The sequence below is a fragment of the Pangasianodon hypophthalmus genome, chromosome 15 (genome assembly GCF_027358585.1).
Source record: "Pangasianodon hypophthalmus isolate fPanHyp1 chromosome 15, fPanHyp1.pri, whole genome shotgun sequence".
In the NCBI taxonomy this organism is placed as follows: Eukaryota; Metazoa; Chordata; class Actinopteri; order Siluriformes; family Pangasiidae; genus Pangasianodon; species Pangasianodon hypophthalmus.
The window spans coordinates 18,856,878-18,928,966 of NC_069724.1; the positions used below are offsets into that span (position 1 = coordinate 18,856,878).

The window sequence follows — 72,089 nt, forward strand, 5'->3', positions numbered from 1 at the left end:
TTTTAATGAGTTAAATGTATCCTTACAAGTCTGTATTGTTACAATTCTTACTTCTGTCATTTTGGCCAGAGCTCTCTCGCAAAAAAAAAGATATTGCTAAAGTCAGGAGACTTCCTGGTTAAATAAAGGTTAAATAAATAATAAATAATACCTCATTATTTGCTATGGTTAGATTTTTTAGTTTTTGTTTCTAGCACTTTTGTCATTTCTTTCTGTTTTATATGGTATAGTCTGTACAATGCCATTCTACTTGTAATCAAACATTTTAAAATAAACTGTTTACACTACTAAGCAATGAAAAACTAAAGAAAACTACTTTGTCATTAAAGTATAACGTATCACACCTATAGTAATGACACCAGTTTTTTGGGTTATTGTGTTCTGATTGATATTTTAGTGATATATTAAATAAAAAAAAAAAAGGTAGACCATGGTACAGATTTTGAGGGGGCTATAAAGCACCTCTAAGCACCGCTTTATAGTAAGTGGCTCTTGATACTGGCATTTACAAAATGCTGAAAAAGTAATTATAATGAATAAAAACGCATTGCAATATCCTGTAATAACTAATGACTGTTAAAAAAAATTACAAATAAATAAATACATAAAAAAGGCATACTATCGTGAGAACTCAAGCACCATGTTTTTGCGGACAGGATGACATTTAAAAATATTGAACATGTAAATATTACTATAGGCAAAATACTTCAAAAGACATCAATTTATGGATGAAGCAGTTATACACTGTAACCTAAGAACACAAATACTGGTTTGGGTATTAAAATAGCTTAATTATGTTTCAGGTTTATTTTAGAGAGAGTCATGGAGCTATAAGCCTCTGCATGACCCCACATGTAGATGAGGCAAGATTCAGCCTGGCAAAAACATACAGATATTGAAGAAACCTAATTGGAAAGAAAGCAACAGTGGGGGTTCCAATAATAACCCTTGAGCTGCCATCTGCTGAAGGGTTATTGCTGCATAAATCCCTTGGTGCATACAGAGTGCCTGATCATGTTCCTTCAAGATTTGTAGAAAAGACTTGTGCAGGTGAGCAGAAAAGGACAAGAGGCAAAATCTCATAACCTTTCTAATTGTATGGGACAATTTATCATTTCACCAACCCTGTTCTGAGGCAGAGTAGTATGACACCCACCCGCATATTGTCTCCATTCCTATCACCTTCTTTCCTCAAGCCCATAGAGGAATTCTTTTCTTTATGGAGGTGGAAGGTTTATGATCACAGTCCACATGATCAGATGTCATTCTTAGATGCAGTGAATGCTTGGTGCCTGGATATATCTCTGGAAGATGGAAGACATGCAAGGCATTTCTTTTCCAGGTATTTAGCAAGAGATAAATTAAGATGCCATGTGCAATGTTGATGAAAGCTTATGGGCCAATGTATATATGGAAAGTATATATAAAGCATTGTCTTGTCTTTTTGCAATGCGTCCAGGTTCGGTGAGTCTTCTTATTCTTGGCTGACAGGCATGAAACCCAGTGTGGTTTTCGGCTGCTGTAGCCCATCCACCTCAATATGTCCTGAGATGCTTTTCTGTTTACTATGGTTGTAAAGAGTGGTTATTTGTGCTACCATAGCCTTCCTGTCAGGGTGAACCAGTCTGGCCATTCTCCTCTGACCTCTCTCATCAAGCAAGCATCAAGGCCACTGAGATCACATTTTTGATGTAAACATTAACTGAAGCATTGCGCTGATTGACTGATTGGATAATTGCATGAGTGAGCAGGGGTACAAGTGTTCCTAATAAAATGTGTAAGTGTAATGTAGTGTAATCATATACAAATGAAGCATGGCATGATTTCTGATTCATTCTTGTTATCCATGTATTTTATGCAATAAAGAGGGGTCATTTGTATTTTATGTTTAAAGTCTTTAAATACTTTAAAGACTGAAAAAGACATCTTATTTGTAATGATACCAGATGTTACTGTTTTAGGCATATTGTATGATGAGGAGCAAATAGATGTTGTTGAGGGACATTTGCTAGTGTATGTTAAAATTATTTGATGTGAGATATATTTTGAGGGGTATAATCAGAGTTGGCTGCTTAAGTCAGAAACAAGTTTTAAGAAATATTTCAGTCTAGGACAAAGTTGGAAATGATGGCTTCTTAGCATGCATGTGTGTATATATAATTAATGGTCCCCTTGGGTGAGGAATTTATTGGCTATTATTTGTTGTAGAAACATTTAAGGTAGCCCAACTGCACTAAAAATAATTTCTTTCCATGTGTACCATACCTGCACTGCATATTATTGCAGTACCAATATAGACAGCCCAACCTTGAGGCCTGCATGTGTAACATGCTCTCTGCCTTTCTCAAAAAAAGAAAGACTTTTAACTTTTCTTCCCAGCACAAAGGATAATAAGCTTAATACAGAAACATCAGAGTGAAAAATTAATACAACACATACAACACATGCTACATAATTAAAAACAAATTACAAAATTAAAACATCAAATAAAATTAACATAGGAGAACTTACACAGAACCTGGTCTTACACACACGCACACACACAAACATATATCTAAACGATGGGAAGAAAACAAATAGTATGTAAGAGATATGGGTGGAGGCAGAGAAGGTAGAAAGGGAGTGCTCAAAGGTATGTGCGTGCATGTGTGTGTGTGTGTGTGCGTGTGTGTGTATGTGTTCTCTGGTTAAAAGGGGGGATGCATGTGCCTCCCTTACGAATTGACAAAGGTACTGTGGGCTGTTCATCATCTTCATATTCATCTAAGGTTCTAAATCTCACTGTGTCTGTGGCATCATGGGAAGGCAGAAGGTTTTCATGGACAAAATGATGCAAATGTTCCACATCCGAAACCTGCTAATACGTCAGGCTCTTGCGGAATGCCTGGGCACGCTCATCCTGGTGGTGAGAATTAAACGTTTTTTTATCTTACAAGTCTGTATCCTGCTTTTGTTTTTATCACTGATGATAATTTATCAGCTTCTATTTAGCATTAAATCGTTTTTAAAACTGGCACAGACTGGGTTTTGTCCTAGAAAGAAAGAAAATTATCTAATTTGCTTATTTTTGTTTGTTTGTTTGTTTGTTTTTCATCTGCTGAAGAAGTCCAGTTAAAGAAAAGTCTGGATCTAACGATAAATTTGGAAGGATTCAGCCTAGATAAAAACGTGGGTGTGACACCTATTAAAGAAAATAAACTTCCTGAAGAGTCCTTTAGAGATCAAGTATAAAAGATTGCAACATGCCCTGAGGAAACAGAAAACTGTTGCAATTAAATTCAATTAGATAATGTTAGAAATATAACAAGACAGCTCCCATGGTGATATAGACCTATTAAATCATTATATTTCAGAGTCGACACATTTCTTTCTATTCAAATACACACGGTTATCTGTTGTAGTTATACAACAACAAAAATCTGAACCTGACTTATTTAATGCAATCTCCTGTTGTGTGTCATTACCTGTACTGCTTTCAGTCAAAATAAACACACTTATTATTTAGGTTTATCTCAGTGAAGAAGAATTGGATTCTGGTAGAGAAATATTATTGATTTATATTAGTTTCTATTAACACGTGATGTAAAGATAGTTCTTGCTCATGTACTCAATGACAGGCTCTTGGCTGAAATTCAGACATTAATAATGCAGTAATTCATAATAAAAGAAAATGTTATAGGTTCAATGATGTGTTATCTCAGTTGGTTAGGGGGGAAAAAAATCTATCCAGATACACACAAGAAAATTATGAACCTTCAACTACGCGAAGAACCACTGACAACCCATTTTTGTAAGAGTCTGATCTAAAATACATACAGGAATGTTATAGCTTGATGGAAAGTATGTAGAAAGATTGTAATCATTCTAGTAGTCCATTATATGCCTAAATATGTGTTTGTCTGTTTCCTGGCTATATACTCATACATACTCTACTATAACCTCAGAGATAGGTCATTTGTCAAAAAAAAAATAAAAATAAAAAATCTGAGTAAACATGGCGGATGAAAGCTCTATCTTAATCTGGTTCAGGTGGTGACTGAGACAGTGATATGTGCATAAATCTTTTTTCAGCCCATGTTGTTTTCAGACAGTTAAGGGTGGATCCTTTTGATTTTTTATTACTCAACTTAGCTGGGGTTTGGAGCCTTTTAGGGGATACAACAGGTATGCAGACACACACACACTACCGCTTACCTACACATGTTTTTATAGCTTCACTTCACATTCTTTGACTGTCTGTCCAGACAAAAACAGGTCCACTAAGCCAAATGTAGCCTTGCAAATCACAACCATTTCCTGTACTGTATTGCTGGAATTTTTGCCATATTATAATTCTTTGGATCCAATGTTTTCATGGTGTGTTTCTATCTGAGGAATGTGTGTAATTCAAAATAGCGAATGTGAATAAACAATTTGATTTATTACAATAGATTTCGGCTGCATTTTAACGATATGTCAGGTCAACTTTATACCATGACGAGCAAATCCGACATAACTATATTACCAACATGATACTATTTCTGTAGAAATATTTTTTTCAATTGCCATGGATCGCATTAAAGTTGTTTTTTTAACAGTTGGTTATACACATTTCTCAAGCTCGTGTTTTCAAAATTCTTCACAGATAAAACTACAGTGCAGACTATCAAAGGTTCTCTCGCAACAAGTACACTTTATCATTCATAACACAACGATATGAAAAACACTAACATAATGTAACATTACAAGATGTAGCATTTTGTCTTTGATTTTCTAAATAAACCAGTATTACTATACAAATCAAGGACACGGTACCTCTTTATTGTGTAAAATGTACCAAAGTATATGTTGCATATGGAATGGAGTAGAAACGCTGCAAATGATTCAGTGTGCTGTATTTTCTGCCTTTCTTCAGGAAGTGAATCGAAAATACACAATATGAAACCTTCAACATGAAATAATTCCACGAATGTAATAAAAATTTGTTTATAGACACTCATGTACATAATATATCTACCAAGCTCTAAAGATACCCTTTAGATGCAACCCTGAAAAAAGTAATGCTCTGAATTTGTTTCAAATGAGTCATTCATACATGAACACAATATATATTACAATAACTCAATTTTGTTTGCAATTTTGCACAATTTTGCAACTTGTGTTAATGCATGACTTTTCAGTGCAAATGCTTCTCATTCATCTTTAGTAAAAGCACTTTATCCTGGTCAGGGTAATGGTGGGTCTGGAGCCTATCCTGGGAAAACATTCATTCATTCATTCATTCATTCATTCATCTTCTGTACCGCTTATCCTACAGGGGTTGCGAGGCACAAGGCTCTGGGAAAACATGTAGCTATTTATTTATTTACAAGGCATGAAGGGGGAATACACATTGGCCAAGCTTCCAGTTGATTACAGGGCACCATATACAAACACATTTACACACTCTTTGGGAGGTTGGAGGATACCAAGTGGAAGCCCATGCAGACACGGATAGAACAAACAAAACTCTGTACAAATAGTAACCAGAGCTCAAGCTCGAACCCTGGGGCTGTGAAGCGGCCATGTCTTTATTCAATGCCTTTTTTGTCTAAGCATTGAAAACTGATCCACAATTCATTCCACATTGACATCTCTTATGCTAATGTGTGAAGAGTTTTGAAAATTGAGCACAGTATTGATAAATGCATGTGACTAAGAAGAGCAAGAGGTTCTCAAAAATGAACTGGTCATGAAGAGACTAAAACAAACAGTTTCTACCCAAAAACATCTATGAACCCTTCATAGATTCAAAAAGTAGGACAATGCTAGTAAGTCAGTGGCACATCCACTGTGAATTAAGGAACCGATCAGTAAGAGTTAAAGAACATTTTCTCACTGAGATATTTTGAGATAACATAGTGGGTTTTTCCCCTCCTCCATCCAGATGTTTGGCTGTGGTGCTGTTGCTCAGTTAGTCCTGAGCGAAGGATCGCATGGAATGTTCCTGACGGTGAACTTCGCATTTGGTTTCGCTGCCACACTTGGGATTTTGGTGTGTGGCCAGATTTCAGGTGAGATATTATGAATGCTGGTTGGATTGGATTGGCTACTGTAAATTGTCCCCAAGGTGTGAATGAATGTGTGATTGTGTGTGTGTATGGTGCCTATGATAAACTGCCTTCCTTCTAGGGTGTATTGTTTTTTATTCTTAATAAATTTACTTCAATTTATCTCATAGGTTAGAGGTTAGGGTTCTCTCATAGTTTCTCATTTTTCAAGTTTAAACTAAGTAACCACAAAGACATTTTTTTCATTACCTTTTTTTACCCATCTTTACCAACGGTGCCAATATTTCTGGAGCCAAATAAAATAACACCAAATAAAAATTACTACAGATAAAGATAAATAGAAAATATATATTTACTACATAACCTATACGTATCGAATAGAGCACCTGTATTGCCATTTGCTAGTATTTTTTGGTTGGTTGGTTGGTTGGTTGGTTTTTTGTTGTTTGTTTGTTTGTTTAAATGTAATTAGTTAGTGTATTAATAGATTAATTTGCATCCTATTTGTAGTGTTTTGGTAGTTGTAGTGCATTTTACAAAAATTGTTTGACCAATCTGTGTGTTAGTTGTTGCTCATTTTTGTGAAGGGTGCCAATAATTTTGCTAGATTGCAAAAAAGATTAATTGTAATTGCCATTTTGGAGTTCTGTAATTCTCCCTGCATTCTGCATCATTCCAAAATTATCTCTTGATGTTCTACAGGTGGCCACCTGAACCCAGCTGTGACCTTTGCCCTGTGCATCCTGGGAAGGGAACCATGGAGGAAGTTCCCTGTGTATTTCATATTTCAGACTGTGGGTGCATTCCTTGGCTCTGGGATAATATTTGGCATGTATTTTGGTGAGTAAGAGTTTTGGTGAATGGCAAAATTAAGAAATAAAAGTTTGTTTAATATCTGAAGGAAAAGAATTGGCAGATGAAAGTTAATTAGCTGGTTCAAAGTACTAGGACATGAATTTGATCTCTTGAAATGTATACAGATGTTTAATAGGTAACCTCTTCACTCTATAGACTATCAAGTTGTCCTTCTTTCCTCTCACTATTTGGATGGTCCAGTTTATAGCTTTTAGTAGCTCTTCTATAGGCTAGCGACTCTACTCCTACCACAATTTCTAGCTCAGTTCATTTTGTGGAATGGCAGATGCACTTTGGGAGTATCGGAAGGGCAGTCTGATTGTGTTGGGGGAAAATGCTACAGCTGGAATATTTGCCACGTATCCATCCAGACATCTCAGCCTGGTCAACGGCTTCTTTGACCAAGTAAGACACAGGAACCCCACATAAGATTTTCCAGAAATCTCAGTCTAAATTTCACTATTTCACAGAAATAATGACTGACACCAACTTAAGAAATTTGATACAGTATATTGATGTGAGAATATAAGCCATGAGCTGAGAAAACAGAGAATATAAATAATAGTGGTTTCAAGAAGTCCAGCTTAAAAAGATTTAAATTCCCATAAATTGCCTTTTGCTAAAGAGTTCTGTCCTTTTTGTGCAGGTGATTGGCACAGCAGCTCTGATCGTGTGTATACTCGCCATCGTGGACCCGTATAACAACCCAATCCCACGTGGCCTAGAAGCCTTCACTGTAGGCTTTGTGGTTTTGGTTATTGGTCTTTCTATGGGATTTAACTCAGGCTATGCCGTGAACCCTGCCAGAGACCTCGGACCCCGAATCTTTACCTCACTTGCAGGCTGGGGCAGTGAAGTCTTCACGTCAGTACTTAACTATATTAAGTACATTCTACTATATTAAGTAGAGTAGATATTTTATTGCTTCATATGCAGTGCCTCAGTAGTATTTAATATTATATACACAGTATGTAATATTGAAGTACTTCTGCACTCAAAAATGTGATTTTTAAGTGACTCATGATAACCATTCATAAATTGTTCATTCTATAAATTGATATTTTGGTTACATGTGTTTAAACGTGCTCTATCTCAGGACTTCCATAAAATCTCATTTCAGGAGCGCTACATAACCAGAGACCTTTAGCTATAGAACTAACCAGCCATGTTATCTAATACTGGTAATGAGCAAAAATGTAACATATATTTTGACAGGTCTGCCTACTGTTAAAGACTATGACGATTCAAATTGAGAGTATGATATGAACTCTCACTCATGTTTGCCTGTTACAAATGTGAGCTAGTTTACTATATGTCATCCAGCTGCCTAATTATATATTTATGTTACCTACAGAAAAATACAGAGTTAGCAAATAAAGACATATAACTGAATTTACCATTCTGATTTGTTCTGTTAAAAAGTTCCTGATTTCGGTCAACAGTTTTTCCTCATTGGACTCACTGAGTCAGTCAAAATTTCAGACATACTGTATAGGATTTTCTCATTGTGGTGTCTCAGCTTTTGTACTAGCGTAGCATAACCAGGTAGTGGGTGAATGCAAGAGTTAGGAAGGCAAGAAGACATGGGGACATTTTGAAATTTACGTATTAATACATGTTCATGGTTCTTTGCATTCTTAATTATTGTAAAGGTGCAGTTTCTTGGGTATTAAAAGAAACATTTATACAGTACATGGTATATAAGGTTTTATGTGGTGTATAAAAATATATAGATGCTTTATGCTTCTAGCTTTTAATCATTGCTTGCCTTTTAAGCATTCAAGGCACTCTATAATTTCTGTTCAGAATTTTCTTCTGACTCATTCCCTTCACACAGAGGACATATTGATTAAACACAATGATGCTTAAACAAAGCATAAATTTCTCTCCCTATAGCTTGATACACTAGATTTTAACTAGCTAGAAACATACTAATTGCATCTACTTTCCCATTTCTCTCCTGTTGCAGGGCAAATGACTACTGGTTCTTTGTTCCAATCTTTGCACCATTTATTGGTGCCATGGTGGGCGTTTTGGTGTACCAACTGATGGTGGGATACCATTTGGAGGGAGAAGCCCAAGACAGGGCAGAAGCGGAAGCCCGAGAAGAGAAAGAAAGGCTGAAGTCATGCAAAGTGTCTGGGTAAAATGCCATTGTGTAAAATCTCACTTACAAGTCATTTCTTACAGTCTAAATGCTGGACATTATGGCCTTCATGTTCCCTTTGACATTAAGAGCTCATATTCTCTCTACTCTCTGTGCTAAATCCCAGACAGTATAACTCCCACGTTTTCTTTGGCACGTAACATTTGATTGCCTTTGTACAGTCATCTGATTGTCATGTCCTACCTAAATCCCAGCATGTTTGTCCTCTCTTATTGACTGCTTTTAATGTATAACTAGACAAGTCTAGACATGGCTAAATCCCGCACTAAACCCGCAAACCACAAAATCCCAAACCTCTGACATATTAGTCTTGTTCAAAGACCAGCTGTGTCTTAAACACCACTAAGATGACCATATGCCTAAAGACAACCACTGTCCCTACCTACAACTTTATTTTGAATGTTGCATTAAATATTACATTCATTATAATAAGGAATAACAGAAGTCTAAAATTCTCCTAAATTCTCAATCGGCAATTACTGTTGTTACTTTAATGCTATGTTGAATAATCTTTTGTGGTCTGAATATGTGTGTCTTTTATTCATCTTTTTTTTTTATTTGTGTTAATTTGCATCCTATCATCAGGAATTAAAAATAGATAGAAATAAATAGCAAATAGAAAATAAACAGAAAATTATTTCCATTTGTTGTATTAGTATTTTCCATTTGTGTATTTCAGTATCATCACTTTTTTACTGTGTTCTTAACTGAGATGCAGTTTTTTCTTTCATATATGTATCTACAAAGGAAATATTGAAATATTATAAATACAGTTTGTTGCTAATATTTGCATTTTGAAATTTCATTTCTTTCACAATTATGTAAAATGCAAAGTTGCAAAATAAAGAAAATGACCAATTTCACTATCTAAAAGGATCTTTGAAGCATTTCTTACAACCTGAGTGCATGTTCTTGCATTTAGAGGATTTCACTGTAAATAAAACATCAAAAATGCCCAAGTGTGGCCCAATATACCAAGGCCGACATTAACTTTCTTCTCATCTCTGCCAAAAAAAAAAATTCCCTTTGAGCCTTGAGACACTCATAAAATGCACAGTTTGAGTCTTTTTCAGCTTCATCAAGCATAAAGTGGACAAGTTGGAGGCCATTTCCGACAATAATGCCATAAATAAAACCTGCTTAGCTGAAGATTTATTATAAGATAACGCTACTACATGGGCAGTAAAATTAGTTTTTCTCTGTAATGGATTTTGCATCACAGCTTTGAAGAGTTCTCTGACATTGGCTTGATATTGAACATACACCATGGGAAAGATTTGTTCTTACACTATGAGAATGATTTTTTATTATTTTTTTTTTTTGTGCACTAGTGCACTTAGAGCAAAGGGGCACTGCAAATCAATATAAAGTTATTCTGACTGTTCACCTTTATCCTATTAGGAAACATTGAAACATTGGAGTAGTCTTTTCCAGGATGACTCTGCCCCCATCCACAGGGCACAAGGACACACTGAATGGTTTAATGAGCATTATAATGATGTAAATCATACTGCTATGGCCTTCACAGTCATTGGATCTCAATCCAGTTTAACACCTATGGGAGATTTTGGAGCGATGTGTTAGACAGCATTCTCTACCACACCATTAAAACATTAATTAAGGGAATATCTTTTGGAAGATGTGTAAATATGTTACCAATTTTACATGTCAAAGATTTTGCAAATCTTTCCAATCATGTAATCTCAGATTAAAAGATTACACTGTGTGTGTGTGTGTGTGTTTGTGTGTTTGTGTGTGTGTGTGTGAGAGAGAGAGAGAGAGAGAGAGAGAGAGAGAGAGACTCTTTTAAAAAGCATTAATTTATTAATTAAGCTTTTAGTGACATACACGGTGAAGGTTTTGACATTGAATAACATTGTAATGCCACTGTAAAGGCAGTTATGTTTGTGTTTTTGACCCTATTTTAGAGTGACTTTAGTTTTGACCATTATGTGTACACTGATCTACAGCCAGTTGTCATGATATTCTAACTGACAGAGCCTATTTGCCAAGTGTTATTAAATTTTAGATAATTTAATTGAAATATTAATTACTTAATTGACATTAACAACATATTCTTTATTTTGTTATTTTTCATTTTAAATATTAAAAGACTTCTACTTTACTATGTTTTCTATCTTTATTATCTAAGTAAGTTATTCTCAGAGTGTGGTCCAAGGTTTCTACTTTGCGTGGAAAACAGGTGTAGGTATATAAATACCTATAATATATTGATTTCCATATAGTCCATATAGTACATTGTTGCTTGTGTTTGAATTTATTGGATCTACGAAGACAAGACTAGAATTTTAAACAGCATACAGAGTTGGCAGGTTTTTTTAGGCACACTTTTCTAGCAGCCTGTTTGCTTTCTTTAGCATTCAGAGCAGCAGAAATTCACCCGAAGAGGGATGCTATGAGATGCTGGATGTGTTGTGTTTGAATATTGTACCATTCAGGTCCTGCAAATTGAAGTTGGTCAACTGTGATGTTCAGATACACTGTGCTGGCCAAATCTTTCTTCAGTGAGTATCAGGGCCTCTAATTTGTGCCAGAAAAACCTTCCCCACACCAACACATTGCCACAGCCAAAACACTTGCTTGTGCTAAATTCTGATCTTTCTATTAGTATGATGCTAAAGAAACCTTGGATTGTTTGGATGAACTTTTTCCCTCTGTTCATCATGAATGTGTCATGCGATGCATTTACAGTATCTGTAGTAACTAGTTACAAATATTACAAATACAAATATTAACTGCACCAGCAGGATTAAAACAGTCCTACGCATATCTCTTATTTTCTCTTAATTATAAACTCGAGTGATGTAGCTGAGGTTGAGGAACTGTCAATCTCAGAGTTCATAGACCATGCTGAAACTGCTGGTATTTCTATATCGGGGGTTATTTTCAGTGTATTCCAGTGTTTCTGGGGGCATGTTGGTAGGGTTCCTATTTAATTAAACAAAAAACTTTAGGCCACACCCACTTTGGGTTTAATTCCAAATACAGATACACATCGCGTTATTGTGTTACATTACTACACACACTAGTGTTGAATTTGGACGTGGTTTCCCCAGATGCAACCCATTTGTTTGCATCACGATTCTTGCCTTTCTCCGCTGCAAAGTTTATTATTCAAGGCAAAAATTAGTATATGAGGTGCTAAGGACAAGACAAGCTATAGCATTTGGGGGTTTGGTTTAGCATGGGATTGGGCGTGAAAGAGGTGTTTGAGGACAAGCTAGAGGAGTAAACATGTATTTAGGTGATCTCTCACTCTTGGCAGTGAGCTTTGTGTGTGTGTGTGTGTGTAAGATAAATTGAACAGAAGCTGAGCAACAGAAGTGGCAACCAAGCTGACAAAATGATCTTTTTTGTTCTTTTTTGTTTTACTTAAAGAGCCTCTGAGCAGCATGCTGCTTAAATGGATACACATGGGCTGTGCCATTCACTGACAATGAGCCGTGGATGTCCATACACACTCAGCAGTGCTAGTTTCAGGAGCAGCATGTGCTGGTACAGAGCGGAGGTTCATATAAAAAACAAGGCCCTGGACCTACTACAAGGTCAATATTATCAGTGGGGGGATAATAGAAATCAGACAGAATTTGAAATTGGACAGAAATCTTCCAAGTCAAACAATCTCTTTGTTATGAAAGCGTATTAGACCCGTGCTTGCAGCCAGTTCACAGTTAATTTGTGTGATGGTCCCAGCATCTTGCCACCCCTTTACACTTGTTACACTCTCTGACCCACCTACACGAAGACACTTACAATCCACCGCCTAAAGTGCGTTTTTCAAGGCGAGTGGTAATGGCAAGGGGAAGTCAACAAGAGCCTATTAAAGTTGCAGAAATTTCTTAAATAAGGAAGTATGGGAACACAGCCTTCAGTGAATAAATTGTCTGGTTTCCCTAGGGAAGATTGAACCATTTTAACCATTGTTGTGTTTCAAGTTTAAAAACCAAAAGCAGTTCAAATAGCTACAATCAGAGATTGCAACTTTAACGTTAAGTGCTCAAAGGCTCTTATCTTGAGCAGACTATATGTTAAAAAGTAGTCAGCACAAATTTTAAGTGTGAAAGCACAGCGTGTGAACAACAGCTGGGGTGTGATTAAAGACCTGAATGCAGAATTTGCAACTATTTTTAATTAGCTTATTTAACGTGAAACTATTTTTAATTAATCAAACTGAACACAAACATCCCAACCATTGTTCTTTTTGCAAATCCTCAGTTGTGAATATTTTTTTAAATCTCCAACTAATTTTCCCCTCCTCATTCATCTCTCATTTCTCCCAATTCAAGTCTCCAGGGGATGAGAGTATGCTTTTGAATAGATGAATAGATGAAAATTGTACAGTACATCACTCTCATTATTTGAACCGTGTTACTTCAGTTAAGAAATATGTTCAAAAACAAGTCCAGGTAGCAGATCTCCATATTAAGGGTGTCAGAAACACTACCAAAATATGCAGCTATGCAGCTATAGGTAAGTACAGTATATATTAAAGCATCCAAAAATAAGAATACTGTAAATATTGGATATAGAGATTAACTGCAAATCAGTATGTTATTCTGACTGATCACCTTTATCCTCTGATGAAACATGTCTATCCTGATGTGAGTGGTCTTTTCCAGGATGATTTTTAAAATATTTTTTTAATCTAATTCCCTTCTAATTCCCTAATTTTTGTCCTTGTAGATAGAGAAAGTAGTAATTTCACTGATTTTAATCATTATTTCACACACACACACACCCCCAATCCCCCAATAGTACTGTTCCCAAAATTGCCGACCAGCCTCTTTTATTCAAAAGCCAAGTGAAATGTGACAGAACTTCACAAGGGAAAAGAGAAACCTGACATTTTAGAAATCCTCAATGACATGGCCTTTTAGCAATGTGCATCACCAAACATACCTAATGTCAATCACAGCTTCCTCCCACTTTTACAGAACAAAATCCCAGAAATTTGAGAATTTAAAATAGCTTTCTCTTGAGTTTCCAGACTCCAGAGTATGTGTGCGTGTGTGCGCATGTGTTTAAGCTTATTCAGTATATTCTAAGTGCTGGGATGCACTAAATATGACAGTAAAATAGTGAGGAAAAGATATTCAAATCCCTATATTAAAAATAAAACCTAATCTTGAAACACAAGAAAACACCAAGGATCAATTATCGTCCAGAAATGTCATGAATTAATACGATGCCAATACTGACAAATTAATAATACTATCGCTTCCTTCACCAAGCTAGCATGAGGTGCATAATAAATCCTACATAAAAAGTAAAAATAACTGAGCTGAAGATTGACGATAACGGATGGAAATCTTTGTGTGTACAGTGCACTGGCTCGCTGTTTTACTGTAGCTAAAAAATACTGTGTCCACTTCTCTCCATAATCCTAACATCAGTGCAAATACTTAAAAAAATGAAATTAAATAGCTATGCTTCTCCTCCATCTTCTTTCTTATGCTACATCTCTTCCTAATCAATACTGACAACATTTTACAGCTATCCATTAACGTACCATATCTCCAAAGCTAAACCAGACATGAATTCAGGTGTGTCTATATAAACTACCTGCACAATTTACAAGTGTCTTAATGAAGCAAAGGTTTTATTGTGGAGTGCATCATTAACCATGGTGAAGAATATGCTTGATCACACAATGCTCTGAGTTAAAAGTGTTTTCCCTCTTGCGCATTTCTTTGTTCGGTTTTCCGCAAGTGAGTTCCATGAAGACGGTTTTAAACAAAGCCAACAGTGACACCAAATGAACAAAAGACTGCACTGCAGGAGGAGTGGAAATAGTAAAGCAGGTGGTTAAACAAAGCTTAATAAATAGTGCTTTAATATAATACATAACATACTGTACATTGTTATTGGACCCTCAGACTCTGCTGTGCATCTTAATGAATGAAACATATTTTTAAAAAATAATAATAAATAAAAAAGATTGTTCATAATCTGTCCCTAACAATTACCACCATTCTATTACTATTAGATGTGAATTGTCATCACTTTGTCTTGTCTCTTTAAATGAATATTGATATTCATATTGAATATTGATATGAATATTTAATGAGTTGATTTTTTTCTACTCATTTTGGAGAGATTTGCAGGAGATCACTAAGCATTGGGTGACTCCATGATTGGGGCCCCACTGAATCTAAGAAAACATGAATTTTTCTATTCAAGAATGTATTAACACTTCTCAGGCAATCGTAACCTCACTTTGTACAAGGTTTGTTTGCTTACAAAGGCGGCATTTGGCTCTTAACTGAGTAACAGATAACCCAATACAAAAGGAACTAAAAGGGGTAAAATATAACAACAGCTATAAGAGAAATATAAGGGTGTGATATATTGAGTTAATAACAACATACTAACATTTTTTTATTTTCTACACTAACGGGTTTTGGGAAGGGAAGATGCTCTTACACTACTACAGCAGTATTGTAGTAGAATAAATACTGTAACAGATATGTTTCAGGCCCCTTAATTTTTTTAAACACACTTTTTTTCTTAAATTTTGTATTTTATTACTTCTGCGTTATTGAGTCAATAAAAAGATTTTAAAAAATTGATTCTAAACATTACTTTTCCAACAAAAAACTAAATATTACAAGAAAATGTCTGGTTTTATGGAGTCTCCAGAAGAGCTGTGGCTTGTTCTCCAAGATGCTCAGAAAAACATACCAGCTAATTTCCTTATAAAACTGCACAAAGTGTAAGGATGTGTCTTTGTTCAGACAAAAATTTAGTCATCATTATTATGTCATCACATAGGCCTAATTTATGCCAGTTTAAAATTCAGAATAATTAATCTATTCAGTTAAACAGAATGATTAATTCTAGCTATTATGCATGTGGCTACAGAAATATTTTTTTATTTTTGTGACCCAGAAGAGGTAATAAATCTGATCTGAGATCAACCCCAGAAAAAAAGAGAAGACAAACATCACCCAGACACATGAAGCATCTCTTACATTTATTAACCCACAGAAAATATTCTGAACAGAGTGATTAGGCAATAATGAGACTCTCTCGCAGATTTCAGTGTGATTACATCTTTAAATATGGATGTATAAATGTTGCATGCCGCAGATAGTACGTGAGAAAGGCATTTTAGTTTAGTTTTCTTGCGACATGATGGACAGACAGATAAAGCAGACAGGGTGGAGGTTTGTGTGTATGTCTTCTGAGGACATTCATGGCCTGCAGCGCTGGATGAAGCGTGGGTAGAGGCACACGTCTCGAATGTGGTGACGATTGAGCAGCCAGGTAAGGAAACGCTCGAGGCCAAGCCCGTATCCCCCATGAGGACATGTGCCATATTTCCTCTGAAACACAAAAAAGAAGCGTGTTTAGGTACACTGAAGCATCTTATGGTCATGTTAAAATATATTAATGTCATGGTAAAGCATATCAAAGACACTTTAAAGCATGTTATTCATGTAAAGGTTTCTACAGCTGAGTTAATGCTTTTTTAGAGCAACACTAAAGCACTTTACAGCTTGTTATATTATGGTAATGTGAGAAATAAATAATCAAAGATGCACCCCTAAGTTGATTATTTTCCTATAACAGCACATCCTTAAGGTTCTTATCCCTCTAACACCACAGCAATTTGCTAGCAATTACTTTATTACTTTATTAATTAATGCACAACATATTGTACTTTATCTATTTATAGTTACAGTTAATGTTATACAACGTCTGCAAAAAGTTAGCTCCTGTTATCGTATTATAGCAGCTATAAACTGCCATTCCCTCACCAGCCTCTTTTTTTTTTCTTGCTAATGAGACAAAAATAACGCAGCTTGCCATGTTACCCATAAAACCACAAAGTCCTCTGTTCTGAACAGCTTTACTTCTGTCACTGGCACTGACACTGGAGGCTCCGTGTACAAATTTTAAATGAAGTCTCTTTACAGGCAGCTTCATCACATCAGTGATGGCTAGGCAAGTCCCTGTGTAAGCTGTTACTATAGAAACGATAACGCATTAGAATGAGCGCATTACTATAAGCATGTGATCTGAATTACAGCGGGTACTTAATTAATCAACACCTTCTTTAAAGCATCTTGAGGCACATTATATTCATGTTAGAGGACCACTTAAAGCATGTAACAAACACACTGGTTCAGAATACTACTGTGCATAGACTGTACACACACCTGGTCAGTGTACCAGTAGTAGGGAGTGGGGTCAATGCCTTCTCTCTTGTAGCCCTCCAGCAGCTCCTCAGCATCCCAGATACGCATCGACCCTCCAACAATCTCACCAACGTTAGGCATCAACACATCAACCTGCACACACACACACACACACACACGCAACTTTTCCATTAGCGAATGTCCACTACTAAGAACTGTTAACAAACACTAATACATTTTACGAGTTTGTAAAATGTACAACTAACATATTATATTGATATTGCATAAGTGAGGAACAGAATATTGTTCGAGGATAACATGACACAAGGTATCACTATTAGTCATTAATTCATAACTAATACATGTGCATATAATTAGGAAACACAACAGTAATTTACTAATGTTAGGAGCTTACTAGTGTTTTATTTAGTGTATTCATATATTATACTGCTGGCGTTGCCTGATTCTCCTCAATAACTACTGTTTCTGGAAATTATTGTGACCCTTAATGTAATGTGTTACCAATACTTGGCCAGACGAACAAAAAGATCAATTAAACAGTGGATGCGACACACAAAACTTTTGAAACTAGTTATTTCTATAATTATCCAGCCATTTATTTAGCACCGGCTCTGTTCTCCATGCTCAGGTGAGTTCTGGTATGGTAAAGATTTGTTTACTTATTTCTTAGCAATAAATGAAAGTTTTATCAGGATGTTTTTCAGCCCTACCTGCCGCTATACAATGCTAGGCTTGTCAGACTAATAGGTATGAGGGCACGCTTTTCACTTTTGGCAGTAAGTAGATTTAAAAATGCTACTTTTCTTCTGGTTGGGATACATGCAAACGAGACAAATATTTCAATTCAGGAATGCCTGTAGTTTTTATAAAACTGTAGAAAAAATTCCACCACATCTATGATTGACATTTACTTGACTATCCTTTGGCAACATTTCCTTTCGTGTAACTCAGTATTACTGATTTTTATCACATTTTTTTTCCTTGACATGATTATCCAGTGCTTTGAAGTATGCAGTGAAAAATAGCACTTTCTACTAAACACATAATTAAAAAGTCATTTCATATGTATTATTTATTTATATACCCTATGTTGTGACAGGGCATTAAGAGCACAAATACAGCACCACTATCACTGTGCTAATATTTAATTAGCCTGCATGTTTCCAGAAATCATACTTAATCAAAAGTCATAATGCAAACACATGAGAACACTAACAGCTTATGAATGCTTTGTTTAATGTTGCCAATAACTGCTGTATTCACTCTGTAATGAATTAATATGAATATGTGACTCCCTATGCTGAAGTGTTACTTGTATGGGAAAAATAATTTAAGATAAATGTATTAGTGCTTGATAACTGATTAAATAAAACAGTGGATTTGGTTTATTCTCTTTTTGCTGACCGATTCAGTGAGACGTCGATCCTCGGGACAGCGCTGCATGTAAAATGATTTAATCTCAGCTGGGAAGCGACACAGCAGGATGGTCTCGTTAATGGTGTCCGTCATCAGCCTCTCAGGTGCTTCGGGGATATCCTACAACAGAATCATAGAGGGGGAAAAAAAACAAGGATGCAAAATTATGTAAGAGATTAAACAATATCTGCATTAGAAATTGCAGGTAACTGTATAACATTCATGGTTTTGACATCACACGAGAAAACAAGCATCTCAAACAGGATTTTTCTTTTTCCTTCTTTCCAGATGTTTCTTTCTTTCCAGATGTTCACAACTGTATCGTTTTTATTCTGTGTGGTTAAAATATCCGTGTTGTCTTGTGTGTTAGTCAGAGAAAATAAAAATAGCTTTTTGTTCTTCAGCTTCTATTAATTCTTTGCTTGCTGGTTGTTGTTTTATGAGTCATTCTGTTTTTATTAACACTTGTTGCTTTAATTCCATGCATTATGTCATCATTATGTTATCTTTCATATCTGATCTTTTATTGTCCTTTGCTTTGATTTTATGAAGCTTGAGGAGCTCAAGTTCATTATACAAGCTGCTGTGAAATGAAGTTTCTTTGAACTTAAAGACAAACCTCTCCAAACTCGTAGTAGGTCCCATCATCTTTTTTAATGTCGTGCTCCTTAAGCCATGTGATGGCATCAGAATAGTTCATCCTCTTAAATGGCCTCTTGGGGGGCTTGAAGTCCTACACACACACACCAAAAACAGCTTGTTACATTTACATATAGGTAAGGTACATTAGTGTATAGTTACTAGTGAAATGAATAATTATCACTGAGTGAACCCTCTTTTTTTAATCTATTTATAATTTAAATCCGCTATATTTAAATTCGTTGTGCCCTCTGGTGCAAATTGACACTACATGATATTGAATAATAAAATAAAATTGGATGCATAAAAAAAATTGCATATTGTCCTAGTCCTAATTATTATTGACATCAAACTGCAATGGGACACAGGCACAGCTTTTCGATTACAAAATTACACATGATATTTGAAAAATAACATGGACTGAAAAAGAAGTTCAGTCGATTATAAGGCATGATTTTACAGGCTTTATCATATCACAGCTGGTGCTATAAAGATGAGTATAGCTTGAGAGGTCAGAGGTCATACAGGGTTTAGTTCGTAGAGCAGTGGAGCAGCAGGAGACTTCAGGACTCGATCCACCACATCACACACAAGATCCTCTAATCTGTTCAGCAGATCTTCAAAGGTCATGAAGGGACACTCAGCCTCAATGTGGGTGTACCTGTGTTTAACAAAAAGAAGATTCAATCATACGTCACTAACATCAGTCCAGTGCTGTGTGCTCGTACTGACTGAAAGCAGTATAGACAACAATAAGAAGAAGAACAATTATAATACTAGGAATCAGTTGCTAAAAGTTAGGAGTATACATGTGCTTCAGTTTGAAGGAAGCAGGATATTCAGACATTTCACTTTTATACAAGAATTTTAACAACAGCAGCCAGTGTGTGTGTTTGGTTTGACTCACTCAGCCAGGTGTCTGCGTGTGCGAGACTGCTCAGCACGATATGACTGGGCGATGCAGAACGTGTCTCCGAGCGCAGGGATGCACGTCTCCAGGTAAAGCTGCGACGACTGGGTCAGGTACGCCTGCTCTCCAAAATAATTCAGATTGAAGAGGGTGGAGCCGCCTTCCACCTGAGTCTGCACCAGAGTAGGAGGAGTGATCTACAGAAACACACACACACAGGTCTCAATCAGTAGTGTCCAAAATGTGTGAGTCTTCCCACACTTGTTTTTATTTCATTCTTTTTTTCTGTAATATCTGAAAAAGCAAAGATGATACCCAAAACAAAGCAACATTACTTCATATCTCAATTCATCCAAACAAAGTATTTATAGATCATAAATAAAGTATAAACAAACTGATACAATACTCAGTAGGCTATTTTACTCCCTTCCAAATATTGCTAAAAAAATTAATCATGTTCATAGACCAGTTTACACTAATGGCACTACTGTTAAAATGTTTTTACAGTTTTTAAACTGAAAGCATTATAATTTCAGATTATCTCAATATCATCTACACCTTAGCAAAACAGAAACGGTTATTTTGAGATCTCTCAAAAACTGTTGAACTGACAAAAGTTTTGACAAATCCATAATGGGTTTTTACATCACCACACATTTATAACTTTGTTGTGCACCTGATCATCTCATTTTTAATATAAATTAAGTGCATTATTCGTGCATTATTCCAATTTCATGATCTCGATTTGGTAACTCAGTGCCTCATGAAGAAGTGTACACTGTCAACTCATGGATAAAATAATAATAAAATGCAAAATAATAGGATGTGCTGGAACAAGTGCTATTTTTAGGGCTGCTGAATAACAAGGGTGAATACCATATAGTTTAATTAAACCAAATTTTCAGTAATTCATGTGATATACTGGCAATACACTAGACTTCTGTGACATGTTTACTTCAGTGTTAGCCATTTTCTCATTGATTTATCATTGTATTAGTCTTTTTTTATTTATCATTTTTAAATTGTCTTCTGCGTTTATGTTTTGGTATATTATGTATCTTTACGGTAGTATAATTTGAATCTAATGAGTCTCATATAGACATATCATATACACATATCATTTTTTCATGGCCTCACCTCATAGTAGCCGCGGCTGAAGAAGTGCTCTCTGAAGCAGTGCGTGACTGTGGAGCGCACTCGCAGGATTTTGGACACGTTTTCTCCACGGATCATCATGTGCCTATTGTTGAGCTGAACGTCCACATCGGACTCCTCGTTCAGCAGATTGTCAGCGCCGCCAGCCGGAGCAAGACCGATCAGCTCCCAGAAATCACAGTGCAGCTCGTGGCCTCCCGGAGCCTAGGATGGAGCACCAAAATCATTTATAATAGCACTGACTAGTACATTTTTAATACGTGGATTGGGATCCCCAAAAAACCTTCATGAAGATTAATAGCAACAAAGCTTTCAGTTTAAATGCAGGAAAATCAACTAATTAATGATATATATGGCAATTTTTGTTTAGTTATTTAAATGGAGAAAGTAAATTAGTAAAAAGCAAAAACTTGGTATATATTATTATACCACAGCATTGTTGACTTCTCAATACTGATTGGTCAGAAGGTATTGAATAATTTTATGTAACACCAGAGCTCTGACTCTGACTCTAGAGCCGGCTGCAAAGCAAATCATATCTGATTAATATTATGCTCTAATGCATTATTGTTTCTGTAGTAACAACTCATTCGCAGGGACGTGTATGGCTCCATATAGTCAAAAAATTGTTATATGTATAACCGTTGCTATGGATTAGCATTCTGTAAGAAGAATGTTTATTTAATAGTTGTAAAAGAGTCTGAATAATCTGATAAAAAGTATGATTTGTCATTCTTTAATCAACAAAAAGGTTGTATCGCTGGCAAACAGCTCTGGTGCTGTGGTATAAGAGTAATCAAACACCCCTTGCAGGAAAATAACCAACTTCCAGGTGATTTATCTTAATTAACAATAGTAATTTATTTATTTTCATCTGCAACACTGATAAAACAAATAGAACAGTGCAATACTGAGTTGTTTTTCCACAAGCATGGTACCTGTTTTCCCTCAGGAACCGGCTTCACTGTTCCATAGAGAGCCACTGTGCTTTCAGTAGACAAAACGAGCCCATTATAGCACTGACACTAAAAAAAAAAAAAAGAAACCACACAATCATTAATTCACCTGAGCGTTTCATATAAACACACAAGTACAGCAAATGAAATGCTCACTCATCAGAAAAATAGAGAAAGGCATGATTCTCATTCGGCAGGTTAAAGAAATCAATAAAAACAACATAATTTAACACTTTTCAATATAACTGGAATATGTTTTGACGTCTTTCTTAAAAGTCAACGTGGGCTACATGTGCACTGTACCCAGTGACACAACACTTCAATCACTTTGCATGGTGGAAGCAAATCTTTCAGCTATATTGGGGGAAAAAAACATGTAAAAAGAGAGTTTCAGTTTACATGAAAGTACACTCACCATCCACTTTATTAGGAACACCTGACCACCTGCACATTCATGCAGTTATCTAATCAATGTGGCAGCAGAGCAGTGCAAAAATACATGCAGCTTCAAGAGCTTCAGTTAATGAGTGACTTTAACCACGGCATGAGTGTTGGTACCAGATGAGCTGGTTTGAGTATTTCAGAAAATGCTGATCTCCTGGGATTTTCACACATATCAGTCTCTAGAGTTTACATAGAATGGTGCAAAAAAACGAAAAACATCTTGTGAGGGGAGGATCTGCTGGCTGAAACACCTTGTTGATGAGAGGGATTTGAGGAGAATAACCAGACTGGTTTGAGATGACAGGAAGTCTATAGTAACTGAAATAAGCACTCTTTACAACTGTGGTGAGCAGAAAAGCATCTCAGAATGCACAACACATTAAATCTTGAGGTGGATGGGCTACAAAAGCAGAAGACCACATCAGTGTACAGGTGTTCCTAATAAAGTGGAAGGTGAGTGTATGTGAAAGGAAGAACCTTTAGTCATGAAGGGACAATCACAATAAACACAGTGAGCATATTAGTCAAGACAGTCATAGTTACAGGCGGTATAGTGCTAGGAATAAGACTCGCTACTGTGGCAGTTCTTAAATTTATTTGCAAAAAAATTAATAAACCTGCTAAATAAGGCGTCTACGCAGAATGCCTTGGACATGGACATTTCTCAACATGGACGTTTCTCAATTTTATGACTGCTTTGAATATCATTGGCTAGTTTTTCTCTTAGTTACTTCCTAGTCAAACAGGGAGGTAGGAGTGCCTCAGGAGCTGAATGATTTTTTGGCTTGTAGCTAACTAGTTAAGCTAGCTAGCTAACAATACTGATTGTTAGCAAAAAGCTTATTATTAGCTAGCAAAGTTACCTGAATTACTAAAGTAGCTCTTCCTCAGCACATTTAAAGATCATGTAAGTAAAAATACAAAGCTCACAAAGAGATTTTACAAATGACTTGTAAGTATTAACATTTATAATTTCACAGTGATACTTTCACTAATTAGCATCTAGCCAAAGCACCCTAGCAAATAAATACAATAATCTGTCAACTCAGTTCCAGAGCAAATGCTACAGCTTCACTATTTAACAATGTTATTATTGATTAAATAAAGTTTGCGCTAATCAGATCTAATTGTTTCAACAATGTATTTAAATAGATATATACCACTTTGCGTAAGCTTCTACTAAATTGTAGTGGATTTAATACTTTTTTCATCAACCTTTTAGTATTGATTTAGCCTCAAAAATTGAGAAACCCATAACTCAAAATGGCCCACAAGATTCTGCCGAGGTCAAATTTCCATAAAAATGCGTATATTATGGAAAGATATCTAGGACCTTTGCAATATTAGTAACCATTACAGTTATATGATAATACTTATACATTTCATATTAATCTATTTCAGGTGACTGATTACCAGTTTATCGATGAGTACACACTGCAGGTATCCTGTTCCATCTCTCAGCACAACGAATAGGAGGTTCTTTCCTAACATAAAACACACACAACATAGTCCATTTTATTAGCCATTACCAAAAAAAAAAAAAAAAAAAAAAAACCTCTAGAATATTAAAATAGTCAGCTGCATATTCAGTTAATGGGTGATCCCAATCCCAATGATTCATGACATACAAGGGTGAGTCAAATTAAAACCTTTTTTTATTATTTTACTTTATTTGTTGCCACACAAGTGTATCAGGTATAAGGTAGTAGTAGAAGGGGTACTGAGAACATTTCACATTGAAATGTACTATTTGCATTAAAAAAAGAAATGTCATGGACTATTTGTTACTATTTGTTACATTAGCAAACAGGGAACGCTTCATGGCACACAAATAAAGCCAAGAGCTACAAAAAATACTGTGATAATGTATTTATTATGCAGCAAAAACTCTAACGCGCTATAATATTAATACATTACCTATTACGTTACGTAGAGTGTGTGCGTTTTACCTTGACGGCGTAGCCTGTGCACCCAGCCGAACACTTTGACTCTCTGTTCCCTCAGAGGCTCCAGCTGATGGATCTTAACCTGACACACACACAACAAACCAGAGTTAACACACACAGTTAACCAGTAATATGATACACCAACATTCAACACACAAAAAACTGTTGTAGTGCACACTTATGAACTTAGATTAGCCAATAGTTGTAATGAAAATTTAATATCAACACGTGCTCATACTCCCAAAGTGGCTTGGAACTCGTTTCTGCTCATTCATATTTAGTTCAACCGTAACAAATATAAAAGGCTGTGAGATCACACACATTATTTTTTTCAGTTTCAACATAACCAGATGTGCGACCAAACACAAGTTACAGAGGAAGGCAAAAATGCTCCTTAATTTTCATGTTGCTTTACCCGTAGGAAAGGCAAATGCTGGAGCGTTGCATATTAAGCATGTCGTCTACAGATTCAAATTCAAAGAAGAATTCATTTTGAGTTCTTCCAGTAGGGTGTAGTTTCTCCATGCTACATTTTTATGGTGCATCGCATTATTTAATGAACTAATAAATGTTTAGAGGTGTTTAACTGAATACTTTTTAACATTTTCAATACCATTTCAAATATAATCTAAGACCTAATTTGCAGTGATGATACACCAAATATAAAATTACTTCTAAATAACTCACATAATGAAAATGATTTCATTAAGTGTATTATACAGAACTACAGTATATATAGCACAGTCCATATAGTTTCCTAAAGTCCCCATGAAATGGCATCTTTGCTGTGATTTGACTCTGTACATTGACATACTTCCTTCTGGAACAGAAGGTCAGAGTAGCTTAGCAAACTAGCAAAATATGGAGAACAGTGAACAGATTAACAAGAGCGTTTTACTTTGTCTTACTGATGGAGAAACCCTGACAGCATATAAAGACAGAATTGCATTCTTGATCAGTCTGAAGATGGGACCTGAAGAGCCCCAGGTCAGTAAAACACCTCTAAAAAGTGCCTTGACCTCATAGAAATTCCTCCCTCTTCATAATGAATAAACTCCAACCATTATTTTCTCAACCAAGCGATGGTTAGAAATGTGAAGAGTGTGCAGGAAGAAGCACAGGAAAAAACCTACACCAACAAACCACGCTTGCTGCTATCAAGCTAATGCGCTGCTACTGTACAGCAAGACTCATCTCTGAGAACAGAATATATATGGTTCAAGAAAACACTTAACTGGACGATCACAAAGTTGTGCCTAGATATGAATCATTAACATTTTTAATCGCTTTCCTTTAAATGATAACATAAAATGAGAATATCTCAAAAAAAAATTTTTTTTTTTTTGTATTTTTGTTTTCAGATATACTATTGTATTGATGTCCATAACACTAAGAGACAGGTAGATAAAGCTCAAATTTGATTTCAGGGTCATTTTAAAGAAATTCTGCATAGTAAGCAGTGAGTCAGAGTTTAAGCACAGAGATTTCCTGCTGAATTTTAAATTTACGTGTATGTTTGGCTGTCTGTTTTCATTATATTTCGTAGTACTTTTGCTTAAGTCCTGAAAAAAAAATAAATACAGACAAATAATCTGGAGAATGTGATTAAACTGAGGTTTGACTTTACTGTTTTGGGTTCTGGGAGGTTGGGGTCGTTCTCAATAAAAATCTTCTTGGCTTCCTCTAGATTTTTCTCTCTCCTCTCGGCATCTTCCGCCTGTCAATGAACACATATTGTGTTAATTTTCTCCTCTGGAACACAGGCCTTGGGTGTAACAAATTCACTATGCATATAAAAATGATTACTATCACTGTACTGTTACATGAGAAAACATCAGCACTTTGTGAGTGAATACCTCTTTCTTTTCTTTCGCATCTGTCTTCATTTGTTCCCTATGGAAGAGTTTTTTCACATTCTTCAGCTGGGTTTTAGAGATCACAGCCCAGCGCTAGATTGATTAAAAAAAGAGATCAGATTGGAATTGTTGCATAAAGAAGAGGGCAAATACACCTTTTTCCACTTTTTCGTTCTCACCTCTCCTTCTTTCTGAGAATCCACATAGATGGTTGGGAATGGTTCTCCAGCAAATAGCATCGCCTACAAAAAAAAAAAAAAAAAAAAGATAAATATTAGCATCCTTATTACTATCCTCACTTAAAAAAAAAACAACTGCAGAATGCAAACCTACTACACATCACAAATGCAGTCTAAAATGATATTAAACTCATTGCAAAATATGATTTCAATGTCCAGTTAGTGTGAATTGCAAAGAAAACAGAAGATATCTCATTTACCTTCAGTGGTGTTTTGAAAGGTTTCTGTTCGGTCCCATCTCCATCCTGATCACTGCCCTGTTTATCGGAGACATACAGCTCCCCTGGAAAAACAAAATATCATTATCGCAACACGATACGCCGCTTTTACACTGTACAATTTCAGCAATCTTTTAAGATCATTACTTGTCCCACTGTACGAGATGATCCCAATGAAATCTTGGCCAACTTCTATAACATTTTCTCCATGTCAGCTCATATTCTGAAGATCCTCTAACGATAGACCTGGGATTAACGAAAACGACTACGTTCTGCTTACGTCATCAATCAGTGCGATTGAGATCATGTGCAAACAGGCTCACATAAAAAGAAATGTTCTTCAATGTGAGCTTGAGGAAATAATGTCCAGTAGCATGTTTCCTTTAAGTTTCACCATTGCCACTATTGTATTACTGTATTTGTAGCTGTCAAGTGATTTCAGACACTGATAGAACACGTCACATTATGCATTTGAAGACTGCCAATGTCAACTCGTCACCAAAGAATTCTTTTAAAGGGTGTGATTTTTCTCTGCGACAGCAAAACCAGGGTGAAAAATAACACAGTGTAAAGCTGGCTTTATGGCTGATTTACTGTAAATGTTTTACTATACTGATTTACTATAAATCTTGTTTTACATTTTACTATTTTCAGCTTCATTTTATTACAGTATTTAACCAAAAGTCTCCATACATTGGGGACATTAACACTTTTTAACAAAATGTTTTCCAAAATTTTTCATACTCAGTTTATATTAATTTGTTTTCAGATAACCTTTAAGAATGCCTTTGACAAAAGAAGAATGTATGGAAATCATTCTCATGGCAGGATCGGGAAACTGTCACAAGGTTGCGATGGATTTTAACAGGAAACATGGTAAGCACATCACACACGACACTTCTGCCCAACTTATTAACAAATTCAAAAAGACTGGAAGTGTTGCGGACCAACAGAGAAGTGGACGTCCACGAACATCCACTGATGAAGACACTACCGACGTGGTGCTGGCAAACACAGTCCCCTATGTAAGGAGACTTTTGGGACACTCTGTAAAATCGACTTATGTGTGAAGCATGAATATGCTTAGAATGCTGAAAAAGAACTTGGCTGGATCCCAAATAACTCCCAAAATAAATGCAGTGCCAGATTCTGCTCCACTTGTGCAATAGAGTGGCATTATATATATATATATATATATATATATATATATATATATATATATATATATTGTTACACTGTGTGTAATGCTATAATATATGTATATATATATATATATATATATATATATATATACACACTACACAATACTTCTGATCTGAAATAATGGCTTGTAGAGATCTATGACTAGATGATCTAGGACTCCATTTGGGTTTCAACATCTACAAATTCCCATCTTAATTTATTACATATGGGATCATATGTGATCATTTCTAGTGAAACATCCTATACAGTTTTGATCAATCATGCTACAGATGCACTATGGTTTTGCCATGTGCATGCTGATATATCGTTGGACACATGAACCTCTAGATAAAAGGATGGAGTTATGTTTGTCTAATGTTAAATTATATTCACGGAAGTGCACCGATGCTAAGCTAAAGCTAAAGCTCCGGCTAGAGCAAGGCGATCTGATGCAACACGCTGCGCATTTTGCTGCAATAGCACAGATTTAGTTTCATTTAAGAAGCCATACTCACGCAGCGAGATTTGTCCTGCGCTCTGGGTCGTTTCGTCCGCCATGTATGTGTCCGATCTGTGGATGAATCTCACACACTAGCTGTCAGTTAAAAAAAATATACAGTAAACTTCTAGCTTTGGTCGAATGTCAAGAAGCCCGGCTCAGTCTTAGACACACTCTTTCAATGAATGATAACGCGCATGCGCGGGGTGATGCTCAGCGACACGCCGCTCTGAGTGGTCAGGATTTTGAACTCACTGATTGGCTAATATTTAAGTCTGGAGGCGGGATTTATAAGAATGTCATTGTTGATTGGCTGTTTTACAGTATTACTCTGACTGACTGACTGATCAAGCATCATAATGTAAACTAGGGCAGGGTGGGATGAAACTGCTCAGATATGGCACCCTAAGTTGTATTTTGAACAAGACTTACTCTATTCGGTAGTTAGATTCTCTCTGACAGACACATACAAGCCAATAATAGCCAAGATTAGGCAGTTCATTAGCCTTCTTCCTTGTTTTGTTTGGTAAAACAGCAGCACGTCTGAGCACGGAGGCAAGGATGGATTACAGAACGAGGTCTGCTGGGCACAGGCCCAGGGGCCCAGGGAGCCAGGGGACCCCAAAGCCAGGGCATCCGTGTAAAGCCACTCTTATTAATTACCAAGAGTCAAAGGGCAAAAGTTTCCCTGACAAACATAAATGCTCCTGTGAACAATTAACAAATAAATTCTTTCATATCCGGTTTCATAAATTAGTGATCAAAGTGATCAGAGGCTCTCTGTAGTAGCTATAGGTGCTAATATGTTTTACAGTCAAGATTTTGCTAGCTAACTAACAGCTTGACGAACATCACCAAGCTGGCTTTGTTAGCTATTTAATTATCATTTGCTTGCAACTGGACCAGGATTAGTGAATTCAGAAATATAGCAGTGATTAAAGACCAGATCAGTGACAGCATACTGCCCCAAATAAAATGATAAAGTGTTATAAAGTAGAAATTATTTTTCACGTTACGTCGTTCATATATATTGTAAACGCGGGCAAAGACAAAACAAACACTAGGGGGCGCACAAATCCCTGTTCAAATAAAGTTAAATGTCTCTTTACATACATCTTTGGAAATATTTTTGATGGAGCATATGGCGTGGTAAATTTTACTTGATTCATTTTTAATTCACTTTTCTTGTGAAACAAACATGAAACTATAAAGCAATAAAGTAGTAAAAATGTAAATGCGTGAAGTACACGTATTTACATTTACGACAGTGTTGTTTCACTTTCTGTATCATTCGCGACCTCTCGTCACACTTTCGGCCGTTCTTTGCCATGGCAACGCAGCGTGCGGAGTTTCTCTGATTTTGATTGGCCTACGTGTCGGATGTCGTCACGAGCACGCAGGAAAGCGTACGATTCGAGAAAGCGGTTGATCAGCATTTTTTGTTGTAGCATTGATTAACTGTAATATATCTGTGTATTCTGTCCGCGTTCATTTGAAGAAGAGATTTTATTTTAACATGGTTGGGGTGAAAGTAATCGGAAGCGATTCGGAATTCCAGCCGGAGCTGACCGGTGCCGGCTCCAGACTGGCCGTCGTGAAGTTCACCATGGCCGGGTGAGAGCTGAAGTCCAGACCTGGGCCTTGGCTTAGCGAGAGAACAGCGTTAGTGCTGCTTGCTCCAGAATAGACAGTGTGTGTGACTAGCATTAGCACCGGCGTTTATATTCTCTTAGCATTAGCACCTGCGTGCTTTTCTTACTGGAAATATCCTCGGCTAACTGTGCTAGCCAGCCTAGCCTCACAGTGCCGGTTTTAGTATGACTTAGCAAAACAGCAGTGATTAGCCTAGTTAGCTAAATTAGCTCTGTAGCGAGTTAGCCAAGTCGACTAGTTTAATACAAACTGTTTATTTGTAAATATTTACTTAATGCCACTATGAGTGAAAACAAACAAACAAACAAAAGAACTTTATTAGGCTAGTTCCAGTCTACTAGCATGACTTCACATTGTAGTGTAAAGCTGCTATGGTGTAAAGTACTGTGAGTGTAGCTATAACATCTAACCCCAAATGCCAACATTTAATCTTCTTTTCTTTAATAAATGGTTTTATTTTTGTTATCTAACTCCCCAGGTGTCGCCCATGTGTCAGAATAGCTCCAGCTTTCACCATGCTGAGTAACAAGTACCCACATGTTGTTTTTCTTGAAGTTGATGTCCATGTTTGTCAGGTGAGAGGATTCATCATGGAAGTGCTTTAAGGCTGGAGGTTTATAATGTTTATGGTTTAAAAGCTTCTACATGTTTTCTGTTCCTTTTATCCCTCTGACATTATTTATCAGGGGTCATACTGACCATCTGAATTATCACCACTTAGTGGTGATTAGCTGTAAAGTGATCTTAATTCAGTATCTTAATGAAGAAATATCCCTGAATCATGCAGTGTACATTTCAATGGATGCAGGGGAATAACTAGAATACTCAGCCCAGATTATGCGTCTATACTGATAGATACAAAGCTGCTCATCCTTTTGTTGGGTTTTCATTTCCCTATGTGATTATTTCATCTTTCAACTTATGGATCAGAAACACATGGCAGTTTTCTTATTATATAGTTCATTTTCTTGTTTGAAAATGATCTCAGTGCTTTTGGTGTTCACAATACAAGTGGACTCGGTTCTCTTTCTGGATATTTTGCCATTGATTAGCTCTCGGACCACTTGTTGTTCACCTCATGACTTCTTAAACCTCAGAGCCCAGCTGTACACCACTGAATTATGGCTGATTTAATTCAGAATGGTTCAAAAATAGAAGTCTGGAAGCAATGAGGAAAGGGAAATTGTCACAGAACCATTAAAACCAATTCATGCTTCATACCAAAGACCTACTTGTGACTAAGTGGTTGGCAACGAAAAACCTCATGAATACAAAACATAGAGTATATTAGAGTAGTAATATGCAATATAATAAAACTGTTATTATTATCAGTATTACTACTGCCTAACTACTCAACCTCAATGGCATAATTATCAGTCATGTTGCCACCTAACACTGCGTAATTTGTTGTGAGACCACACGACCCTACAGACAGACCTTAGAGTAATTTTTCACTTTCTTTTTATCTGCGAGGTGACAGTAAACTGCAGCTACAGATTAAACAGCAAGCTTCAAGCTCTTCAGCCATAAAGCAAACCATGAAGAGGACTTTGTTTTCACAAGCCACAAATCAAGTGGAATACCAGATGAACCACATTATGTGACATTGTAAATTACTTGTTGTTTCATGTAAAGTACTCCTAAAATGTAAATTAAATTCAGTTCTCAGGGAGCGCTTTCACACTATTTCTGCAGTGCTACACCTCTGTTCTTTGGCTCAGTTTGTGCTTAGTGGCTCAGTTTATCAGCTCGCACCTATGTAAAATGCTTTTTGTGACCCAAGACACACAGTATGTTTTGTTCACTTCCTGCAGTTTGGTCGAATTAGAGCTGAATAGCTTTGTCACTGCATTCAGACCCTACTAGAGTTAGCTTGGAACCAGACAGCCTTGGATCGGTTGTTTTGGTCCATATCTGAGTGCGACTGCTATGATCTCACCTGCACAAATGAACCGCACCAAAGGGAAAACTCAGGATGGGATTCAAAGAACAGAATAAACACTGTATATATGAAAGCACCCTAAGAAGTGATGCTTTCCATTTGAAAATATTTTATCACGTCAGTTTCAGCTTTCACTCATGTTTGTGATGCTTAACATTTTTATTGTCTTGTGTCTTGAAGGGAACAGCGGCAGCCAACAACATCTCTGCCACGCCGACATTCCTGTTTTTCCGAAACAAAGTGCGTGTGGATCAGTATCAGGGAGCGGACGCCACAGGCCTCGAGGACAAAATCAAACAACACGTGGAGAACGACCCAGGGAGTAATGAGGACTCGGACATTCCCAAAGGATACGTGAGTGCAGTAGAGATGATAATAATAAAACATGTTTTATATATATAGTGGGTTTCAATAAACTAAGAACAGGAGCAACATCAGAATAGAAGCTACATATTTATTATGATTGGTTAATGATTAAAAATTCAATCACTTTTACTTACATTTTGTTTGTTCCAGAAAAATATCAGTCAACATTCATTGCAATTTGATTGACTTGATGTAAGTTCTTGCTTTTGTGTGTGTGTGTGTGTGTGTGTGTGTAGATGGATCTTATGCCATTTGTGAATAAAGCCGGATGCGAGTGTCTTAACGAGAGCGATGACTGCGGTTTTGACAACTGCTTAATCAAAGACTCGTCCTACCTGGAGTCAGACTGCGATGAACAGGTAAGATGCACCAAACCACTTACCCCTCAGCGGCCATTTTGACAACACTTCTTGGAAGTTATTTGCAGTAATACAATACCAGGATTCTGTATTTCAATGAGGAGAGACCTATAACCCCAAAACAGGTAGTATAATGGATTATAAACAGTGTCAATAAATTGTAGTCTTTGGCCCTAAAAAAAAAAAAAAAAAAAAAAAACCCAAAAATGCTTCTTTTTATCAGGCTGCATTCTGATAATGGTAACCTAATTTATTATTTAACAATAATCCTCAGACCAGAGAGTATGCTGAATCCCAACTGGCGTCCCGCTCCCCACATATGTGAGCTACCTATGACTAATATAATATAATGTATCTATCATGAGAACTTTTGTAACATGAGTTAAAATCAGTCCTTAGATCTGCCCAGGTGTCAGGGTAGGAATCTGATGGGGTGGTTTCCTAATTGCTCGTTTTTTGGGTATTTTTATCAATGTGTGGGACTTGCGTAATACTGTCCCCATGTTGCGTCTACTCCATACAGTCTCTGGCTGCACTCACAACGCTGTGTGAGTGTGTGTGTGTCTGTTTTTCAGCTAACCATAGAGAAAAACAAGGTTTAGCCTCAATCATATTAATTTCCTGTTTGAATAATCAAAAGCATTAACCTTCACAAGCTTTCTCTTTCACTTTGCGCTTACTCAGGTTTCATATTTATACAAAATGACTCACAATTACAGACTTCAGGATCAGTATTTGAGTTAGCGTTATAAAAGTTTTACACTGAGCAGGCTAGTTAACATAACACTTGATGATAAAATATAATTTTGCCATCATATACCGGGGATGGGTAGTATTAAATTCTGGGTTTTTTTTTTGTTTGTTTTTTTTTTGGTATATGGTATTACAGTTACCACAACTGTAACTTGGTATTACAGTTACAACATTTCATAATCGTGTGGACTTTGCTTAGCCATGAATGTGTCAGCATGCCTATGCTGAGAATTAGTATGTAGAATTAGTAAATAGAAGCGAAAGTAAAACTGTAATTTGAAGCATAAAGTTTCTCCCCACTTGGAATGAGTTCAGATTTAATGACAATAGCTTACACTTACAGTCTCATATGATCCATGTAAATTAAAGCTTAGCTGATATGTACACCTTGGCATAACTGTTGATGTGCAATTCAACACTATGTGATACAAAGGACGACACAGAGCACGTGGTTCTGACCTTTTCCAGTAGCCTGTTGGCAAAGACATGAGATTATGTTGTTTACAATAAACTAGCAATTTATAAAGAGGGGATTCTGTAGCTTTCTTGTCAGCCCAGTGAATATATATTGCTTTAAAATGCTTATTCCATGCTTATTGTGTAAGTGTATATAGAAATGCAGAGAGCCAATCAGATTGCAGCCTTCAAGATCCTGAAGGTTCTGGCCAGAAAAGTGTACCAAAGATATCAGATGCTTCTTTGCTCATGGGCAGAGCATCTGAGGCTGAGTGTAGTCTGTTTATGACTGTGTGTTTGGCTAGTGCTCAGGGGATTGTCATCACAATATTCATCACAGAAATGTACCTGTTGTAATAATGTTTAATGTTGTGCTCTGATTGCAGCTCCTCATCACAATTGCCTTCAGTCAGCCTGTAAAGCTTTTCTCTATGAAGCTGCAGGCATCAGATTTGGGTAAGACACTCAGTTCATCTCAGTATTTTTGTAATTCTTAGTTTGCCAGTTTTGGCACGGTTCAGTCTCATACTTACCAGCACAAATGTCTCACTATCATCAGTCTAGTGCGGAAGTGTCACAAACTACACACCCTATTTCCTACATAGGCAACATCACAAACTGTGCTCTGATGCCTACTCTGATGCCTACATTTTCACACACTCCGATCTGTTCAGATTTGAGTCATTGACTAGCATATACCAGGGTTGTGGATGTTTGATACACACCGCTTTGCTCCATCTGGCCTGAAATTTTATTGGAAGCCGAATAAGTAAAGACAGTGCCTCACATTAATTGATTTTCTGGTCCACTCATCTTGGCAGTTACTAACTGTTAATCAAGCTGTAATTAGGGCAAGGTTGTGTAGTGTAACCCGATGCTTTAGCATCACCTACATCACAGTGCTATTAAGTATTTATTTCTCCTGCCTTTAATTAGGAAAATGCTTCTGAAATCCAAAGTAATGTTGACTCTTGGTCTTTCTCTTGGTCATCAAAGGACAGAATCAGCCAAGGGGAAAAAGCTACTCAACAAGAGCCACTGAAACAGTATTAGAATGATCTAGGTTAGAATAGGCTGCAAATCATCTTGTTCACAAAAGTTATACATGTGGGTTTTTTTTCTTCCCTTCTGAGCATCATTATTAATTTTAAAGTTTACTTCTGTGAAGTGTTCATCATCAGCTCTCTCTCTCTCTCTCTCCTTCATTTCCTCCATAACTTCCTCAGCTCAGGCGCCAAAGTGTGTCAAGATCTTCATTAATCTTCCTCGCTCGATGGACTTTGATGACGCCGAGAGGAGTGAGCCGACGCAGACTCTGGAGCTTTCAGAGGAAGACTACAAAGACGAAGGCCTCATCTCTCTCAGATACGTCAAATTTCAGAACGTCAACAGCGTCACCGTATGTTTCTCTTTCTCATGTTCCTGTCACGCTCTAAGCTGAAATTTTATTTTTATATAGTTTCTACCTGGGCATATTTTACAAAGTTTTTACTGAGTCTACTCTCACCACTAGGAGAGTGTTGTCCCCTAGTGGTGAGATGCTGAACAACACATCCACATCTTAAGATCTGTCACATAATTTAGTGTTCGTTTTATCGTTTTTCGCTTGTATATTTCTAGCTGTTCATTAAGTCAAACCAAGGGGATGAGGAAACGACAAAAGTGAACTACCTGACGTTTATAGGAACCCCAGTGCAGGCCACCAACATGAACGACTTCAAACGGGTAACACAGCCTCATACTCACCAATGACATAAAATATCAGTTAATCAGTGTGATGCTGTGTCTGTGCATGTCTGTGTGTGTGTGTGTGTGTGTGTGTGTGTGTGTGTGTGTGTGTGTGTGGTGACAGCAGCAGCATTTAAAGTGGCTTTGTTTCATTTTGTGAAACGTAGGTTGTAGGGAAGAAAGGAGAGAGCCATTGAGGAGGGAGACTGGACAAATACAAGTGCGCTGGAACTGTTTCACAGCTCTCATCAGAGAGTTTAAAAATAAGGGTGAAGAAAGAAAGTGTTAATCTGCACATTTTTATCTACCATACACCCAAAACCTGTAAATAAAGTAAATCCTTTTTCAAAGGCATCATGGCTATTTTCTCTGTTGTACATGTGCAAAGGCATCTGACTATTCAGTTCTATTCATGAGTTCTATTCATTTCCAAATTCTGTTCAAAATTCCACTATGAAAAACGTCTTTGAATAAATGTATTTACATCATCTGCACTAGTTTTTAATCCAGCCCATTTGACTGGGGTATAAGGGTCACATTTTCTCACCTCTCTTGCCATACTGTCAAACCATACATAAATTCCTGTTTTGATAGGACTCATTGTGATTATTAGGAGTCCAAGCACAAAGTACTGGAAACAATATTGAGTGGAAGGGCTATATAAGTTACTTGTTTTGAACTGTATTCAACTATTTTATGGCATATTTTGCATGTTGTTCCTTAAGCTGAGATAAACAGTTAGGATAAATAGCTTAAAATTCTTTCAGACGTTTCTGACTTGCAGCATACACTATATGTATGACCATATGTGGTTCTTCCCCAAATTGTTGCCACAACGTTGGAACCCACAATTGTATAGGATGTCTTTGTATGCTGTAGCATTACAGTTCCCCTTCACTGGAGCTAAGGAGCCCAAACATGTTCCAGCATGACAATGCCCCTGTGCACAAAGCGAGGTACATGGTTTGCCAAAGTTGGTGTGGAAGAACTCAAGTGGCCTGGACAGAGCCCTGACCTCAACCCCACTGAACATCTTTGGGATGAAGTTGAATGCCAGCTGCGCCTCAGGCCTCCACACCTCCACGCCTGACATCGGTGCTTGACCTCACTGATGCTCTAGTGGCTGAATGGACAAATCCCCACAGCCATGCTCCAAATCTCGTCTTTCCAGAAGAGTGGTTATTGTAACAGCAAGGGGGGAAGACATAGACTGTTCAAAAAGCACATAGGGGTGTGATGGTCAGGTGTCCACAAACTTCTGGCCATATAGTGTACATACTTAGTTTATTCCTACTAGCAAAATTCTAATTTGAGGATGATTAAGAAAAAATCATATTCAGTTTTACACCATATATATAATGTTGCTTACTAAAGCAATTCTTAATGAAAGATTATTTTAAATTGTCTTTACCAGTCCTACATTTTAAAATTGTGTATACTTGATGTGTGGTGGCTTTCTTTGCTCAGCGCATGTGTTGTAGAGTTTATATGTTGTTGGTATGTTGGCGTAGAGGTGTGTCATGTCTTTCATGTCCAGCCACTTACCACATGCCTTGTTCCACTGTTTCATGACGTGGCATAGTTCAAGGGTTCTTAGATTCCTAAAGAGGATCAACTTTCTCTGACAGGGAAGCATTCTGTTGCAGGGTTCTACATAGAACCTTTATGGGTTCTCTGAGAGGGACAAGTTGAAGAACGTTTAAAAGTTTTAGGTTTAATTGTTATGCTAAGAATGTACCCGTGCAGATGACTATCTTTGTTTTGTCTCAGTTTGTAAATTGTCAGATCATTTTCTGTCTGATGCTATGTATATTAGTGTTGAAACATGGTCTGATGAATCTCAATTTCTGCTGCAAGTTGCAGTTGGTAGGGTCACATGCATCCATGGACCTACTTTGTGTCAACAGTTCAGGCTGGTGGTGGGAGTGTAATGGTGTTGGAAATGTTTTTTTTTGGGGGGGACATAATCTCAGTTGATCATCATTTGAATGCCACAGCCTATCTGATTATTGTTGCTGACCATGTACACCACTTGATGGTAACAATTTACCTATCTTGTAATGGCTACTTCCAGCATGAAAATGCACCATGTCACAAAGCAAAAGTCATATCAAACTGGTTCTACGAACATTTCAATGAGTTCAGTGTACTTCAATGGCCTTCCAAGTCACCAGAGCTGAATCCAGTAGAGCACTTTGGGATGTGGTAGAACAGGAAATTCACAGCATGAATGTGCAGCTGGCAAATCTGCAGCAATTATGTGATGCAATCATGTCAACATGGACCACAATCTTAAAGGAATAGTTTCCAATACCTTGTGTAGTCCATGCCAATGAGGCTGGAGAACTAGGGCTCTTCTGAGAGCAAAGCAGGCTGGGGTCCTACTCAGTATTAATCTGTTCCTAATAAAGAGGCTGGTGAGTGTATAGGGTGTATGGTATGAACTTGGTATGGTATGGTCTTGCCTTTCTAAGAGAACTGGGTAAAATGTCAAATATATTGCTAAGCACATCTACATTTGTAAATTTACATTAAGAAGGTCACACAGTTTAATTTTTTTAATCTTCAGGTCATTTTAGGATTATTTCAGTGAAACTCAGTAAGGAGGAAGCAATACTTTAAACCTTGAAGTGAATCCTGATCAGAAGAGTATATTATCCTAATGCAGACTGTATTAGGGAAGAAAAGCTCAGCTTGTCTGATAGGTGAGTAAGGTGTTTTCCTACTCATTTTTTCTGTAATTATTTCTGTTGTTTTTCCCCCAATGATTAAAAACATTGCAGTTCCTGCATTGGCCACATGGTGGCAGCAAAGCGCTGAAGTTTACTCCATGTTCAGTCTAATTTTCATTTAGTTTGTCTTATCCTTCACTAAATTTCTCTTCTCACCAGAAGTGTCAAACTCAGGTCCTCACACCCCTGCTTTGTGTTTTCTCTCTTTTAACCAACCAACTTCAGACTATGAAAGGCTTGGTCATTTAAATTATCAAACTGAATCAAGTGTCAAGTGGAATCAAGTGGATCTATACAGTTTCTATCTATCTATCATATTAGACCAGTGTGGAAAAATGTCACTGCTGTATCCTATCCTGTAAGGCAGTCAGTACATAAGAGGAAAGTGTTGCTGCATCAGAAAATATACGAGCCTGTCATGTTTCAACGTGCACATGTTTTCTGTTATTACATCTACCAGGGAATGAGAGTAGGGTATGCAAATCTGGGGCTGTTTCCAACTAAAATATTCATTGAATCCAGTAATAATCCATAATGAGCATAAAAGTATAGGTGCTTCTGAGCTTTTTTGTTATATAATGCCATTTCTTTTGGAATTATAACAATTTATTATTCACTACAGAAGTCTTAAATTGTCCCCATGTTACTATGAATGCATGCTTTTGTATTAACAATAATAGTAGTCATTAAAATGTCATGTAATAGACATTTTATCCAGTAAATTTTAGCCAGTGAGTATTTCATAATTCAGTGTTAATATTTTAACACCTATTTATGTTACTAGGAAAAAATAAAAACAGAGTGAAATAAAACTTTGAACTCCCAGTAGGACTCCCAATATTGCATAGTATTTCAGCTTTTTGCTGTTTTGTTTTTGTTTTAATTAACCTAGTGTAGCTTAATCATACCCAGAATTCACACTGCATGTGAGACATGCTCATTAAAAAAACTAATGTCCATATGTAAAACAAAGTCAATAGAACATGGAAGATGAGGGTTTGAAGTTGAGCAAGCTGTAATTACAGAACAGTTCAGTTAAAAACCTTGACTTTAGACTGTGGGGCAAACAGCACATTTGTGTTTATTCAGGTTTCCCATGTTGTTAGTATCGTTACAGTGCAAAAACTCATTACAGTGTAATTACTGTACAAACATTTGCAGCTACAGGCTTCATGATTACAATGTTGTACATTATGATTAAATAAAGTTCACAGTGTATAAAAAGTGGTAGTGTGTGATTTAAAGGAATCTCTATGGAGTTTACACTTTACTCATGTGTGCAATTCGGAAAAAAGACATGGAATGTGGGGGGAAAAATGGCAGCAGTATGAATAGGCTTGCATTTTGATAGACCTGAGTATTTAGCAATATTTGAATAAACAGCAAAATGGACAGTAAATAAGTCAACTGAAAATAATTTTGAAAATCAGAGTGGACTTTTAAGGAGTATACTAAATTGGTGTTGTACCTGTGTGTCTGAAACATCTAGGATGGAGATTTTTGAGGATCCATGTACAGTATGTTTATTACAATACCAAAACACAATCCACAAGTCAGAGTCAACCATATAAGCAAAGGTCAAAACACAGTAGGCATGATATTTCGAAACAAAAGGTAGAATCAAAAGAGTAAACAAGAAACAGTGTTTGAAACACAAGAGTATCTGTGTCAGTATATAATGCTAGGAACTTACTCTAGCATGGCAAGACTTCGCAACAACATAATGTATGTGTAAGCCATAAGTACTTTGGGGAACAGGAAGTAATCAGGAAGTGGCTATCAGGGGAGAGAGACCTCTGCTGATGGGGAGGTGTAATATCCCTGGCTGATGTGATAATATGTATCTGGAAGAAGTCAATAGTTTAAACATACACACTCATAATATTGCAAATCATAACATTTTCTGGTAACCTGCTAACTAGTGTTAATTAGTTATGTTAGTCCATTCACTTAGTTACTTAGTAGTGTTAGTTACTTTAGTTTTTGATTCAAGCAATCAAATTAAAATGAAAATCAAATCACAATCAGACCAAATAAAAAACCTTAGTTGAGAAGTTAGAATGTGTTTTAAAACAAGTCACATATGCAGTGCATAAAAATGATATAGTTGAAATTCAATCGTAGGGAAAGAACAAGTACAAATAAACATGTAGTACTTTTTTTTTCAAATGCATATTGTGATAATGTTGTGAACTGTGATAAAAGGTTAAACAATTATCATGTGACACCCAGACATCCTTATGATGTGCATGCAGTAGAGGGGAAGTCAGTATATAGTGTACAGTGTATAGTATAGAGTAGAATTAGGCTACATCTTTTTTGTATTATATTAATGGACTAATGTTGGATTATTACCACATCATACTGGTTGCAATAGCATAATGAAAACAAATCAGTCCAAAGCATTTAATTAAAAATGAAAAATTCCCACAATGCTGATCATCACATATTTCTTCCATTACCCTGGAGCTCTTTTGATCAGGATCGCACCTCTCATCACTGAGCAGTAAGGGGGAAAAACCAGCTTCATACTCTGGAATATAGCATTTCATATTGTTGATATTAATTTCAATTCTTGTTGTTCTCCCAGCATGCTAGGTTTAATTTACACAAGATGTGGTATAAAAAAATGAAATGCAGTTGGTATACTTGTTGATCTTGGCTTGAGACATGAAAAAGATGAACTTCGATTAGATATGCTAGTAGAAACACTTTGATCAGTGTTCAGGGAGCAGCACGTAATCAAAATCGCAAAATAATCACATGATGATTAAACACCACGCAAACAAACAGGAAGGTGAAAAAGATTTTTTGGCCTACAGAGAGAACATTGATTCACTTCAGTTATTAGTCCTTAAAGAGCTACAGCTCATCCAGCTAAAGATGATATATGTAACAAAAAACCCTGTAATGTACAATCATGATGTTTGTATAATGAAAGCAAACAGGTATGGGCAATACTGGCACAGGTATATGTTCAACAGGCAAAATTATTTTTTAGTTGTATTCAAACCTGAAATGACAGAAAAACAGAAAGTGGCCTATTTAATTTATTTGATTTGGATTTATTTGGAGGTCATATAACTGGTAGAATTATTTTTTTACAACAACAAAATAATATTAAAATATACTATACTATACTATACTATAATATAATATAATATAATATAATATAATATAATATAATATAATATAATATAATAATTGTAAGAGTTGTAGCACACAATTATTGCATATTTACTGCATATAGATATTAATTGAGCTAAAGCCAAAAATGTTACAAACTAATTTAAATGTAAGTGTACTTTACACTGTTCTCAGTGTGTGAGGCCATGTTGATTTAAATACTGTAGTACTGTTATTTAAAAAAAAAAAAGTCCATAACTGTATTTTAACTGTAGAAACACAGAGACAGAATTTCTACAAAGCATGCTTTGTTTTACTGTGCATTGTCAAGTAGTTCCCCTTGAAATAGATGTGCATTTCACATATGGATTTTTGCCAGAGATAATTTCTCTCCTTCCACTCAACACCTAAAGCAAAATCCTTTCATGTCTAGATCCATAAACACATCATAATAACTGCTGTACATAGAGGTGTGCACGTCAGGTATGAAAGGCCACGTTCATTAATGCTCATGAGAACATATTGAATACAACGCAATGCGTTTTCCCGTGTTCATTCATTTATCTTCAGTTTGTGCTCTTATCCTGGATCTGTCAGACATTATAGTGGGCAGGTCAAAGTTTCTGCTGGAGCAGAGTTACCTTGGAATTGGGATGAAAAAAACAGTATCATGCACACCCTTTGCTGTACAGTACAAAAGAAGAAACACTCTAGCTCTTACAGTTCCAACAATTTTTCTTGTGTGGAATATTTGTGTTAAGCATGCTATAAACTGTGCAGAAACTGCCAGCTTGAGTTGAAGAAACCTTTTTTTTTCTTCTGAAGGTTTGATTGTGCTATGACTCAATGACGAGGCTGTTTGTAATGATGTACACTAAAAGGATTTCCTTGAAAACCAGTGCAGAGATGGATGAGGCCTTTGAGGAGAAGTAAATAACCCAGTATATTCTGTAAGAGTTACACTTATAGGGCAAGTTCATAGACATGGGGAGAAGATTAAAACTAGACTGTAGGGAAGTGTTTGTTGCAGGTAGATATGGGCCACCAAACGCTTTAAAACCCTCTAGTGAGTGGTCAAGACCTGAATGTAGGTCAACACTCCATGCAAAGAATGAAAGAAAGAGAAAGGGAGGGACCAAGCATATTCAGTAATTAGTCTCAGCATGTGGTGTTGGGGTAGATGTGAAGCACAGAGACATGCAATCTATTGATTTATAGAGCACAGTATTCCATGCTACTCTACTCAGCATGTGGGTTAAGGGCCCCAAAACTGTTTGTATTTAGATTTTTTTTAAAAAGTTTCTAACCTTAAATAGCATCCATTGCATTTATGTTATAATAACATGCAGACTTTAGAAAATCTGAAAATATGATAATGTTCCTTAAAATTACATTTGGACATGCAATATCATTTAGCATTAATATTGCAGTGATTTGGTGGCAAGGGGCAACAAGACACTGCGGGCTAACAACAGGACCTGGTGGTAACATTGCCATTCCTAAGACCACCTTACCACCTGTGACTCCCACAGAGACCTTGCATCCCTGAATTTAAGTCTGGTAAGTTCACTCTCTCAATGCCCAAGTTTGAATTTGTGGACTTTCCTCTATTACTCACTCTGGGAATTACCAGTCCCTATGATAGCCATGTGTTCTCCCCAATTATCTGACTATCCAGAGTGATATATATGAGAAGTTTAGGTTTATGTACACTGTATACCAGCAGAGCTTGTGAATGTGTGAATGACCTGGTGATTCAAGGGCACCCAGGTTTAGAAACTTCTAAGAAGCTTGATGATCTTCTCAGGCTACTGGGCCCCACAGAGGGTTCCCTCCTAGTAATGGTGGGGGCAAGCAGTTTAAGAGTCAACTTAGCTCAGGCTTCAACAAAGGAACAAATAATCTCGCCCGCCCACAGCCTCCATTCTGCCCACTCTGTCGCGCCGCCCAAGGCCTGTGCAGAGGCCTCGACTCTGCCCAAGGACACCATTGCTACACCTCCTGCCTACACTGACAATGTCGTCACTCCAACTCTTACCAGCACAGAGGACATTGTCGCTACGCCTTATGCCCGTGCCAAGGACAGGATTCTGTCACAGTTTCCTCTTGCATCATGGTTCCCATGGCAAGGAGTTTGTGCACTTGGCTCCTGTCTTATCAAGCTGTACATTAAAGTGGAACTACTAGCATTGTTTCAACTGACACTTAAAAGCAATAGATAAAAAGCCTTTTCAATCTGTCTTGTTCATTCTCTCTCATTTAAGGCTGAATTGATTGAATCTCCTAAATAAATATTAATTTTAATTAAATTAATATTTATTTAAATTAAGAAAAATAGATTTTTAAATGGTCAGTTCTCTGAGTAGCAATATAATGTTCAGGTTCCTGAGAATATTCCCACTATCTGGCTTAAAGGAACCCCCACCCCACCCCATTCAAGACTGAATCCAGCCATCTGCTGCTATGCAGCTCCTCTGTGATATCAATCAGAAGCTTTTTTTAACATAATGTTGGCATTTTGGAACAATTTAAACCAGTGCACCATACATTCCATTTTCTACACTAATCACAGTCATTGATGTTACAATAATAACATCAATTGTGCTTTCACTTCCTCCATTCATGGTGGAAAAACATAACAGCACCGTGTGTTCTGAATGGCAGTAATCCAACTAGCGTTTATGGATAGTTAAAAATGTTCATTGTCATAGTACAGTGGCATGAATTCATAATCATTTGCTATGCAACTGCCTTTCTCCTCCTCTGGAGCAAATACATTTATCTAAAGTACTCCCAAGATTGTAATTCCTTTATTTTAATTATGTAAATCTGTAATGCTATTAAGTAGTACTACTGATATATTTGAGGGTCCTTACATCTATACTGTGTGAACCATATATCAGTCACAGCTCTTTCTACAGAAATACCTATTCCTATTTCAGGGAACCAATTCATGCATTGACATCTGGAATTACATCTGGATTTCGATCAAAATGATGACTAAAGAAGTGTCAATACTTCTAAATAAATTATACTAAAATAAGAATGAATCTATTTAAAAATCAGCTGTTTGGTTTGAAGAAATAACACAATTTTAGCTTACTATCGTACTGTAGCTTTTATATAAAAACAGAAAATAAAATATATTCCATTGTCTACTACATGCACATTAAATATATGTGTTTTAATAAAGGGTTAATACAACGCAAATATGAAAATACACAGGAATAGCTAAGAGAGACATGCGACAAGTCAGCAACTTTTCAGCGATCATATTACATACAAACACACAGTTCTTAACATGACCAATATTTACTGCAACCACAGTTATATTTAATGTATGTATAATATTGTTAGCTAACTTTACAGTACATAACAGTTTTTGGGGGCTATTTTCATATCACTATTGGATGCATATTATTAGATCTTAAGTTAAGTAGTAGATTAATATTTGAGTCATAATATTGATTCATAATATAAAATATGGCATCGGTATAATATCTGGTACAATCACTGTGATTCCCTCGAAAAAAAACCCGCTCTGAATCATTTAAAAAGGGTCATGACTGATTAAAAAGGTCATGGTACTAGCTTTAATTCTTTGTGAAGCACAATTGGCAGCAAAATATTCCTTTAATAACTGAATCTTAAACATCACACAGAACATATGGCACACAGTTTGTCATGTGACGTGAGGACTCGTTAGCTTTGCATTTTTTCCTGTGAACCACATATGTTAGCACCTATTCTCCAGTTAAACATCCTGAAAAAACATAAATGCTTTGAAGAAAAAAAACCTCTGGAGCATTTATACGAAATCCAACAGCTAGTTTGGTAATACTGTTGTTGTGAAGTCTTTCTGTGTCTCTGTTTTGTCCTCCTTTTCTTTCTCAGATTTGTAAGTTGTCCCTTTTTGCAAGGTCTTCTCAGAGACCTTGAAGATGAGACAACTGTACACACATCAGTCAGTGACAAAACGCTATGCAGATGTGAGTCATTTGGCTCTTCTTCTGAAATGTTAGCCAGCTCTGTCATCAAATGCAAAGACAAAGGTCCAACTTTAGAAGCCTCTAAGATGTTTTGTCTAGTCCTACTTACTTTCCAGAAAGGAGGATAAGGAATTTGGGTCAACAATGGCCCAAATAGGTCAAGGTATTTTTCAGGCCAAAAATGCAGGGGTCTTATGTGTGATTTTTAGAATCTTTATTTGCAGCTGTGCTCTGCATGACACTGTGTGTGTGTGTGTGTGTGTATGTGTGTGCGTGTGTGTGTATGTGTGTGTGAGAGAGACAGAGGGAGAGACTCTATGTTGAAGCTTTTGTACTCATCTTCAACTCTGTGTTGAGAAAGACAGAAATTATCGCAAAGCAATGTGAGATTACCAAAATGTTGTAATTTGTGACATTAAATCCAATCTCATTTATACCAATATACATTTAATACCAGGACCCTCTTTCATAGGAAAAACATTGACAATTAGCATCATTGTTATATTCATGGTCGTATGCTGGGGTTTTAAGTTATAAGATGTCTGTTTATCTGTCTCTTTCTCTATCACTTATATGATCAGAATAGCCTGAAAGCCTGAATAGACTTTGTCTGTAACAAAATGATACATCAGAGAGCATTATCTCAGCTTCTGCAGCTGAAACTTTGTACTTTGTAAAGCTAAACCAATTGGCTGTAGGTAGCTTTGAGTAAATGTTTGTTGTGTGCTTTGGTATCCACATCCCTCAACAATCCTGGTGAGGAATAGTGTTTAGGGTATATCCTATGATCTGCTTTCCTATATATATTTATATATTGTAAAAGATGAATATCTGATTAGGATTCTGTGAACATTTATGCGAACAGAATAGCTCATCATGTAGTGCACTGCTGCCAATCAGGCCATTGAGAGGCATTGACGACACACACATACACACACACACACACACACACACACACACACACACAAAACCATTTAATTCCTGCCAAAAAGGCAGTGGGCCAGAAGGAGCGCTGATTGGCCATTAAATTAAAATGAATATCCCTAGAAAAACTGTTATGTTGCAGCCCCATGTAAGCTTTACAAAGGAGATTTTGAGAGATTCTTAACCCTGCAGGCAATAATAATAAAACAAGAAAAAGTTGGAAAAACTACCCACTACCATACATACATTACTATATGTGAGTCATGTCCTCCATATTAGTATGAGGCACAGTGAATCAACTTATGAAACAGTGAGAAACACTATTCATGTTAGATATTTGAATGATTGTTTGTTTGAAATCACAGCCTACTCACTATCTAGTGCATTCTGGGTCACTTTATCATTTTGTCAAAATCATGAATGCACTCATGAAATCCCACTATTCAGTTTGTCATTAGGTTGTGCAGAATACCCATAATGTGCATTGCAGGTGCCCTTTCTCACCCTCCTCTGAAGGATTGCAGATGCCATCTCTTTCCGAAATATCTTGCCACACACTCTCTCTCCCAAGGATCACAGACACTCTCACTCAGTCTCCCTCATGGACCTTCTCTTTCAATTTGTTGCTCACCAGGATCACAGCCTCGTTTCCTTTTGCTGCATGGAAAAAAACATGGACACCTCCATGAAAGTGTGTTTTGTTTCCTCTGTACTGTCAATAGCGAGTAGCATTAGCAACAAGCTAGCAAGTGGACAATAGTGTGTAGCATTGGCAACAAGCCAACCAGTGGACAATAGCGAGTAGCATTACTAACAAGGTAGCCAGCTAATGTTCAGCCAGCTAAATAACTCTAATGTTAATGATTTCCTTCTCAAAACAGCAATTAGTATGGTCAATGTTATAGATTTAACCAAGTACTGTGTCTGTATATTAATTGATCTAAAGCCAATACTACAAACTAATATAAATGTAGGTGTACTTTACACTGTTCACAGTGTGTGTGTGGCCATGTTGATTTGTCGTCACTCCATAAACAGGGAAGGAACTGGCAGTTGAGAAGACTACCCCAAGTTGATGAGTTGAAATTTCAAGTTGAGGGGCATTTTACCAGTTATAGGCAGGGAATTACAAGTTGCAACTTAACCTCAAACGCAGCATTTCTCTATCCACTTTATCACACCCTCCCCCATTCATACCAACCCCCAACCTAATTCATCCCACCCTTCTTCCCCAATTCATCCTAACACCTTCTCTCTATTCCTCTGCACTATATGTTACCGCAACATCTACCTCTTACGGAGTCCATAATAGAAAGAAATCAAGCATACACCGCTACAGCAGCTTACACCCTGATCCTACTACAGCAATCCTCAAGGCTACAGGTTCGTTATCCTATGCAGGCCCTACTCCTACCATCCTAAAGCCCACAAGGAGTATCAAGCTCCTGATTCATCATCATCAATTAACCACCCAGCACGACTAACTTTCCTCTCTACCCACACCTAAAGGCATCACACTAGCAGTGGAACCTTTACTGATCCCAGACAAAACTAGAATTTATATTCTTTTTAACCACTTACTCCTAGCTGTCTAGCCAGCTTGAAAAGGATGGCCTCCCCTGCTGAGCCTCACCTCCTCCCAAGATTTCTTACTCCTAGTTTTATCCAAGAGAGTTTTTCATGCCTCTCAGACTGACTCATTGGGGGTCAAGGCACTGTTATCTCTAGGACCTTTGTTGGACAATTCCATTACAAAAGCACTATAAACTAAGTCTTCCCCCTGGTGGCCATGTCCATTCCTCCTTCTCCTCAAAACCCCTTTTTCGACCTAGACATCATCTAAAACATGGATCTCTTAAAAAAAAAAATAGAGTTTTGTCTCTTCTTCAATGCCAGAAGTTCCTGTCTTTCCAAAACCACTCTCATGTGTCAGGCAGGTCTTTAACTCAGAGGATCCTTACCACAGTATCCTTAGTGCCCTTTGGGGACTTGAACAGTCAGGCAGAGTCATTCTAATACTGATAATTGATCAATCTTTCATGGTAAATCAGGATGTCCCACTTGTGACACTAAAGTCATTCCTTTGCTACAACACTACCTCAAGACTCAGCTTTTACTGCTCTACAAGTCCATCTGGCTTTAAGGAGGATCCCTTCATGCCTCCTCCAAGGACTCTCAGATCACAAGTTCACCATGAGCTCATCTCCTAGGCACACTGTAGCTACATCCAGACCAAGATACAGGACTTCGCAAAAGACTTACAAAATACAGCATGCATCAGTTTAATTTGCAGTTCTTTGGGCGTAGCCATCTAGCACAAAGAAGAAGCTGCCCAAATCCAGGCCAAGTTCTTAGAGTTCTCCCTAATTTTTACAGTTCCACAATTATGTCATCATACTAATATGTTCCTGTCTTTCCATGACAGTGTGTGTGATAAGCTTGTACACTTTCAATTATGTCATTTTGCTGCCCTTTTTCATGGCATTATGAAATAACAGAACTTTGGGAGAAAAAAGACCACACCTCAAGGTCCACCTTTGTCCTATGTAACTTTCTATAAATTCTATATCTCTCTTTTCCTAGTAGTAATGAATTTTCTGCACCCACCACCACCCCTTCTCCTCCCTACAATTCAACAACTTCTATCCAAGAGTTTTTAGTGGATGGCATGGTAAAGCAGAGGCCCCACATTTTTATAGTCCCACAATCACTCTTCGTGGTACTTAATTGAGGACGTGGTCTGCATTCACAAAATAATATTAGAGTATGCGTATATGCATACAGTAAAAAGTGCAAAGGTTTGCATATTCTTAGGTTCCTAAATTATCTCTGTTCCTTAATTGTCAAATTGTGCATATTAAGATATTAATAGTAATTAATAAAAGAGGATATCAGTTGAAAATCAGATGATATTCTGATTTTTCTAACTTTGTTCTCACTATAATGCTTCCATTCTCTCTCTTCTTATTCTTTTTCTTCTCTCTCTTTCTTGCTTTCAGTCTATGTGCTTTAGTGTTAGCATTTTTCCTTCAACTTCTGTATTGTGTAATTGTATATATTATGTTATCTGAGTATTTACTGCTACAACACCTATTGGTATGTTGGCTCATGTCAAATATGTTACAAAAAGCATATGTGATTTTGTGACATAGTTCTACAACAAAATAAAACTAAAATAGAAAAAAAAACAAGTTAATTTGTAAAACACCATTAATGTCAAACATATGTACAGAAATGTTATTTACATGTACATTATATAAAATACACAATGGCAATGCAGTTAGGTCCATGGGAATCATTATTTATTCATCATGAGTAAGTGCTTTATCCTTATCTAGGTAGCAGAAGAATCAGAGCCTATCCCAGGAATACTGGGTACAGTGCAGGAATACATCCTGGATGAGATGCCAGTCTATGGCAGGGTGACATGCACACACATTCACACAAGAGGCAATTTAGAGTAGCCAATCCACCTACTAGTATGTTTTGGGAGTGGTAGGAAACCCATGCAGACACACTGAGACCCCCAGTGATTCTCTAAGGAATCAAATTCTGTCAAATGATACTTCATTCATTTAACTCTGTCATTTTTCAGTTTTTGTTTTTAACTGACAGAAAGCAGTAGGGACTGCTGACGCACAAACTACTGTACTAATTGAGTCAATATCAGGTCTTAAGGTTGTATTTACAATCTGTGACTTAAGTTACGTCAATATTTGCATGGAGAAAATTATCTATATTCAGGGTGTGTTTACACAGGTGGTAAAGTTGATTTTCTGGGCAATCCATTTAGATGATTAAAATTACCTGTTTGTGGTTCACGCCTCCGAGGTTGCCAGGTTTTTTCTTGAGTGGAAGTGTCTGAGACAGGAGGTTTCAGTAGTGTCTAGACCACTGCCTTTAAACACAATCATTTGCCTTTTAGCTCAAAAAAATAGAAAATGTAGACTGAAGAAGCAGATTGCTGTCAATATGATGTAATATATAAGCAGGGGATAATATAAAAAATAAATAAAAATGAAGACTAATATGATTATGTATTAATCAGAAGATGGCAAGCATTCAAATTAACATATAATAGAAGTCTAATATATCACTGCATGGATAGTCCTAGTCATAATTATCACATTAATCACTGCAAATTTGTCTTGATTTTATCATTATGGCTTCCACCCTTATTACACCATTTTATAAAATAGTACTCAATCCAGCACATTTTTTCAGGATAAATTAGAAGTGCAGTGACAGAAAACGTGAAGCTTATACAGGGGTGGAAAATGCTGTATTTACTGCTGAGAGTTGCAGCAAGTCATTGTGCAGACCATGAAAAAAAAAGAGACATGCCTCTATTTTTGGTCCTCTCCACCCCATGCACACAACTCATACACAACTATCGGAGAAGTGTGTGTGTGTCCGCAGTTACAAATGAGGTCTGAATCCTGATATGTACAATTTCAGTACTAATTCATCACTGCATCTGTGCAAAAGGTTTACTGCACAAATATTCAGATACATATCAATTCATGAAATATGTGTCATTTTGAAATAACACAAGCTTGAATATCAATGTGAATATTTATGTGTTAAATATACAGTGTGTTAAGTACATGTGACAGGATGTTACGTGTAGGTAAGTGATTTTAATATACTACAATAGGTACAATATGTGCAATAAATAAACACACAGACACACACATCTCTCATACAAATATCATTTGCTTAGTCACATACACATGAATCTCATATGCTTAGTCATATGCATTCTCATCACATGGCTGTTCTGTGTGTGTGTGTGTGTGTGTGTGTGTGTGTGTTTTGTTTGTGTGGGCATGAGCGTGTTGGCACATGTGCACAATTATGTAATATATATATGTAATAAATTAACATGTGGTAACATATTAGTAAATTAATAATACATCGGTTACTGCATGATCAACCAATTTTTGTGGACAACACTCTTTTCTGTCTTTTATGAAAAGACAGTGTATATAATGTTCACAATGTGGTAACATCCCAGAGCAGATCATGACATTTCTAACTGTGAGAAATCATTTTTATTTGAAAAATGATGTGCAGTTTTTATTCATATTCCTAACATATTACATAATATATTTTATAACATATTCTAAAGAAAACAATTTCTGATATCAGGAGTCCACTTAATGAAGGTTTGGACTCTGTGTCTGAGTTTGTGTGTGTGTGTGTGTGTGTGTGCGCATATTTAAAGGTCTATTCTGGCTGTTGTGTAGCAAGGACGTTATTGAAGAAGCCACGTTGCATTCTGCCAGCTGAGACCTGCTACTCTCTCATCGCTGCTCACTCTCCCTCTTATCCATGTCTCCCTCACTTTTCCCACTCCATAGCTACAGGGTTTGCATCTCTTTCCTCTCACGTTTTTGCATTATGCTGACTTTCATCATGGTGTGTATTCTGACCTCCACCTTTCCCCTTCTCTTTCATGGTTAATGGTTCATTTTTTATCTGTAAGCATCTCCTTAAAGCAAACATTGTTTTGTTTCATTTTGTGTTTTCCTATCTGCCATTCACAGATTACACTAAAACTTTAAAACTTTATTCTGATTGGTGTGTCACTATCAAACCAAATACAGTACTGCTGGGTAATATGTGTAATAAATGTGTTCTTACTTACTGAAAGCAGCGGAGACAATAACACAAGGGCTGTCATATTTGAATCAGTATCAGGTGTTAATCATAAAACCTGATACTGACTCAAATATGACAGCCCTTGAACAATTAACAGGGTGTGTTTCGAGAATGGAAGCATTATCATTTGAATGAAAAAAATTAAACAAATTGTGTGTGAACAGGATATTTACATAGACGTTTTAATACAAGGCTCTCTCAAACAGCTAACAGTGGATATGTCACGGTCTTAAGTAATATATTGCTAAATAATAAGTATCAGTTGAGGATTTTTTTTTGGAACAAAAGAGAATGAACGCTTCTCCAATACAGGAGAAAAAAAGCATTCATTAGTGTTTCGTTGATAAATGGCCAGCTGCTGATAGCCGATCCAGCTGATCCAGTCTATTAATTACCATGATTACACTTTACCATGAATACCTTTATTTTCTTTTTCTCCTCCTTTAAAACGTGAGGTGGAGGGAGTGTTTAAATAATAAATAATGCATTACGCAGGAGAGAGCGCTTCGTCTTCAGGAGCAAGATAATGAATATTTTCTGTAACACTTATCTCAGGCTGAGATTAATTGACTGCTGAACAAATCAGTATGGTGCGCAGGAAGGCCAAAAGACTGATCGCTTTGTCTCAGTGGCACAAAAGAGCTTTTATTGCAGCCAGGTTGATCTACAGAAAGAGGGAAATCCTTAAAGAAATCTTCTAATCTGTTGGAAAAAATACTTATACTATACTATAGGGATCAATATGCCAGAGCCAGAGAGTAGGTTCTACAACCAAAGACTAATACTAATATGTTTTGTTGTTGTTGTTGTTGTTGTTGTTTAATTATATTTTTAAACAAAGATTTTCCCATAATATGTGGTATGATAACATATTTGAATTAGGGACATGTAAAAGTTGTAAATGATTAATTTTAAAATAATAAGTTAATAATATCAACTAAGTAAAATGTTTTAATTACTGTTAAAACAGTTCTTGGTAGTGGAACCACAATACAGTACTAAACACTAATCTCTGCATAACCACCTCTATCTCTCTCTCTCTGTCTCTCTCACACACACAAATACACACGCACACACACACGCACACGCACACACACTCTCCTAATGCCTTTCTCCATCTCACCAGTGGGAAACAGGCTTCGCATTTTAGAAAATATAAAGTAGATAATTAGGAAATCAGGGAGCGCATTAATTACGTGAACATACACAACCAAGGTGCAGAGAGGCACTATTTGCTTACCTTGTCATTATGCAAAAAATATATTAGCTAATTATTTTGAATAATGCAATTAAGATATGCACATTTAGCATAATTTTCCAAAATGGAAACGTAGCATTCAGCAAAGACGAGCAGGCGCACATGTGATCAGTGATGGGAATGAGAGAGAGAGAGAGAGAGAGATGAACACGCACACACACGTGCACACACACACACACACACACACACACACACACACACACTAGGGCTGCTGATGATGTGGTCAGAATATTTGTTTTTCATCACAGTCATGTTTCATATAAAAACACAGGTGCAAATTGTGTAAGTGGGTAAATGTTCAAATCCAGGTGCTGCATGTCACTTAAGTACTTTAAACAGGTGAAAAAAATTCAAGAGGAAGGTATTTCTACATTGTTTGATCAACTGCTTAAGGCTAAAAGTGATCCCCTGGATTTATCTTCCCAGACAGATGAATACACAGACAAACATGCAAAATCCTGTTACATTTGCTCTATTATATATCAGTTATTCATTTAAAATCAGGATGTAACAGTATTACACATATACAAGAACATCAGTTATATTTACTTTCTCTGGCTAGAAAAACATATTTATATTCAATTCCTCTATTCTATAATATATTCATAATTCATTGAAAAGCAGACGTGGAGGAGGAACAAGTACCATATTATTGAATATATATTTATACATGATGTTTACATGTCACTCACAAACACACACACACACACACACACACACACACAAAACCGAGCAGAGAGCAGTGCAGGTGTCCCAGAGGTGGGTTTGTCCCTCCTCTGGAGCCTGACAGTGCCATCCATAACTGCCAACCTAATGAGCTGCAGCTGTCTACTGCACTAAAGAGAGACAGAGAGACACTGGGAGGAGAATCAAGACAGATATTTATAACTTATCCAGTTAGAGTCAGAAAATAATTGTGGCTTGTCAAAATAAGCAACGCTGATCAGTAGCCAAGTCCAAGTCCACTACTGTTATCGAACATTACAGCAAAACATTAAAGCTTAAAATTATAAGATTCAATCAAGCTGAGATTGAATTTGTAAAGAATCACATGTGAAAATGAATTTGTGTGTAAAGAATCACATGTGAAAATAAAATGAATTGTGTAAAATAAATCTCATCTGAAAATAAATGTGTAAAAATCATGTGAGAAGAAATTAATTGTCTGTAAAATAACACATGTGAAAAAAGAATCATTTGTAAAAAAAAAAAATCACATTTGAAAATAAATGAATCACGTAAAGAATCACATGTGAAAGGAAATGAATCATGTGTAAAAAAAATCACTTGTGAAAACAGATGAATCGTAAATAAATGGATTGTGTGTAACAAAGCTAATCATGTGTAAAGACTTACATGTGAAAGCAAATGAATCATGTGTAAAAATCACATGTGAAAATAATTGAACTCTGTAAAAAAAATGTCACGTGAAAAATTATTTCTGTGTAAAAAAAATTGGATATGAAAATAAATGAATCATGTGTAAAAATCACATGAATCATAAACAAATGCATCATGTGTAAAATGAAAATAAATTAATCGTATGAAAAAAAAATTCATATGAAAATAAATTAACTGTGTTAAAATTCAATGTGAACAATGAAAACACATGCACTAAATGAACGTGAAAAAATGCCTATGTGTGAAATGTGAAATATCTAAAACCAACGTGTAAAATTTCAGTGTTATGTTTTCCTTGTGAAAGGTGTGTGTCGTTTCTATAAGGGAAGTACGCTCCTAACACACCCTGTTAATTGCTGTCATCTGTAAACACCTCATACTGACTCAGCAGCCCTCTATGCATCATGCATCATCATTCCTATTGCTTTCTGTCAATAAGAACTTATTTTGGGAATTGTATTATTAGTAAAGAATGATGGAGGCTTGTTTCATGATGATGCCTCCCAGTGATTTCAGAGTTTGTATATTCTTCCTAACTCACCTCAATTTAGCATCAAAATCTGTTACAGCGGCACGGCAGCCATTTTAGATCATCATTTAACGAATCATCCAATCAGACGTCTTTATCCTGTTTAAGGTGGACAGCTATGTTCTGTTGTTCTCTCCAACAGCCTTATGGCTTGGTGCTGCCTTAACAGTGAGGCGAGCTTTGCTCAAACTGACAGGAATTGGCAGGCAGCCATTTTGTTTTACGCATTTACATAAACGCCAAATGGCACCCTGCTTCCTGTGGCTCCTTCCAGCTCTTTCTTTTGAGCTTTCAGATTCGTTACAAACCGCTACGCTGATGAACTCGACACAAACACTTGCAATCTCAAGTGTATCTTGCCATACCTTAATTTAGCCGATTACTGCTAAATGAAGCACTGCCTCCATATAGAGAATAAAAGGCAACTTCCAGTGCACTTCCTTTTTTTCTCTTTCTTTCATTGCACCACTACAGGCAAAACATATGTGTGGTGAGAAAGCATTTCATTGAGAGAAAGGAAGTGCATATTTGCCTTCTCTCTTTTCAAACAATTAGAAGTCACTCTGATGATGTCACCCTCATCATTTTTAAAAAATAAAAAAATGAAAAAATAACAGTCATGAATAGGTGCAAATATGGAAAATGCTGAAGAATTCATGGGTTCTGGGAAAGAAGAGCATGGTCAAAAACCCAAAAATCTTGAGCATGCTCTTCTTTCCCAGAACCCGTGAATTCTTCAGCATTTTCCATATTTGCACCTATTCCTGACTGTTATTTATTTATTTTTTTAAATGATGAGGTGACTTCATCAGAGTGACTTCTAATTGTTTGAAAAGAGACAAGGCAAATATACACTTCCTTTCTCTCAATCAAATGCTTTCTCACCACACAGTCTCCGCTTTCATTGCTGTAAAGATAGCCTGAAGTGCTTCAGTCTTTTAATGACATGAGAGCAGATACACATACAGCATATATATAAAACCATATATTTCATTCAATGGTATAATGTTTTCATGCTTAAATTGTTTAGTAAAAACTACCATCTGATATGCAAGTATCCATTAGAGGAATTTTTTATGAGCGATTGTATTTAGTACTTTAAATGTATTCATTAAATTTATTATGTACTTTAATAAAGCAGTATTCACTATTCACTGCATTTTTAATAATAGATACTAAAATTATATATATATAATTTTCTGAGTGGTGGAATTATTAGTACTTTAATGAGTAGTTAATAAAGCAATATTCACTACATTTTAATAATAGATACTAATATCTTATTTTATTCTCTTATTTCTTCTGTATATGTATTTTCCCTTTTGCTTTTCCTTTCTCCCCATTTCTCCTCTTAAAATAGATTTAATTCTTAGTGTATATGAACATTCTTACTACTATTATTCAATTAATAATAGTAAATAAGCATGGTTATTTATTAAGTAGTTATTAAGTAGTATTAAATAGTTATTAAGCAGTAAGTAATAAACAACCTTACACGGTAACTAATATTTTTATTGATGCTTATTAGAGAACATAGTTATTAGGATAATCTTCTTTGACACTACATTTTCTTTTTATTATTGTCCATATTTTACAATAATACTGAAGACTGTGAATGCACAGGAAAGTGTGTAAGTATGTACTTAAAGAAGATCCCACATGCTGAACACTTGTTTGCTGTTTTTTTCTACATGAAGACTATTATTATTATTATTATTATTATTATTATTATTATTATTTGTTTTAAATGAATTCAAACATACACATTCATAAAGAACAGTGAAGTGTTCAGATAATGTTTTCAACAAGTTCTCATTGTCTAATACCTTGTTATTCTGTCCTATCAGACACACCAGTCTTTGTCTATCTTCTCTGAATGTGTGTGTGTGTGTGTGTGAGCAGGTCCCAGAGGGTGAGATTTTGCAGCTGCAGACAGAGAGTGTGACGGCTGGCATCTGCTGGCCTAACAGCTGTAGAGTGGGCCTTGTACACACACACACATATGTCTCTCTCCCTCTCTATCTTTCTCTCTCTCCCGCTATCTCTGTCTATCGCTCAGGTGGTGAGGTTGTGCTGCTGTTTTCTGCTTTTGGCAGATGATGCATGGAGCAGCACTGAAAATACTGCACATGGTAACATGGTAGCAGCACCATAATTCTCTGGTTGGGTGTGCATGTGTGTGTATGTATGTGTGTGTGTGTGTGTGTGTGTGAGTTTAGCGTGCATGCAGGTGTCATCCACGTGTTTCATGTTAATTAGAAATGATGGTCCGTTTTCAGAGTTGCCAACTTTAGTCTACAGTTACATCAATATTTACATGGAGAAAGTTCCTCATATTCAGAGTTCCTCTTACTCATCTGCTTAAGTCAGATTATTCTGATTATGCAAGTAACCTGTGTGTGCTTCACAACTCTGTAGTTGGCAGATTTTTCTTGAATATAAGCATCCAAGACAGGGTTTTTCAATAGCGCTTTGCATTTAAGCTTTAAAACAGCACTTGATGCAGCATTTGATTCAGTATTTGATGAGCTATTTTATCATGTTTTGCTATTTTGATTTGCCAAATTAATAAAATAATGCCAATATTTTTGTTAATTCAGTGTGCTCCCCTGTAAAGAAATGTGCCCACACTTTGAAGGATAGGCTGACCGAGTACTCATCTGCTATGCATTACTGCTAACTTTTTTGTTTTTTGTTTTCCATAAAAAATTCTACTCTCAAGATAAGCAATATCTCAAATTAAGGTGCTATCTCCTCTGATGTCCTCTGATATATTGGTGGCCTTTAAAACACTATTAATTAATAATGTCATATTTATGTGTTAATATTGGCCTCAAATGGCATTCCAAGTGTATATACAATGCAAAACATAAACTTTGGTGTTCAATGTTGTGCTTACATCAAACCGTCAGCCAGTGCCGATGGACTTAATACTGCTCCTCGTTCAAGTCAAGAAAATTGGGCTTGAGTCTGAGGTCAGAATTGTACATAACTGAGAATCTGTGTGTGTGTGTGTGTGTGTGTGTGTTCAGATCTCTTTTCCCTCCAGCCTCAGAGGAAGAAGGCAGGAGTAATCAGGCAGCAAACCACTTCTGACAAACATTTCATAGCGCCCTGCTAATTTTATTTAGCTTGCAGGGAGAATAGAGTGTGTGTGTGTGTGTAGGTGTGTGTGTGTGCGAGAGAGAGAGAGAGAGAGAGAGAGAGATAGACAGACAGACAGACAGACAGATAGACAGACAGAGAGAATTACACAAATCAGCAAACCCAAGGTTACATATTGCACTGAGTTATATATCCGGTTACGCACATAAGGTCACTTTATGAAGAAAAGAAAAAAAAATAATGGAAGAAAGAGGGTAAAATTGAATGAATAAGAGGTTTTTTTATGAGCACAAAGAGGAAGAGTTTATGCTGATACAGAAGAGACTATTTAGCCCACAAAAAAAAAAATCAATCTATTAATGTCAGTAAATTAAGTGGGTAGAAGATTGAATATGAAAAAATCAACTATGAATGCTATTAATTATATACCACAAATTTAGTAAGTAAATGAACTACATAAGCAGATTTGAGAGAGAGAGAGAGAGAGAGAGAGAGAGAGAGACTGTGATGTGGATTATTTTACATTAATCTAATGAGGGCAGTAATCAGACTGATTAACCAGTAATTAAATTAAATTCCCGAAAGTGGAAAGTGACGAGACTTTCCAAGCTAATCCTACTTCATTGCAGTAAAACAGTGGCATATAAACTATATCCTGAAATTAGATTCTGAGATCATTTAATGTTAAAATTCATATTTGTAAAAGCTTTACTGATGAAGCAACATTCACTGTGATTAATACAAATTAATGTGATAGGGATTTTGGAGGAAAAAAAAGGTAACTGAATTTATTGCTGATCTGATTTAACAGCTCAATTTATTGGCAATATAATAACTTGTCATTATTGTAAAGTTTAGAGTTTATTAAATTATTAAACTCTTTGACGATTTGAAATAGTGGGAAGCATGGTGATGGAATACATCAATAAAATGAACAAATAAATGGAAAAATGAAGGTGAACCGAGACAAAGGTTGGAATGGAGGGATGAGGGATAAACGAATGAAAGGTGATGACAAGTGACACCAGTTTCTCCAGCATCTGTGAAGGTGTGTGTAGAGGTGTCAGTGTGAATAAGTGGTGTGTGTGCGTTAGCAGGAATGAATGTGTGTGTGTGTGTGTGTGTGTGTGTGTGTGTGTGTGTGTGTAGAGAAGAAAGACTAGCAGGAGAGACAGAGAGAGATAGAGAATCCCTAAAGCCTTTTATGTTAGTGTGTGCATTGACTAACTTATGGTTTAGGTTTTGTGTAATTATGATATAATATCTATGGTGTCAATACACACAAATCACATTAACTCTACACACACATAGAGCTCTATCTTTGTTCAGGTATAACTCTGGCATATTGCTCATTTCTTACAAACTCAGTTTTTTTTGCATGCACACTATTTGTCACCCTACTTCAACATAAACAGGCTACCTCACCTCAATACTCACTATATACAGTGCATCTGCCTGTGTATTGTAAGCTAGCTTTTCAAACAAATGAAAAGCACTGATTTGGTTGCAGCAACACACCTCTCAGTAATGTATTCATTCTAAGCAATCCACTTTTTTTCTTACAATTATGCTACTCTTCAGCAGGTTACCACCTGCTCCACGCATCACAGATGCACAGAAAATTTGTCTGCCTGTAACGAACACTCCATTCTCCAGGAACTACATTTCCCAGAACCCCCGCCAGCAGCCACGCCCATTTCCTCAAGCTTTCTCACATTCTAATCATACACAACCTGTTGCCCATTCACAATAATCACTCTCTGCATACAGTATATTCTCTTCACTATGTCTTATTGCTAAGTCTCATTGGTCCATTCTGCTTTGGTCAAGCCTGTTTTGGTCTTTCTGTTTTTTGCCCTCTCACTTTACCCTTTTTGCCTCTGTTGTTGGTTCAATACATTGTTGGTAACACTTTACTATAACGTCCACAAATAAGCATATATTAATGCTTAACTAATGATGAACTCATACATGCACTAATCTCTTAGATCATCAGAAGTTAATGAAATGTACTCATTAACAACCTGTGAGAGATATATGACTAGCCATTAATATTGGTAATATTTAACTCATTCTGTTCATTAATACCATGAATTACAGGATTAATAAAGACTATTTGCAGAAAAAAAAAAGCTTGCATGCATCTTATCTGCAGCACCATCTATACATCGAATATCATCATTCTGTCATATGTTTCATAGCACCATATCAAACTTTCAATCAAATGCTCTGCATGTCATGTTCTGCACCAACGTATTTTAATCAAGCCCACCCCTACCACTATGCTATTTGAATAAGATCAATATGTAATAAATTATTTTTACCTCTTTTCTAACATATAGAGAGTAGCTATTACAATTAGTAGCTATTACAGTTGGGCTTGAAAGTCACATGGTAAAGCAGTACTGTAACATGAGTATTTTCAAAACGTAGAAAGTCTTTGTATTCTCAGTAGCCTGAAGAATTTACAGCCTAAAACTAACTGCATTTTGAAAATACCCATATTTACTGTATCACCGTACCATACCGTACCGTTTGCAGAGAACAGGAGAACTTTCAGTCTAATCATATGTTATGAAATGCATGAAGTAGGCTATGCTCAATATGTTAAAACAGACATAAAATTATTCAAATAGAATGATAGAGATGGGCTTGGTTAAAATACTTTGGGGCAGATCATGACATACAGAGCATTCAAGTGAAAGTTTGAGATATTGCCATGAAATAGCTTGTAATAGAACATTGCTTTCGATAGGATGTTGACATTCACCATATAGTAAGTGCTGAAAATAATTGCATTGCAATTTTTTTTCTGTGAGACTGGGTTGATTTGGATACAATATAGATTAACCCAAATTATAGGCTATAGTCCAAGTTAAGGCAGGTATGTTTGTTTTCCAGCACCCCCAATTTTAAACTAAATCCTAACACAGGATGTATTATAAACACAAATGAAATATACATATTATTATACATTTTACTTGTGATGTCAATTACATTAATACTACTAGAACTACTCTTATCAGCATATGCCACAGCCTTATTGTATGATTGAATGGTTCAACCTCCTGCGAGATCGCCACAACATACATTTTATAGTTTTGACCTTTACCGCTGTTTGTGTTTTTTTTGCTTTTGCTTGTTATTTTGGATTGTCTGTCTCAGTCTGACTGTGGCACACCCACATGCATCAGCTCTCATGCCTTGTCACATTTCAGTTCGTTATGATCAAAGAAATACAGTCCATACAGTAACACATAACCGCACAACTGCAGCACAAAGACCAAAATCTAACTTTTGAACCTTAGCACATAAGGCAATATTCCTTCTCTTTATCTGCTTCTCTTTTCCTTAATTATTTCAATCCCTGGATCCATTCCTATATCTATCTCTTCATCTTTTTTCACTTTCTTTCATTTCTAAGGTCATGTTAGAAGTCAAACCTTCCTGCTATTTCTTTGTGTTACACTCTGTGTCACGCTTGTCTTACTAATCCATATCACACACAGACATTCCCATCTAAGCACAGGGACACAGATGCCCCTGCAACATAACACACTCCGTTACTGAGAGTGTGAGGATCATCGCTCTGGGCAATTTTGATGCCTGTCAGCAAGAGTTAGTCACCCTGAGGAACAACAATCCCTTCTCTCTTTGGTTTCTCTCTGAAGTATTTATAACTGATAACAGTGTTTGTGTGTGAGAGTAAAGGAGTGAAGGAAAGACAGAGAGAGAGAGAGAGAGAGAGAGAGAGAGAGAGAGAATCAAAAATCAACAAGCCCAAGGTGACAGGCTTAGCGACTCACACTGTGGATATTATAACCTGTGTTTTATTATATATCATTAAATATATGTGATATGCCTAATAATCAATTGCTTATATGAAGTAAAAGGCAATAACACACAGCCAGAAGCAGTAGCAGGCTAGCTTTGTAATGGACGCTAGCAACTGCAACTTGTCAGCGATAAGCAGTGATAAATAGCTAGTTGTCAATAACAAACCAAACTGATTTCACACACTACTGTATATTTAAGCTATGTTAAGCTGATATTCTAAATGTGACAGAGCCTAGACATTGTAGCACAGCTAGTTGACATGTTTTTAAATAAATTCTTAATTAGTTTCACTAGCTAGGTTTGCTCAATGGTATGATCAGCTTGTAATTCAGTCAATAAAAAATCATTGTTATATTTCTATTGAAAATGAAAACAATACACAAATTTGTGTGAATATACAACACAAATTTTGTGTCTGCATTTATAAACAAGTATGTATTTCAGGGTGAGAGTCAGTGAACCATGATAGTCTAGCTAATACAGCTAGTCAACTAGATAATAAAGTGAATGCAGGGAATTTCTAAAATATTTATAATTATATTATATATTTATATTATAATAAAGGAATATAACTACTGAATGAAATTTGCACAATCTTTATTTACACAGTACTGTTTGAGCATAAAGCAGAAAGTGTTTAAACACACCTATTATATTATTACATTTAAATTAAATACCATTGTAATGGCTTAAAGCACACAGACCTTTCATTAATTTCTTCTGTTTAATAGCAGAAGGTCATATATTTTTTCAGGGCTCTGATAAGAAAGATTTGGACACCCCTGCATTAAAGGTATGAGAACAAAGTTCTGTCTTAATTTGAAAAAAATGTGCAGTGGCTAGAAAAAAATTCAAATGTTATTGTGCTGCATTCTGGCAGAAAGGCAAAAAAGATGGTTTTTGCAAAGGGCAAATATACTGTATTTTGACACCTCAAATTTTATGAACTTTAAAATAGAGGGCGTACCGAAAGTCTCCATACAGGGGACTATGTATGCCAGCACCAGTCGGTTGTGGCTTTGTGAGTGGATGTTCATGGACTTCCACTTCTCTGTTGGTCCGCAGCACTTCCAGTCTTTTCAAATTTGTTAATAAGTTTGGTCCAGCCGTGAGAATGATTTCATTACATTCTTCTTTTGTCAAAGGCATTCTTAAAGGCTACCTGAAAAAACATATATAATCTAAAGTAAGTATGAAAAATTTTGGGAGACATTTAGCTAAAAAGTGTTAATTTCCCCTATTTTGGGACACCCTGTATATTTCCTAATATACTGTCTGTCTGCCTAAAGCCATCTAAAACCTTGCTAGCTAAGTATGATGTCCTTACACAGTGAATGTCATGCTTTGATCAAGTTGTTGGATAGCTATGTACTGTATTAAAGCCTAATTCAGTTTGTAATTAGATTGGTTGGTCCATGATGCTCCTGCACCTCAGGTGGAATGAAATCTTTAAATACAAGTTTCTCCCTTTTTACTTTTAGGGTGACCAGGCATTAAAATGCAAGAACTTCACATGTAGTTGTGATATAAGTAAATGTGAAACATAGTTTAAAAAAGTCTGTATTTTTCATAACTACTGTATACATAGTAGGAAATGTAAAATGTTTTACCATTTAAAGCATTTTCCCAGGCCACCACTGATACATATTTAAGTGGGTGAAAGCATTTCAGTACAAATTAGCAGTAGCACTTTTTTTTATTAGATCAGGATACTTAGAACTGCACAAAACATATTATTGCACATCATAGTTCAAAGAAAACTAATTAAGGAGTCTAGTGTGGAGGAGTGCACAATACAAAAGAGTGCACTAAAGACGGGAGCTTCTGAGGTGCACAAAAAAGCAGTGGTCTGGAAAACAGACTACTCTCAGCACAATTCAATTTTCAATTCAATTCATTTTTATTTGTATAGCGCTTTTTACAAAGGTCATTGTCTCAAAGCAGCTTTACACAAACAAAAGTAAAGTGAAGTGTGTGTGTGTGCCGTCTCTGATGAGCAAGCAGGGCGACGGTGGCAAGGAAAAACTCCCTGAGATGGTGATAGGAAGAAACCTTGAGAGGAACCAGGCTCAACAGAGAACCCATCCTCATATGGGTTTACACTGTAGTGTGCGTGTGTGTGAGCACAATGTGTGTTGGTGTAGTCCATGGAAAACAGCTGAAGCGTTTTCGTGGCAGTATGAAGCATTGCCAGTGGACAGGTCCAGAGTGAAGGGGGGGAGGTCTGGATCACCGGCAGCTCAGGAGTGTAGCTCGGCAGAAGGAGAAGGAAAGTGGTTAGGTACACTCACAGTCACTGTGTGGAGATAAAACTCAACATCCACGAGTCCCCCAGATCTACTCCTTTGATAAAAACACTAGTCGCTAAATGCTAGGTTAAATAAATAAGTCTTCAACCTCGACTTAAACACTGAGACCGTGTCTGCTTCACGTACATTAACTGGGAGACTATTCCATAATTTTGGGGCTTGGTAAGAGAAAGCTCTGCCCCCTGCCGTGGTTTTGGCAACGCGTGGTACTGATAGACAGCCTGCATCCTTAGAGCGAAGTAGGCGCGGCGGAACGTAAGGTACTAACATATCGCTTAAATACTGCGGAGCGAGACCGTTTAATGCTTTATAGGTTAGGAGTAATATTTTAAAATCGATGCGGAATCTTACTGGGAGCCAGTGTAATGTAGATAAGACTGGCGTGATATGCTCATACTTCCTAGTCCTAGTCAGGACCCTCGCTGCTGCGTTCTGAACTATCTGAAGCTTATTTATGCATCTAGATGAGCATCCAGATAGTAAAGCATTACAGTAATCTAATCTGGACGTGATAAATGCATGGACTAGTGTTTCAGCATCACTTAGCGAAAGTATATTTCTAATCTTAGCAATATTTCTGAGGTGGAAAAATGCTAACCTGCTTACATTATCTACATGCGCCACAAAGCTTTCAAGCCAAGCACCTCTTCACCAAGCTCACACACACACACACACACAAACACTAACTTTATGTGTGTGTGTTTACGGGTGTGAAGAGGTATCAATCAGAAATACTGCTCCGTTCATGTTAACACAGACAAATTTTTGCTGATTTTTTTCATGTCATTTATATGTCATTTAAATGGAAACACATGTCGACTGTCGACTAACACCTGATATTGACTTAACTGATGTTATGGGCTATTGTGCTTTCTGTCAAAAACACACTTTTTAGACCCATGTTAGTAAAGAATGGAATCTCAATTGAGAAATATGTCAAATAAAAACCTCGCAGCTCAAAGTAACTGATCAGAGAGTTGACATTTACAGTACATTTACATTTATTGTATTTAGCAGGCATCCTTATCCAGAGGGACTTGGAAAAGCATTCTCTATTAGAAATATACCCTCATGCCTCATGCCTCGTGCTAATTCAAGTGCTTGGTGAAGAGGTGGTTCATTAGTCTTTGGTCTTCATTGGAAGAATGACTCAGCTGTTCAGGTTCCAGGATACAGAAGAGCTTTGTCTTGACCTGTCTAACTGATCTTGATGCTCTGTTCATCTAAAGCTTTTTTACATTTCTGGATTACCTCTTGTAGTTGTGGATAATTTCACATGGATAGACAAAAGACTTATCTTCCTGCTTTAGTGTACAATCTGACCTGTGTACCGTAGACTTGCCCCTTCTAAAAATCATCCCATGACTCCTATTTTACAATGCATCCTTTCAAAACACTTAGTACTGCTTGCTTTTGCTCTATACTATATTGATTTATAATCAATATAATATAATTTTCTTGCTCTTATCGCCTCAGAGAGTTTTTCCTTTTAATAGCACTATGCAAATAAAATTGAAGTGACATTGAATAGAATGTGTCCTCCAAAAGTTTTCTCAACTTTTAACATGTATAGCATCATTCATAGTGACTCACATTTGCCTTCTATGAAGGAGATATACTTTGTTTGTTTGCATGTATGCCTGTGTGTGTGTGTGTGTGATGTGTGATGTGTGTCCGCCCTGCTGTTGATAGATGGTGATTGTATGGCTAGCTTGTATCACAAGGACTAGCTTGTATCACAGTGTATCATTCTTACTGACACTTACACACCTGCACTGCTAAAATAACCACAGTCCTCAGTGTGTGTTCGTGTGTGTGTGTTTGTGTGTTTTAGATCTGATTTATGATTTATGGTTTTTAGAATTAGTTTGTACATTAATTAAGCAAATGTTTGTTTGGTGCTCATTAAGAAAGAGGTGGAATGATGTGTCACTAATGAGCTTTACCTTATGGCAGAGTTAAACCCTGCCTCACTCAGTGATGTCACTGCAATGACTCCACCCACTAGCACAGAATGATGAAGGAGATTGCAATTTGTATGAGGCTTGTTAGGAAGGAAGGGAATAATTATATACATTACTAACAAGCTTTGTTTTTTTAAATAGAAGGAACATAACAATGCCATTATTAATGTACAAAGTACAGAAAACAATCATTTTTATTTCTTGTTCTTCAATTTGGGTGTCAGATTTTTTTTAATAACATACATACTGTACATATATAAATGTGTACATAAGTAAATGTTACTTGTAATATTACTACTGCAATGAATCCTTACGTGATGGCCTAACTCAGTGATACACTGACTCTGGTAACTGGTCATTCTCATCCCTTCTTTTTTTAATTTCTCTCTGTCCATTAGCTGCCATAACCACTGCCATTTGCTGACTCGTCGATTAAATAGAGCTACAGTGAACCGAAATGACATTAATTACAGTTCACAATATCGCAGTTCGTCTGTGTGAAGGGAGGAATTAGCAGAGTAATCTAATCTGGGAATGAAGACCTGCAAATAGGTCATTAAAGACACTTCTCCAGGGGGCAAGGAGAGAGAAGAGACTACTACCTGTCTGTTAATCATTAGTTCTTTGCCGTTTGCCTGCAGGCTAACTCTCTCGCTCTCTTTCTCACCTGCCAAATTGAGGAACTTTCATTAACATGAATATTTGGCAAGGTGCAACAAAGCGAACTGTTAATGCTGACAGGCTGAGGGAAGATATATTTAGCATCCACATTTTTGAAAAAAAAAAAACCTTTCAATTCTTGCTTTTGTTGGTGAGATTTGTTGTTATTGGAAATTTACAGAAACGTGAGGGGCAACAAAAGGAAACAATTTGTATAGATAAAGGGAAAATTCAACAAAGGACACTGGAAAGAATATAAGACAAGGTACCAGTCTCTTCATGATTGTGTGTGATTGGCTGGATCGCTTTTAATGACATCATCATGTCTAAATAAGCACACACTACCATTCACAATTTTTTTTTGTTTTGGAAATCTGGTCAAATTTATATTATGATCTATCAATAAAAATCTATCAATCTTGGTGTTGTACAGCTAAGATAGAGAGAAAAATATGACCAGAAATTTGTTCATCTAAAGAAAATTGCATTCTCTATTTTTTGTGCCTTGAATGAAGTATTACAGTGTTAACAGTGATAACCTACAATATCAGCATGTCATACTTCATAAAAATAAGAGAGAGAGAGAGAGAGGGAGAGAGAGAGAGGCAGTGATGGTTGCTGATTCTGTAATTGAAAGTTCTTTATATCTAATGCTTTAATAAAACATTAATCAGACACATTGTAATTAAATTAAAAGGATAAAGTAAACCAGCCGACTGGTTGAGAGCAGAGCAACGGATTATGAGACAACCTTTGTATGAAATGAGCTGCCTTTGATATTAAAAAGAGAGAGAAATTGGCATTAGGTTGATGAATATAAGGCTCTCAACAGAAGCAATATGGCAATGATGGATGAATCGGGGCTAATACTCTTAGTAATGGGACAATTAAAAAGATTTTTTATTTAGTTATTTAGTTGCAGTGATCTGCAGTGACCTTCCACTCATACAGTATGAATGTGTATGGCTGAGAGAGAGCTCTCCATTTGAATTTATATGGCTATGAATAAAAATAAACAGATTAGAAAATAGAAAATAATAGTCTGTGAGGATGAATCAGCTGAATTATATGAACAAGCTAAATTATATGTAGAATGATTATATTATATTACATATATTTTATACATTTTAACAATTGTTATGTGATATAAAAAATAATCATTTCTTCTCTTCAGAATATTCTACATAACAGCATTAAATAAAAACACACTACCATTCATTATTGTGTTTCTCTGTGTTTTTCATTTTAATGCTACAATATGTACAACATGTGAAGTGGTAGCTCAATGGTTAAGAAGTTGGACTTCTGCTTGGAATGGTCATGAGTTCAAATCCTTGCACTGGCAAGCTGTCACTGCTGGGCCCTTTAGCAAGGCCCTTAACCCTCAACTGTATAAAGGAGATAATTGTATGTTGCTGTGGATAAGGGTGTCTGTCAAAATGCCGTAAATGTACAATATGTCTACTATACTGTATGTATCGATAGATAACACTTTTAAATGTATTTAAATACATTTTAAATTATACATTTTTTAGCTTACTTTTACAAAACGTACAGATATTTTAAAGTTCATTAAGTTTATTTAGTAAACAATTGATAATATTCCTCTTATTATATTGTTATTATCTGATGTTAATTGTGTCTGTTTGGTGGGGGCACAGTGGCTTAGTGGTTAGCACTATAGCCTCACCCCTCCAGGGTTGGGGGTGCCCTGTGTGTGGAGCTTGCATGTTCTCACTGTGCTTCATGGGTTTCCTCCGGGTACTCCGGTTTCCTCCCCCAGTCCAAAGGGATGTGTTGTGGGCTGATTGGCATTTCCAAATTGTCTGTAGTGTGTGAATGGGTGTGTGAGTGTGTGTGCGATTGGGCCCTGCGATAGGTTGGCACCCCGTCCAGGGTGTCCCCCGCCTTGTGCCCAGAGTCCCCTGGGACAGGCTCCAGGCTCCCCGCGACCCTGTGTAGGATAAGCAGTGGATGGATGGATGGATGTGTCTGTTTGGTTTATTTGCTATAAGGTGTGTGCACTCATCAGAAATTTATGTTTTGTATGTGTGTGTGTGTGTGTGTATGTGTGTGTGCATTGGATAAGCTGCTTTGGGACATGAAGAATAATCCGGTTAGCTACAAACTATCAGCTAATCCCTGAAAGCTGTCTTTGGCCTTGTCTTATACACTCATATACACGTAACAGTAATAATTATAAATTATTTTAAGTTTAAACATTCTCTCTTTCATACAAACACTGACTAAAATAAGGCTATTAGTTTAATAAGTAATGAATGAAAAACTTGAAATGAAATAACCAAAACAAAGCAAGACTGAAAAGAATGATTTTTTAATGTGCAAGAAGCACATAGAAAGTGTGTGTTAACTGCTGTATTTGTCATACTAATAAAGTTCACTGAATTGAACTAAAAGCAGAGGATAATCACATCACACACTGCATAAAAATATTTCTTTAAGAAAAAAAGGAAAGTCTCACTTTCTCACTTTTAAATAATATATTCATGACTAATAAGGAAAAACTGGTAGAAGTTAGTGTTCATTTTGATGGCAAAAATCACCCAGTTGGAATCTCAGTGCCAATAACTGCAAAGCACCGATTCTCACCTGCTCTGGGGAAGTGAGCAAGGGAGGGAGCAAGGGAGCGAGGAGCGACCACTCAGCTGGAAAAGTTTCTGAGCTGAAGAAAATCTCCATCTCCGTCTCCATCCAAGATTTGCTCATTAACGTCACTTTGCCGGAGAGGAAGCTGCCAGATGAAATTAAGGCCCAATTATTGATAAATGAAGAGTGCTTTTTTGCTGGAGTTGCGCCTGGAGTCACACTCCGCATCTGTCATGAGGCGCACACACACACACACACACACACATACACACACACACTCACTCAAGTCTATCACTGCATCCTGTGCATTCATCATGCATCTGTAGGGGACCGGCCAGCATTTTGTGTGTGTCTGTGTGTACGTTAGGAAAGGAGATTATGTAAAAGAGCTGTTTCTGCATTCTCAGAAAGATGTGAGTGATTGGTGATGGTGGGAAATGCGGATGTTCTCTCTAACACACTGATTGCTGACCAGAAATAATGCTCTTGGCACTCCAGCGCTTCCTAAACAAGCTTCATTCATTAGTGCACTCATCCAAACTCAATTAGAAACTCAAAAATCTGGAATTTTAACTCAAAAGTCTGTCATATTCTACGGTTCATGCAGTGTTATTCTCGGTGGCTGAGGGACAAAGTGTAATACCCATAATGCACTACGCGCTCATGTCAGTTTTAGCGATGAGATTTAACACATTGAAGAATCTTAACACATAAGCTAGATGTTTTTATTTGTTCTTTTTTTGAAACAGAATGCTGAGAGTTAACCACCTGTCAGGTGACAGGTATCAGCCCCTCGGGCAGCAACTTGGCAGGTGAGGTAGTGGCACATTGTATTCTGTATAGGCACTACCGAAAACGTGTTGCGTCCCGTTATATGGCTGCTTTCTGTTGGAGATTTCAGAAGTATGAACGCACTGTGCATTGAACACGTTTAAAGATAAACTACACCCCATCCAATGACAGCAAATCAATCGAAATAATCATATAGTAGTAGCAATAAGATGTACTGGCTGCTGGCTTTGACATAGCAAAGCTCCACTTTGCCTGGTGTCCTACATTATTCACCAAATTCTAAATAATTTTAAATAAATAATTAAATAGATAGATAAATAAATAAATATGTACATAAATATGACAAAACAGTAATACAGCAACCATCACATAGATCAGGAGTGCCAATTTGCTAAATGCAAAATCTGTATATGAATGAACTGAAGACCTGGTTGATTTTTTTTCCCTGTATTTATATTTATTTGATAATTTTCATTTATTGACTATTTACATCCATTTCTATTTATTTATATACATTTTTTTTATTTATTTATTTTGCACACATACGCAGTGTGCAATATTTTTAGTACTTTACTTTTGATTCTGGAGGTGTATTGTAAATGAAGTTTCAAGAAATTTTGCCTAGGTTGTCATATATCAGAGCTTCCACTAGCAGTTATGTATAGATCTGTCTTATTTGAATTGCACAAAAATGTACTTAATAATCAAACTGCCTTGGTTACACTGTATAAAATAACATAATGCATAACCTGAAATTTTTATATTTCTTTCTTTTTTTTTAAAATCTGTTTGAAGTAGTGACATGTAGATCTGTCTTTTGTTTAGATTGGACTTTTAAAATTGGACTTCAAATCTGAACTATATTAAACACAGTGCTTTTCTAATCTATAATGTATAACATTTTATTTTCTTATCAATTATTTTATAAAGCAAAATGCTGACTTCAATACCTTTATTGTTAAATTATCTACCTCTCATTTGGATTATTCACAAATAAAATATACATGTTTTTACATTTATGTATTTGTTTGTTTGTTTTTAGATTTATTTTAACTATGTTTAAAATATGAACACAGAGACCAAAACAACTCAACACTTTTAACAGTCTTGTATAGATCGTTTTCTATTATGGATTAGTCATATACATATTTATAGCCAAACTACACTACCCACATTGCATTGCAGAACTGTAACGCATAATGCAGGCATTTTATTTATTTAATTTGTTTAAAGCATACTGC

At 36.5% G+C, this 72,089-nt stretch overlaps 3 protein-coding genes across 3 annotated transcripts; 2 read left to right on the forward strand and 1 right to left on the reverse strand.

Annotated features, from left to right (window-relative positions):
• Window positions 1–2,684: 2,684 nt before the first annotated feature.
• On the forward strand, window positions 2,685–9,909 carry aqp3b (aquaporin 3b). Its single transcript, XM_026929017.3, has 6 exons — window positions 2,685–2,905; window positions 5,906–6,032; window positions 6,732–6,869; window positions 7,171–7,289; window positions 7,531–7,748; window positions 8,854–9,909. Exons 1-6 carry the CDS (start codon window positions 2,798–2,800, stop codon window positions 9,029–9,031), a joined length of 888 nt encoding a protein of 295 aa, XP_026784818.1. The 5' UTR covers window positions 2,685–2,797; the 3' UTR covers window positions 9,032–9,909.
• A 6,119-nt stretch (window positions 9,910–16,028) lies between these two features.
• nars1 (asparaginyl-tRNA synthetase 1) lies at window positions 16,029–28,892 on the reverse strand. Its single transcript, XM_053240239.1, has 15 exons — window positions 28,711–28,892; window positions 26,996–27,078; window positions 26,736–26,798; window positions 26,557–26,649; window positions 26,328–26,417; window positions 24,704–24,782; window positions 24,168–24,238; window positions 22,293–22,379; window positions 21,337–21,558; window positions 20,197–20,396; window positions 19,815–19,950; window positions 19,270–19,383; window positions 18,639–18,770; window positions 17,235–17,366; window positions 16,029–16,397 (listed from the first exon to the last, which is right to left on the reverse strand). Exons 1-15 carry the CDS (start codon window positions 28,751–28,753, stop codon window positions 16,266–16,268), a joined length of 1,677 nt encoding a protein of 558 aa, XP_053096214.1. The 5' UTR covers window positions 28,754–28,892; the 3' UTR covers window positions 16,029–16,265.
• Window positions 28,893–30,063: 1,171 nt separating this feature from the next.
• On the forward strand, window positions 30,064–36,305 carry txnl1 (thioredoxin-like 1). The gene is made up of 8 exons (XM_026928678.3): window positions 30,064–30,308; window positions 30,826–30,922; window positions 32,470–32,643; window positions 32,892–33,014; window positions 34,610–34,679; window positions 35,450–35,622; window positions 35,844–35,948; window positions 36,119–36,305. Exons 1-8 carry the CDS (start codon window positions 30,211–30,213, stop codon window positions 36,146–36,148), a joined length of 870 nt encoding a protein of 289 aa, XP_026784479.1. The 5' UTR covers window positions 30,064–30,210; the 3' UTR covers window positions 36,149–36,305.
• Window positions 36,306–72,089: the final 35,784 nt, after the last annotated feature.

Bases quoted from the DNA above. Each gene is read 5' to 3' on its own strand.
- nars1 (XM_053240239.1), bottom strand. From the start codon at position 28,753: ATGGCGGACGAAACGACCCAGAGCGCAGGACAAATCTCGCTGC. The intron at 26,418-26,556 runs GTATTCACTCAC...GTTCATTGACAG, and splicing joins ATGCGAAAGAAAAGAAAGAG to GCGGAAGATGCCGAGAGGAG. The intron at 17,367-18,638 runs GTCAGCAAAAAG...GTGTGTGTGCAG, and splicing joins ATCGACGTCTCACTGAATCG to GTTGATGTGTTGATGCCTAA.
- aqp3b (XM_026929017.3), top strand. From the start codon at position 2,798: ATGGGAAGGCAGAAGGTTTTCATGGACAAAATGATGCAAATGTTCCAC. The intron at 6,870-7,170 runs GTGAGTAAGAGT...GTGGAATGGCAG, and splicing joins AATATTTGGCATGTATTTTG to ATGCACTTTGGGAGTATCGG. The intron at 7,290-7,530 runs GTAAGACACAGG...CTTTTTGTGCAG, and splicing joins TCAACGGCTTCTTTGACCAA to GTGATTGGCACAGCAGCTCT.
- txnl1 (XM_026928678.3), top strand. From the start codon at position 30,211: ATGGTTGGGGTGAAAGTAATCGGAAGCGATTCGGAATTCCAGCCGGAG. The intron at 30,309-30,825 runs GTGAGAGCTGAA...CTAACTCCCCAG, and splicing joins GTGAAGTTCACCATGGCCGG to GTGTCGCCCATGTGTCAGAA. The intron at 35,949-36,118 runs GTAACACAGCCT...TGTGAAACGTAG, and splicing joins ACATGAACGACTTCAAACGG to GTTGTAGGGAAGAAAGGAGA.